Here is a 72,089-nt window from a genome sequence, read left to right on the forward strand (position 1 = left end):
GGGCATGGGCTTGAAACATACTTAAGATATTAAAACTCCAATATAAGCCTGGATCTTTGCTAAGGATGTAGATAATTGCAGGAATATTACAGAAAATAAACCATATTTTTCTTCCACATCTTTTGAATAGTTAAAGAATGAAGTAGTGGCAGAATTTAGCTGGTCTACTGAACACAAGAAAAAGGAAACAATTATATAATATAAACAAAACACAATATGCTTTAGAATTCTAAGAAAAACAGCATAATACAAATGCTTATCCTGTACATTTTTAATCCTTTCTTGTGGTCTGTCTCAGCTAAATTATAATTCTTGTACTACAGATACTTGGAAAACATTGTATTACAGAGGATTATTGCTTACATATTGTTGAATTGTGAATTAATGAATACTTGTTGTGAGTTATTGTCTTTAGAAAGACTTATGAGATTGCTTTCTTTAGTAAACCAATTTATAGAAACACCCTATAAAAATCTAAATACCACAGTAATTGTTACTGTAAAAATATAATCTTTTTATAGGATAACAACATAATTGCATCAATTCTTCTATCTGGCTGGGACATGGTGGATAACAAAAAGATGACTTAATGCATTAATATCAAGTAATATCTCAGAATATTGGCAAATATTATATAGTTTACCTACAGTGCAGGACAAAACTATTTTTTTCATAGATGTATATAACTGCCTTTCCTCCTATTATAAAATTGTTTTAATGGTAGTTTGAGTAAATCATATAAATTGCAGGTAAATTGTAATTTCTGTGAACCTATTTACCCACATTTATGTGCAAGTAATTTGAATGTAATTTTGATAGTATTCATAGGTTTCTCTGCTTTTTCTGTAACTTTCATCCAAATGTCACAGTGCCACCTACTGGTTGTACACAATACCTGTAAATGTTATTTGCATTATGCTTAGCTTTAGTTACAGATTTCTTAAAATATATATGTAGAATGTATTCATGATGATCTGAATCGATTTCATTTGATACACAATATTCTATTACATATAGTAGTTAATTGGTCCAAGGATATGTCTGGTTGAGGAGCAACAAAAAAATCTTGCCTTAGAAATTATTTTTTTCCTAAATAAACAAAGAAAATAACATACTATAGAAACTTAACTAAACATTTTGACAAATCTCACAACATGAATACACAGTAAAACCACACATTAATGTTATACTATAGCTTCTTAATACTACTAATAAAATTGTTTTTTCTTAAACAATAATTATAATACTGCATAGTTCCATTTTAATGTATAAATCTTAGTACAAATAATTGTACGTTGGTGATCATTTAACTTGGTGTGTTCACATTTGATAGAAGCAAAGGTTGTTCATCAGTTGTTAAATACAGTGGCAATAGCTCTGAGATCAAAGCATAAACCTTTACAAACATTCTGGCATTCCCACAACACAAGCCTTCGAGCGTAGACACAAAACTATGCCAGAAATAGGAATTCACACACAAGCAGAAAAACAAGGGACCCAGATCTTAAATAAGTTATGAGGATAACTACTGGAAACACTGAACACCAGAAGCTTAAAGGTACTGTATTACATTTTCATGTTATTGTTTTCACTGCTTGAATTTGCAGAAAATATATGTTTACTAGATTACTGGAGCAGAGAACAACATAAAAAACACAGGTTTAAAAGTTCATGGGTATGACTAAACATAACAATATAAAAACTATAAGGATTCAGCATGGCATTTTTTCAAGTTGAATTATTTGCCTGACATTGTTTTAATACCAATATAAAGGCCAAACAAGGGGTACATTATGTATATTTTGAATTCCCTGGCCAACTGCAATCTGCATTAAAAACTATTCAAATATGTTTCATTAAAGTCCTTGATGTTGTCTTTTAACACAATAAACTTTGCAGATTAAAAACATAATTACCACAAATCTTAAACCACACATGGTCTTGCTAAATGAAACAGTAATTATGTTGTGGCAAAAAATATTATGGTTGATGTAACATCAACATGTAAACCATATAAAAATGGTACTACAAAAATTAGAATTGCAACAACGGTGAAAAGATTGCATCCAGTTTTTAAAAGTGCCAAAATTAAAGCACCACTGAGAATTGCAATAATCAATCTTCTTTACTGACCATGCACATAAAGTAAATATTAGACACAAGATTCTGAGACATAATAACTGGAATGATGTATAAAACCAGGCCGAGTCAGAGGTGCACTGGACTAGATCAATACTGTTTATCACCTCTTCTAATATCAATTTATTTATTCATTGAGTTTGAACATGCACCATACTGATCAGCCTCCCCCCTTTTTAATAAAAAAAATGTTATTCCATTCTCTTACATTTTCTTTCCGTTTACCCATTAAGCCATCAAAACTTGTTTCTTGTGCTTAGCAAATGTCAGCTATGAATCTGATCTAATCAATCAATCATACTAATCGTGTTTACCTATCGGCATCACTTTCAAAACACACCTCTGAATGTTGTTTTTTTTTTAGATGGACCATTACAATGTTCTGAATTGTATTCTGTCTTTAATTAAGAGTCCATCTAGAAGTCAGGAAATGTACTTTAGACACCAAAATTCAGAAATAAAAGTTATGTTACTCTATTTTTTCTAGTACTTTGTAACAATGAAGCTTCTGCATCAATTGATCCAGATGAGATGAAAAACTAAATTCTAATTAAAGACATTCTTATTTGCAGCCTAATGCTAGAATTGTACAGTTCCAGTATTTATGTTCCTGTTTCTCTGTGTGCATCTACTGTTGTGATGACATGGATGCAGTGGGTTGTGGCTACTGTGTTGTTCATGAATCCTGGTGCAGCAACAATGGGGAAAAGAGAGGATGGGAGGTGAGGGACTCCCAGTGGGCAGAACTTGAGTAAATGGAGGTCACTTGCACATGTGAAGACCTCTGTCCCTCAGAGCTACTTCCCCCAGTAGGAGGATAAATAGGGGTGTGCTCTCACTCAAAGTCTTGGGAGTCTGGGGAAAGAGAAGGTTAACATCTATGTCTCCCTTCATTCAATAAAATTATTCTGTTGTGATATCTAAGTGTGTGTAGCTTAGTTGCAGTGTTATATCTACAATTGATTTATTAATACATAATTTATGCAATTGTAACCTCTTAATTTAACCTCTTAATCACTTTGTAGGGATCTAAAGCACAGAGGAAGAACAACAAAAATTGCCTGGAAAACATGTTGATCACCTTTATTATTATGCCAAACAATCATGTTTGCTTATAAAGTGTATATTGGGAGAAAAAAGATTTAATGCCCTGTAAAGTTAAAGCTGTATTAAAGATTATTTGCTGGGTACAACTGCACGGAGCTGTCAGAGCACTATATTTAAACAAACATTCAGGAGGTGGACGAACACTAATCTCACTCATTTCTGTCTACTTGCAAAGGAACAACACACCTCTTGCTTATTCACTTGCAAATCTAGTTTTAGCAAGTCTTCCTCCACTCCAAAATGTGCCCAAGCATAAACTCCTCAGCTCATCCTTCATTAAAGGAGGGGGGGGGTCCACCGGCCCCATTCTTATGACAAGTTATTGTTCACCTCAGCCAGATGAGTCACCCCAATAAATCTCACTATTCAAATCAAATTTCATCTTTCCTTAAGTACTGAAATCTAAATAATGATGACAGTTAGAGAACTGGGTGTTGTGCTGTTGCCAGGACTTGGTACTCTCAGCTGGCAGTTGGAGACCTGTATACAGTTGCTATGTGACACCATATACGTTGGTTGTTATCGCAGATCATCATTAATGTCAGGGGGGCTGCATCAATGATGTTGGACCAAATATAAGTATCATGAACATGGGACGTGTAGGTAGGTGGAGTAACACAATAAGAGCTTTCATAGTTGTAACAATATACTGTAGTTCTCAATTCAATTGTGGCAAATTGATATTAAATAAAGTTTCCAGCAGCAATGAGGTTTCATTTGGTTGCTAACAGACCTAACATTGAGTTGTAGAATTTGGAAAGCAAATACTATGTAGTAAATCGGGAGGTGCTTAAAGTTCAGGCTCTTGGTTCTAAGTGAATTTGGATTCAGTAATTCAGTAAAACGTTTCTCAAATTTATTGAACATTTCATGGAATTCTGCCTGCTAGTTGGATTATTGTTTTTTAAGAAGGATCTCACAGAGGCTATAGCATAAATAGCACCCTAAGGATGACTTGTCAACACACAGGTTTTGAACTTCTTGAAGTTCTCTACAGAGAGAACAGTCCTTCCTAAACAGGTTCAGTTAAAGCCATGACCACTTTACACCTAACATAAACCAATGGGTCATTGGTGCAAACTCTTATTCACCTGTGGACAGATACCAGCTATACATCACATCTTATAAGAACGTCAACATGAACACAAGAGGGATCTCTTAATGTGGAAATCATCATATCAGGCTTGGCATTAAAAGATTTGCATTTATTATATAATACATTTCTCACTAATCCAAACTTTGAAAAATTGTTTTTTATATTCTTAAATTATTAAAATGTGTTGTTCTGTTCTAGTGGTGCCTTTGATAAACATGACTGAGGAGGAATGTTTTGCCTGGATTTCATTTTCATACTTTAAGGATTACCAGTAATCCACTGGTACATTCCAATGTCACAGTAGTTATGGACCCATAAACAAGACTGAATGGTTTATAGCCTATTAAAGAAGGGCTTGTAATGTTTTTAAGGATAGTGGATGCAGTAGAGTTTTAAATTCCTTTCTATAGAGGAGAACTCTGTATAAATGAGACATTTCAGGAAGATTTGCATTAGCCTTAGGGATTAAAGAAGGGCATGTAATGTATTTAAGAATAGGAGATTGTGTGGAGTTTTAGTTTCGTTCTGTAGAGGAATACATTGCATAATTGAAACATATCAAGAAATTTTCCATTGCTTTGACTTTAGGTATCAACTGACCTTTTATATTATGAAGACTGTCATTATTAAACCTTTGAAAAAAAGCAGACATTTCAGTACTAATTTGTAGTCATTTTTAGATTTGATTTTATATTTTTTTAGACCATAGTATAAAGATGTTGTGATGTATTTCTACAAATCCTCAAACTGAAATACTTTGAGGGTTGATCTAATTTGACATGTATTGAAAAGATAAAGGAAGATTTCTACTAAATTTGAGAATTTTAACAACAACATGGTTACTAAGAATTTACAAACCCTTGTGTAGAGATAGAATTATTTGATCAATTCTCAGCCTGTCACCATGGAAACAGGACAAAATAAGTGTGGATTCCTCTTTTCTACTTGACAAACATATTTTTATTAATTTAATAGTCCAAAGAAAGGATTAAGAGAATAAAAATGATAACTGAAATGCTTTTTAACTTTGCCAGTATGAAAGAGAGGCATTGATGCAAATGTATTTTCTAGGTTGAGTTAATAATTGTTATATCATAGCATTTTAGGTTAAAGATGATACTGTGTGAAAGGGTGAAAATAATTATGGATGTTTAGATAACTGAAAACCTTAGGCTTTATTCATCTAAGTCTATTCAAACTAATATTAATATTCTTTTTGCATAAATAGAGCTCAGGAATACATTTTAAACAAGTGAAAGCATTTTACAATTTTTAATGAAATGCTCATTTTGGTGTTTTAAAGCTCTAAAGAATGAAGAAGAACTGTTTAGGAGACAGACAGAAGAGGAAATTGATGATCAGAGTATTACTGCTGTCTTCATCATATAAACAGTCTGAAAGATTATTCCTTATTCAAACAAGTGGAAGGACTATTGGGATTTTTGTAATACTTTAAAACTCAGATTCAAACATTTAAATGACTAATGTACATTTCATGAACATTTAACCAATATCAATAAATAAAACCTTTAATTAATACATTTTGAATCATTATGATTGATTAATTTGTGATTGCAACCTGTGCAAGGTGCTATAACTTTATAGAAATGTATATTTTTCTTTCATAATTATTGTAATATATTGTTATAATTCATTTTCTAGTTTATTTTGAGCAATTTAAAAACATCTTGTACACAGCAGTTAAGGATACTCAAATATGTTATGCCCAGTGTTAAAATTGTGCTAATAAAGAAATAATACCATATCAACACAGCACATCTAAAAGGATAGTATACAGGGAAACAATGAGGCTTTTTCAAAGATTTCTTTTACTGAGACTTCTGGGTTGTTGAGCAACGGAAGAAACACCAAAGATTGAAAGGTACCTGCTGTCATTCAGAAGAAAAGAACAAGCCTGATTCTGATGCTGAAGATAGTATAAGGCTAAGTACATGTAGCAAAATCTCAATCTGACTGCTAAGGGAAGTTTTTGAAAAGTGAAAGCTCGTTTTCAATATTAGCTTTTCCACAACCAGAAATACATTTCAGTCATATTATATTTATTTAATTTTTAAGGAAAAAAAAATTATTAAGGGGTGGTTCTTTGCTGTTGTTTACACTTATAATATTGAACACAATGGCACTTTGGTGGTCTTCATGGTGGAATGTTTGCTGGAATCACTACTTCAATACAGAGAGAGGTGTACATACAGTATATATACCATTATTATTGCACACAGACAAAGGACATTTACTAGTTGTGTGACTCTTTAAAGTAAAATTGTGCACTTAAATTTAATTTGGCACAGCAAAGGGTTTCCATACTTAAATCATGATAAGACATTAAATCAATGGAGGTTATGTTAAAATTTTATATTGCCTTAGACCTTATTTTTCACCACAATTTAGGTTACAATGCTACAAAAAGATAACACATCTCTGGAATAAGTCCTGCATTTAAGGGATGTTTTAGATTAACAACATAGAAACATAGGAGACTGTAAGAGTACCTTCAAGTCTTTAAGATTCTGAAAGGCTCTATCAAAGTCAAGTAAAGTTATCAATAAACAGTAAAGGGAAACAAAACTGAAAAAGTGAAAACAGAAGGCATGTCTTTAGACAGTAGTTTGTGGGAGTCCTGAACAAGCTACCCAGCCATGCTGAGACTCAGCCACTGTGCTTCTTTTCAGGAAATAGCTGGATGAGATCCTGGGATCAATTAGATTCTAACAACAAACAAATAATCTACTGTAGATGGGCCAAATTGCCTTTTTTGTTTGCAGACTTTCTTATGTTCTTGTGTTTTTGCTGTTTCACCAAATGTTCGCAACTCTCTATTCACTTCTGTGACATTTTATTCAACTTAGTTTGCTTTAACTGCCCTACTTTCTTTTTTAATTACCTTCAACACATGGATAATTGCCTAGAGAGCCCAAAACACTTCATCTAAGAATAATTTGTGTTTAAAAATATCGATTGTCACATATTCCCGTGACTACAGGACAAATTTTCATTACTTCTAAAGGTTAACCTTGGGCTTCTCCATTTTCATTGTTTATGCAGAATTTATTTTTGACACTTGCAAAGAAGACCTTTGAAGATATAAAAAATTAAAGAACAAAGGGAAGCCTCTTTCTTGAATTATACCAGAGTCTGCTATAAAAGAGAACACAAAGTGTCTTTCAGGATTAGTCTTAAACAGGGATGAACTATCTCATGACCTCACTGCACTGATGTAATCCTATCTCCCTGCAGGTCGGCCATATGCATGTTTACTTCACAAACTCATCATGCCAGCAGTGCTTTAAGGGCAAAGACATATGAATGACTCACAGAAAACATAATTGTTGACTTGGTGTATAATGTGTTATTGTCCAGACTATGCTAATTAATATTGAGAAGACTGGACATTAACTTCTCACCACTGACTACAAACCCTAAATGCACTACATATTTCCCCAGTAATCCAGGTATGCTTCCCTCTTCCATACATTAGGACTGATGTTTTCATAAATAACTCGATGCTTCCAAGTGTATAAATACTGTATATTATTTATTGCATTTTTTGCTGCTGTTACAGTTTATAATATTACCCAGCAATAAACCTAAAGAAATGAAAAGAAATGTGAAACTATTTTAGCTTGCTAATACCTGAGACTATGCTTCTCTCCCTTTTACATCTTCTGTCACTCAGGTCTGAGAAGTCTTCCCTGAAGCAGATTTGATTGGTTTATTTTTCTTATTTTCTTTTTTTATTAAGTTTGTTATGTTTATTACTTTTCATTAGTTTTATCAATTTACATTAAAGTTTACAAATGAGAGTAGGCCATCAAACCAACCTAGATAATTTAGTTGCTAGTGGCTAATTTATCTATCAAATCTTTAAATGAGACAAAAACAATAGAGAATCCCATGCATCCTAACACAGAATCCCAGCCCATCTAATAGTAGATTTTCAATTATAGAAGTAGAGGAATGTAAAAAATATTGAATCTATTTCTTAATAAATAATTACTTTGTATTAGTAGTATACAGTACATTTTATGTAATATTTTATGTAACTCTTTGGACTGTTTAATACGGTACAGCAGAGATATAATACAGTTGCAAATATGAATGTTCTTGTAATTATGAGGATATTGATTTATTGGTCCTCTTGTGCTTTTTGGGTTATGTTTTGGTTAAGTATTTTGTTTAAAGGTTGTTACAATGATGTTTTGAAGATAGATTAGCTTATATTGTTAATTCAATTAAGTATGTTGGTCAAATACTTTTATAAGTCTATTTCATTGGAACACAATATTTGGGTATTTGTATATATTCAATATATACTGTATTTGGTAAAAATAAGAACAGGGTAGTTGCTGTCATTCATGCTTTAGAATGCAGTAAACACTATTCCAGTGATGAGACTTCTACATTTTGGAATCAAGATAGGACTACCTCTGCAGAAAGAAAATTAGGGTACCTGTAGTCAGTATTACATGTGTAGTAGGTCATACAACATATAAGTTACTCTGTAACTCTGTAACGTGTCTACTCTGTCTTATGTGTCTACTCTGTAACGTTTGTAAAGTTACTTTACAAACAAGGAAAGCAAGGTCTGTAAACCAGGTTATTCCTTTGATCAAAGTTTTTAGTTAACATTTTCAACAACTGGGATGGATAAATTGTTCCAGACTTCAACAATCTTTGTGTAAAAGGTGCTTACCATTTTCTTTTTCCATTTTCAGACTTGTGTCCTCTGGTTCATATTTACTTGTTTAATCTGATTTAGATTTTTTCTTGACTTTGTCAGTGCTTTTGAGGACTTTAAATACCTGAATCAGGTCATCAGTACGTTTCTAGTTTCACAACTAAAAACATTAGTTTATTTCAGTCTGTAGGTTATTCCTTTATGCTTGAGATCAAGTTATTATTTTCTGGACTGATGTCAAAGCCATTGTATCGTTTTGAGTATCATGGTTATCAAAATGGTACACCAACTTTAATTAGATCTTACTAGTACATTGTACAATTTGAACATAAAAGTGACTGATTTAAATTCTAAAATCCTTATTTTTCATTTTTGATTACTTCCCAGCATGATGACAATAATGTGTCAATGTGGACACATAAGTCTTTTTCATAAGAAGCTTTTCCAAGCTGATCATTTCCTATATAAAATTTATTTTATGATGTTTATTTCTTTTGCACTTTGCTTCTGAAACAGGGCTGTGTGTACAAGAGCCTATTACAAAAGGTGGTGTCACCCCCTCTCAAACCAAGACAGTGCAGAATTCTCTTGCATTTTGGGATCTTTTCTTATGCTCTGCGCATGTGGGTGGCTGTGAATAAATCCTGGCTGGAGCAGAGCTGGAATTGTCTACATAAATGCCATCCTCCAGATGCTTTCCCAATCTTGAATTTTTTCTAAATCTTTTTGAATTTTCTTTCGTACCAGTGTTTTCTAATCCTTCTATTTTGTTTTTCGTTGTGAGCTAATTAAGTTGACTAACTATTCCTTGATTTTAGCATTCTCTTATCGATATTCTTTTCTTTTGAACCCAAATAAATATGTTTCCTTGACTAAGGCTACTACTACTGTACAAGAATTTGAGAGTTTATCTTTTATAAGGGACTTTCTCAAAATCCTTGTGAAAATCTAAATATAGCATCTTTTATATTTTCCTTTTATTACCGTTGTTCAAAGGATTCTAACAAGTTATTTAAGCATCATCATCCATCCATTTTCTAACCATTTTATCCTATAAAGGGTTGTAGGGGAAACAGAGTCTTTCCTACCAAGCAATGAGCACAAGGCAGGGTCCAGGATACAAAGACATAAACATGCACACACTCCTGATTTTCCCAGAAGCCATTTAACCTACTGATATGACATTGTACTGTGGGAGGAAACTGGAGCACCCAAAGGAAACCCATATAAACACAGGGAGAACATACAAACTTCACACAGATAGCACCTCAGGAACTGAACCCCTGACTCCATTACTGCAAGGCAGCAATGCTAACCACCATGCCGCCTGTTAAGCATTATGCATTTTAATATCAATGTTGAGTTACTGACTGAAAGACATTCAATTAAACTAGTCTGAATTGAACTAGAGCCAATGCTTACTTAAGATCTCAGTTTTGAGAAGTTACATCTATGATGCCTGACTCCAAATGTCAAATGTCAAATATAATTGGATTTTATTGTAAGAAGATTATTTAATTTTAGAATTTTGCATAAAAAAACATTTTGCTCATAAGTTTACATAAACTGTATTAATAAAAAAGGAACATATTCAGATTTTAGTTTGTGTTGCAAACAAACTTAATGGTGAATTGAGGGCAAGAGCCCAACTAAAAAGAGGAATATTAATGGAGTTTACTGTATAATGGAAGTTCGGGAGGGATAACAACAGCCAAGTTCAATCAGACTCAGCTGTTATTTTCTCACCTAAATCATTATGTATTAATACTATATGTTGTCTCCTTCTCTTACTCACGTACATCTTTCTGCATCCCACCTCCACCTTTGCTGCTGCCCCTCGGTCACTCCTCACTCTGTGTGGGGGTCTTAGCCTCCTCATCCTATGGCCAGGAAGTTATCCCTCAGTCAAGCGGTTTAAACCAAATTTGTTTGGTTAAAATACCCCACAATCCTTTCATTACACTTAATTAATTCCTTACACTTATATAGCACTTTTCTGGACACTCCATGCAAAGCACTTTACAGGTAATGGGGACTTCCCTCATCCACCAACGTACAGCATCCACCTGGATGATGCAACAGCAGCCATAGTGCGCCAGTACACTCACACACATCAGCTATCAGTGGAGAGGAGAACAATGTGATGAAGCCAATTCATATATGGGGATTATTAGGAGGCTATGATTGGTAAAGGTGAGGGGCTATTTTGCCCAGGACACTAAAGTTTCACCCCTACTCTTTGCGAGAAGTTACCTGGGATTTTTAATGACCACAGAGTGTCTGGACCTCAGTTTTATGTCTCATCTGAAGGATGGCGCTTTTTTAAAGTATAGTGTCCTCGTCACTATACTGGTGCATTAAGACCCACACAGACCATAGGGTGAGCACCCCTACTTGCCCCACTAACTCCACTTCCAGCAGCAAAGCTTAGTTTTTTCCCAGTAGGTCTCCCATCAATTTACTGACCAGATATTATATTAGCTTCAGTGGGTTGCCAGTTGTGAGTTGCAGGGTAATATGTTTGCTGGCAAAAAAAAATTCACTATCCTTAAAAATGACTGCTCTCACCAGCCACCAGGAAGTAAAAAAATAAAACAATATATAATTTGTTACACTGCATGCTTCATTAATATGGCCCTCATCCCACCACTGGAGAAAATGTGTGTCAGCAACCATTCAGCATTTTCACATTGCGAGTGGCACATCTGTTTGTGGAGCCACGGTAAGCACCAGAAATGTCTTGTGAGTTTTTGTTTCCTTAAAAGTTGAAAGATGCCTATCCAACTTGCTTCTTCTCTTCCTTGGTGGTGGTCTACCCATTATACACTACTGCTCTTAGAATTCTGATCAGAATTAGTTAGTAACATGACCTACTACCTATATATTGTTTTCTTATTATTCAATTGAGAATGCACAATGAAACTATTCTGAGGTAAGTTTGAAGGTTTTGTCTTTGTCACGTACCTTGTAATTAGGTCAACATACAATACCTAATCAATTGATCTGGGTATTAAGGTTTGAAAATTACAATGATCAGCGTATTAAAGCAGACTGAGCATTATATGCTGTAGCACAATTTTTGTCAGATTCATGAGTTACATTTTTCAAATTTGATCTCCTTATACTGTATATTTCCTCACTTCGTTCTTCATTATTGTGTGAAACAAACTGTGCCAAACTAAGAATGCTAACAGAAAGGCACCCAATTTAACATATTGGGCACATATACTATTGTGCTGATTGGATTCTAAATAATATTTAGTAATTCTGTGCACTCTGATTTACTTGCACAAACATGTCGTTTGGTGGGACAACTATTGTTAAATTAAACTGGACTGATAAAATGTTTACTGTGTAAAGCATTGCATAGTTTACAGTATATATAAGTTGTTATTTTCACTATTTTAATATCAAAACACTAAAGTACATTACAGTATATATTTTTAAAGTTTTATACCTGAAAATTAAATGACCAAAGAAAATCCATTTTCAAAATAAAATCAAACTAGGATAAAAAAATGTCCATGGAAGCTTGTTTATTAATTTTTCATCTTAATTGCCTCATCTAACACATCATATTAAAGCAATAAAATTTCTCCTGCTTAAACTGTCAAAGACACCTGGCAGCAGGAAGTATACATTTCATTATAGATGAGTCCAGTTCCATACTGCAGCTGTTCAATTCTGAATGTCAAATGTTTTTATTTAGGGCTTAATTTCAGATGTTTTTTCTTCTCTGTGCAAACAAAAATAACTGCCAGGGAAACAAGGAAAATAAAAGAATCCATTCAGCTTTCCTGAGTAAGCCTGTAGTCAGTATTAACGAGCTGTGGGATGCCAATGTAGGTTCTAAAAAATAAGTTATGAATCCATCTGGATTCATGCCTGAAACCTAGTGCACTCTATTAACTGCACATATGGTTTGCAGTGGGAGGCAACTCTTACTGCAGAACTTCAGCCAGTCAAAAACTTGCACTTGGGCATCTTATCAGTTGGTGTATCTATTATTGGATAATATACTCTTCCAATTACTGGAACAGCTATATTCAACAAACATATTTAATATCTATCCAAGATAAGTGCAGGAGGGTGCTAGAAGGATTTTTTGCCTGTGTGAATTCAAAACAAAAGCCTCTCTTAATCAACACAAGTTCAGAAATACCTGCTGTAATGAGCTCTGCTAGAAGAATGATCTGAAAGTCCCCTAACAGGTTGCTGAAAAAATCTTTTGTTGTTTTCATCTACAATCCCTTTAACCATTTTTAAGCATAAAGGATATACAGCAAAAGCAAAACAACACTGCATTTTCATTACTATAAATTTTAAATTCTAATAAATGTTCTATTTGATTGATCCAAATCCAAAGCAAATTGACTCTCTTGTGTAGTATGTCTTTTTGCAAGGTAATTATTAGTCACTATTAAAGGAAGTCACATTTTGATTTGTTTAATAAAATAATAACCATACACTTAATATTGCTTGGTAATATTTTTAATGTTATTATTGTAAGAAAACAGGAGGAGTTGTAGTGGTGTATTAATAAAAGCAAAACTAAATATAATCTGTGGATACCAGTTTGAGATATCTGATAACTTCTATCCTCATGAATGAGGAAACAGACCAAACAGATTATCCTAATACTGGTAGAATGCCTTGGAGGAGGTGGGAGAGACAGGGAAGGACTACAACTCCTACGGATGAATGTGTAACAAGGGACATACTGTAGGTTGGCTGGGGAGTATAAAGCAGGAAGTGTTTTGAAACAGTGTTGCCAATTGTTTGATAATTATTGCATCTCTATAATGATTTCTATCCTCCATACCATGTAAAATGCAAAAAAAAATATTTGAATGTTAATTTAATTGAATTTTCAAGAGCCATCAAGCAATAATAGAAATTCTTATTCAAGGTTACAGGAAGAATGTAAACAGTGGCATGATTAATCAGAGACAGACATCACTGTTAGACTCCAAAGCAGGAATCAGAGACCTGAGAGAGGGAGTTCGACAGAGCCAGCTTTATTCACTTCTCAGTGACGGCATCCACTGTTACAAAAATAATTCTCCAAATACTAAAACATACACCTCTGTTTATATACACCTTCTTTGGGTCACAAAAGCTAATAATTTCACAAAAGGTGATTCATTCTAACTGAAGTTTTCCACTGACCATTATCATATCTCAAATACCTAGTCAAGCACATATTGTTCCCTATTTCACTGTTTATCATGAGTAACTTGCTGTTAGTTACTGTTCTCATTATCATTAGTGTTCTAAGCTTTTGCGAGTTAAGGGTTAGGTGTTCAGTCTGCATAGCCTATCCTTTCAGTCCCTCTGTTAGCTGTCTGGCGATAGCCCAGGCAGGTTACCCATGAGCCTCCATATACACATCAGCAGAGCCTCTGATCTGAGATTTTGGGTTATTTACACTCCTCATACAGCCTCAGCCAACCTGAAATTAGGAGTTTATTTAGATATGATACTTGAACACTGTTCCAGCACTAGCAGTATAGGTGAGGGGTTACTGGTAAAACCCTAGCTCCTTTTCCCTAAATAAATTATGAGAAAATGGAACTGTAATCACAGTTTTATAACAAATTACAAAGCTAATGACAGAAATGATCACTGAGGATTCTGCAGTGGCAAATGTCCAGTGTCTCTCTAAGTGTGCCAAGAGTTATAAACAACAAACATTACAGGGTTTGTCAACCTCATCACTGTTTCTTATTCCAGACTGACTTCTTACTTTCCTCTTCTTGAATGATTGTCCAACTAATATAAATAATTTCAGCTGAAGCCATCTCTCCTGGATCTCTAGAACAGTCAGTTTTGCACTCTACCAGGGCTTAAATGACATTAACCCCCTACTGTGAAGGAGCCTGATATTCATGGGTAGAATGTAGATTCCTGTGGCACCAGACAAAGCAGGTTTCATGGATGTACAATCTTTTTGGTGAAAAACACCTCTGGGTTGGCATAGAGTCATTAATTGGCTCAACAGAGATTATAGTGGGCGCTGCCACAGGATAATTTTATCTAATGAGCTGACCATAGTGATCACCTGAGCTGTCCCCCTGACTGAATTATCTAATATACTGTAGGTGGTCCACTTCAATCCCCTGAGGATTTTACAAAGTTATAAAAGGCCCCTCATAATTTTCTCTGTTCAAGACTGTAAAGGTACAGAACTGCCCCCACTGAACCATTGAATTGAATTAATTCTCTAGTAATTGTGGTATTTACAGTTTTCAACATGTTGGATTCAGAATACATCTTATTATAATCTGTCATACTGATTACTATTTTTTAATTATCTCTAGCAAGCTCATACTTGTCAGCAAATCACAGTTTCCAAATCACAGCTCATGCATAGTAAGTCACAATAGGTGATGTAGAATTCAGGGTATGATTCAGGCTAGAATTCCCTGCTCCCTTCACAACTGTCAGCATGCGCCTTCCTGAAGTAGCCCTTCTCTCACGTACACTCACCCTGTTACACACTCCTTTATTAGCTAGATCTCCACCATATTTACAGCCTTATGAAAACTTTACAGCTATATCTGCAGCTGACAATTTAGGCAACATGCTGTTATTTTAAATGTTCACAACTTCATTGTCATATAGCTATGCTTTCCAATGCCAGTTTAGTTCCCTGTGTACCAGAGTTTCTTTGTAATTCTTGTTCGCCCTTTTAGCTTCATTGAATAAAACTAGACAATTTCCAGTTCAATTCCCTTTACTTTGGTATTATTGCTTAGATACAGTATATTTTTGTCTTCACTACTCTAGCCCTACTACTGTTGGCTTACATGCCATGTTCAAAACTTTTCTCTTCCTGATTAATAGTTACTCTAGCTGCTCAGGTTTAACCTTGTCTATATTTATTATCATCACAGTTTTACAATTTTCATCGATTTAATTGTAGTTACTAGAATTTATTGATCTCCTTTCTCGACTCGGTTATTGCATGCACCCCACAGCTGTTCATACACCTGTTCATACATGCAGTACAGTGCTTGTGACCTTTGATTTATCTTTTTGTAATGTGACATCGCAACTTGTTTCTTTAAAAATATTTTCACCTGTAACTGTACTCTAATTTGACTCACACAGTCATTTCCTAAGAAGCTCTTAATGCACACACTTCTTTAAGGACTTAGTTTTTAACATTTCTTCTGTAACTTATTAGGTTATCTAAAATGAAGCAAAGGATTACATGATACGGTAAGAGATTATTCTATGTCCTATCTAGCCATTTTTTAAAAGGCAACTTAACATCACAGCCCCTCACATCTGGTGACTCCACATCCAATCTCTTCATTCTGTGACACAAGGAATGTACTGTATATCTTTAAGATTATTTCCTTTAATTTTACACTTGTGCTATATACTTCAGCATTTTATTGGCCATTTTTATTTTTCGCTTTATTGCTGAGTTTGACGTACCTTATGATATTTATAATACACATTCTTACTCCTTAGTCCTTTGCGAATGTTATTGATAGTTTAGCTCCTATGAAAGTCAGTATTTATTTTTCTTACCTGGCATACAAATTAACTTTCCTCTATGAAGGCAACAGGACAATGTCTTCAACGTTTATGGAAGAAGCAGGGGCAAATGTTAAATCTTTAAGATTTTGAACAATATTAAAAACCTAGTCCAATGTTATTGAGAGAGATTGCGGTAAATCAACTGCCCTTTTCTCCACATTAAGTAGATGCTTGAAAATATACTAATATGTCTACTTTTCACCTCACTTACTCATTTTCTAAACAATGTGACACATTCATGCAATTCATTTGCAAAAAAAAATGCATTATATTAATATCTGGTTGCAGACCTCCTGCAGTTGGTCAAGACAAAAACAGGTTTGGAATGCTACAACAAGGCTAATGGCAATATTGAAAGTGTTATAGAGTTCAGTGGTTGAAATGAGAGAAAATGTCCATTGGTTGACAATATCCTTGTCTCTTTACAAAATGTGGAGTGATTGAATGGAACTGAAAAACCCACTTCAATCCAATGTGAGGTTTGCTACAAAGCAACTAAGTAAAACTACAAACATGTGCCAAAAGATTTTAGGTCAACAAGACAAAATTGTATTTTTTGCTTTAAATAGAAAGCATTACATGCACTTACACAAATCTAAAAGAGTGCATCACTCATTCAACACCATTCCTACTGTTGAACATGGTGGTCGCAGTATTATTCCACCTGAGCCCAAAACCTTCTATGCACAATTCCAGAGGCCTTACCTATTACTTCATATTATGTTTTTTACAAATGTTTTTTCCATTTACATTGTTATGATATAAAAGCATGAAACATTTAACAAAAAGTTCACCAGAAAAACATTAGCGTGTTTATATTACTGTAAGTGCCTTATTTCTTTTAATCTGTGACTTGGTTGGGAAAAGCCAAGATTAACATAACTCGTAATGGTTTATACTTACATTTCTGTGTCCCAAAAAATAATTGTATTATACAGTAATTATGCAATCAGGAAGGACTTACTTTAAAGTCACAGTGGTAGGTAACAGTTTGATTTATCGGTTGTTCTTACAGAAAATGTAAAGTTCACACCACACACAGGTAGGAACAGTAATATATTTCCTGGCAAATAAATCTTTTGGAAAAAAAACAATGCATACTGTAATAAAGTGCTCTTCCTTTGGGCTTTTATAATATGATGCTGACTTTTAGAGGCATGTTACAATATTCTCTGAGTACAGCTACTGTAGTGCATTAATAAATCAGATTATGATATAGTTCAGTGGAGTCCCATTTTCAAGAATTTATCTAATCATATTAATAAATATGCACTTTTGAACAAAACAGGATCTATGCCCAATTTAATTTATTGTTTAAATATATTTCTCTCACCATCATAAATGGTGTTAAGAATGACTGTAGTAATTTCTATCTGAACAATAGTATTTTGAGTTATCTAAACATGTGCCTTAGGACACAGAGTCAGTCCCTCAGCTTTTCTGTTTTACAGTGTCTTTCTCGCTCTCTCGCTCTACATATTTCTGTTGAATAGATATCATTCCACCCTAATGACAAAATGTATATAAACTATACTCAGCCTACTACATTTGTTTCGAGATGAAAAACATTCAGCACATTTTAAATGTTAAGGCAATGGTATCTGGTTAGATACTAATGAATCATTATGCAGTCAATACATTAACTGTTTTGTAGAAAGTTAATGTAGACACCATAATCAATGATAATGAGGATGCGATTATATGGAAAAGGCAATCCCACTTCAATAGTGCCCCAGAGTACAGGGTGCGATACTTGGAGAATAGTTTTCCAAGGAAATGTAGTAAAGGGTGCAGAGAATAGGGAAAAAGAGTTTCAAAAAAGGGGATTGATGTAGAAGCATGTTTGTTTGATTCCTGGAACTAATAGTGAGAAGTGCTCAGGTTTCTAATTAAAGTGACAAAAAGACTGAAAGCTCACATTTGTGAGAGCGCGGGGTATAAAGGATTTTGTGCTGCGACTGAACTGGGTTGTGATAAGATGTGGAAAGAGTTGAACTTGAGAATGTTCCCCAAAGGTTTCAGAAACGTATCTTTCTGAACTGGGTATTCAAATATATTGGTGGAGTCCGAGATTGAGGTGCATGATTAAGTAAATTCACGAACATGCCCCAAAGATGTATCAAAATCATACACTTGACATAAATATAATGGTATTTAGTCAGCTTAGATGCTGAGTTACCCTTTTGCCTGGTGCAGTGGGCTGGCAAGACTATTGTGAATATTTGCAAAATGTGGATCTGTCAAAGTTAAAGGGAAGTCTGGGATGACGACATGGAAGACATCCCATTATTGGCTTTGGTTAGGAAATGTTGTGCTTAAGATATCCTTATACAAAAGCATATGGAATTTGTTATTAGAAGACGATGCTTCACAGCTGGTTAGATATTCAGGAATGAGACTTCTGAAATGTTTGTATTTGCTGCACTGTAAGAATCTGATGCCTAGGGACGAGGAGTTTATGATTTGGGAGAAGAACTAGTGAGTTGAACATTTCATGCTGCTATTTTAAACAGGTATAGAGAAAGCAATGAAAGGGTTGTGAAAGAGAGGAAGCTGTAGTGAGAGAATAAAGGGACTGGCTTAGCGGAGATGTGCAGAAAAATTAATCTTTTGGCCAATTGTGAACTACAAGTATGACTGGAACATGTAAGAGTGGGTAACCTACTGTTGGCAGATGTGATGTGGTCTCCTGCAGGCTCTGAGATGCAACAGAATGCATTATGGAATGCAGTATAGTTTTTGGCATAGTAGCACTTGAAGACCACGTGAACAGTGGGGATGGAAACAACAACTGCTGGGGGGAGAAAACCTCTGGGGGTCCTGGCCCAATAATTTCCTCCTTTCTGGGTTAGATGTATTATGGATTGTGGATGTTGCTTTTTGGCTTGGGATGGAGTACAGTAACTCAAAAGATGTTGCACTGACCTGTAAAGAGGCAGTTTGGAGCTACCTGTGTGGAAGTAGGCATTGTGGAAGTGGTTCATTGTGTTTGTACCAGTTGCCATAGCATCCAGCAGAATTTGCCAATAATCAAGTTGGTCTGTGGAGAAAAGTGTTTGTGTTAATAAAAGTAAGGATGAATCAGGTTTTTCTTCTAGATAATGTGAAAGAGCCAGTGGAAGAGACTGAATAGAGACATGTAGAATTGACCGTGGAATTGATATTAGTGTGGTGAGTATGTATGAATATGTATGTGTTGACCTTTCTGGTCTACTTACTGTAGAAGGATTCTGGCAGAGGCCTGAAATAAATAGATGATAGAGCCAGGTTGAAAAGAGCCATTGAGGAGGAATCTCAGCCTGGTGTAGACTGATGCCAGGTGTTTGCATCGACAGGGATCAGGAATGAGTCTCTGATACTAAATAGAGCTCTGGACCACTTGAGGAGGCTTGAGTCCAGGGAGCCTGGATGACTGGGGCAATCAGGGGACTAGATAAAACAAGAAAGAGATATCAGAAAGAAAGTCCTGGGTGCAAGACCTAAACATAGAATGCAAGAGAAGATGTGTGCATTAAGTGAGTATTGTAATGAATATGCCCCTGTGCATAACAGGTATCTTGGCCGCCCGGGCTGAGGAAGGTCTTCTTTAGTTCAGCTGGCAAGATCCCTGTTGAGAGACGCTGGTGACCTGGGATGAACTGGGGCGGGAGCGGTGGGGGCACAAGCCCAAGAACCCGCATCCGTTACAGTATTTATATGTAAGAGAGTGGAAATGCAAGATAACAATTTGACCTCCTCCTAAACTTTTAACACTTTCTTATTAACATCTACATTAATGGTAAGATAAAACAATAAAATACATCCATATCTCTTTTTATGAATGTTCTTTTTATGAAAAGTCTATACTAGGAAGCATGTGAATTGTTACCCACATTTCGAATCACAAAAGCCAACTTTTAAACTATGAAGAAGTGATACTAAGAAAAGTTTTGAAACCTCTCCCAAATATAGAAAGAGAAGAAGGTTGTCACGGACGTCCAAAGGGACTAACCGTGGGGAGCAGGAGAGCGGAAAAAGACCCATATGCATAGCGGCGAGACAGGAAAAAGGCCCGGGCTCATTAGTGCAAAGAGTTCAGGAATGCCGTATAGAAACCTATGCCCTCAGGGAGCGGACGTGGGGCACCCTGGTGCTAGGCGGGTCTCAGGACATCCGAACGTCAATGCTGAGCGAGGACAGAGTGCAAGACCCGGAAATATATAGCCCAAGGGAAAGAGTGGGACAGGAAGGACAGCAGACCGGAAACTAGGGACAGGACAGAGAAGGAGCACCCTCTGGCTGCAGAGGGCGTGACAGTACCCCCCCCTTCATGGGCGGCTCCCGACGCCCATACAAATAAATAAGCTGCACAGCACTGGGGGGAGGAAAAACCTCATTTAACTGAAAGGAAACCTCCGGGAATCCACGGCTGAGAGCTACCCCTTCCTCCGGGGTATAAACCTTTATTGGGTGGAGGAAGGGGGGGTAGAGAAGAGCTCCAGAGACTTAAAACAAAAAAGTACACAAGCACAAACCCAACAGACAAAAACCTGGGAAAGACCAGGGAGACAAACCACACAAGACAGATAGGAACCAAAAACAGGTAGGAACCAAAGTTCCGAGACACAGAGAGCAGGGGGGACCAAAAAGGAGGGGAAACCAGGAAGAAAAAAAATCAAAACAAAAGGCAAAAAAAACACAAAAACCCCGGGGAAAAATACCGCAGACTGGGCAAAAGGCATGTTCACATTCTAACGCTGATATCGGAGTGGACAACCTGAGGAAAGCCAGACCGAAGTCCACTCACAGACACAGATGCCCGGAGTGATATCCAGAGAAAAGAATGGAGGAACGGCAGAAAGCTTACCATTCTATCACTGATATCGGAGAGAGCAAGACCAGGAAGAGCCAGGCACGAGAACCTGCTCCAGACACAGAAGCTCGGAGTGATATCCAGTAATAAGAATAGGCAAGCCAGCTCAACATTCAATCACTGATATCAGAGTGATCTACCCGAGGAAAGCCAGGTGCAGGACCCGCTCACAGGCACGGAAGATCGGAGTGATATCCAGTGATTAGAATAAAGGAAATGAAAAAAAAAACAGCCCAGAGAAAAAAAAGAAAAAAAAAACTGCGGCAAAACAAAAAAAAACGCAGCTCGCGGGGTCAGTAGGTGGTTCAGCATACTGTCACGGACGTCCAAAGGGACAAACCGTGGGGAGCAGGAGAGCGGAAAAAGACCCATATGCGTAGCGGCGAGACGGGAAAAAGGCCCGGGCTCATTAGTGCAAAGAGTTCAGGAATGCCGTATAGAAACCTATGCCCTCAGGGAGCGGACGTGGGGCACCCTGGTGCTAGGCGGGTCTCACGACATCCGAACGTCAATGCTGAGCGAGGACAGAGTGCAAGACCCGGAAATATATAGCCCAAGGGAAAGAGAGGGACAGGAAGGACAGCAGACCGGAAACTAGGGACAGGACAGAGAAGGAGCACCCTCTGGCTGCAGAGGGCGTGACAAAGGTGTCATATTACTTATTTCATATTGAGTACATTCCACTAACTAGTATAGGTGGGAGCTACCACAAAGCCTACATAGTAGCACGAGACACATGTGATAAGTCTTGCTTCATGTATTATTTACTATTTTGTGTGCTTACGTTTTTCGTGTAAGAAAATGTGTGGTTTAGACTTTATCATGGGCCCTAAGGGTGTTAAGAAAATATTAAAATTGTGTGTGTAATTACACAAAAAGCATGTAGTTAGGTATGATAAATGTCTATTACTTATTAGTAATAGTTGTTATTACTAAAAAACACAAAGCACAGTATGAATCTTAGTTCATCTTAGAATGTTTGTCATTTTGCGGTGAAAAGACTAAAAGTAAGGAGGACGTTTTTGGGGCCCAGAATAGATTGCATTTTTTTTCCCAAAAGAAATAAGGGAAATAGGTTTTTCTTTGTATGATTTTTTGCTGTATAAATGGGTTTCTGGGGATGAGTTATGTTCTTAAATAGAGGTATGGGTGTTTATGATTTAAACAAATGAATTCATTAATTTAAATTATTTTTATATCACCAACCACTGATTACCAAATGATTACCAAATCATATCAATGATTTATAAAGAATGCTGACTATTTAGTGTTGTAAACAAAATTCTTTTAAGTTTTGAAACATTAGTTACATTTTTGTCAATACAAGTCATTACAGGTTACATCCTTTTTCATGTTTTTTTTTTCATGCCCATTTTCATTTCCCAAATCATCAAGCGGATTCATAAGACTGAGATGAAAACTGTGTATGTAAATGTGGTAATACACATTATAAAAGGTTTTGTGATTTCAATTTGTTTTGCATATGTTGTATAAACATACATATATCTTGTAGTTATTTTATCTTGATTTCACTGTCTCAAAAATGAGGACACTAGTTTTCTAGTTCAAGCTAGCACTCTTATTCATGTAAGATTCGTGGGAAGGAATTAATACCGTGAATTCTCTGGTGTTTCCTGTTCTTTGATTTGATATTTTTTATGTTCATGTTTTTACATGATAAAATATTAAAATTACCCATAACAGATTTGAAAATGTGGATCTTATATGTTTTATACATAAGGTAACATCTGAGTTATTGATTACACTTTGTCTTTTGCAGGTAGACAGACCATCCTTAAGGAGATGTTATGACTGTCACAGATTTGTGAATTTTTCCATTCAATTCAGTATACCATGAAAACAGATATCCCAAAAATATACAACTACTGTATAAAAATATATTTTTGAGTTTTAAGTTCTATAAAGGTTTAATTCTTATTTCTATTCAACTTTAAAGCTATCTATAAATAAAATAATTACAAATAAATTAATTTTGTCTCTGCACCATATAGTTTTTTTTTACAGTATGTACATGTATGTAAAAAACCTGGAAACCTGGAATAGAACAGTGGTGTGAATGTTTCAAATAGTACCCCCTTCTGAAATTACAACTGAACTTCCAGAAATCCGTAAACACCTTTAGTTTTTTGAGGGATGTTAATGCGCACCAAATATATTATATTTGGGGGTTTATTGAGAGTTTTCATTCAAATCTTCAAAGTCCTTCATTAGATTTTTTTCTGAAACTATTCTGACATTAATTGGGTTAAGTAAAATGTATTAAGCAAGACTTTCCTCATATGATCTTATTTTAAAAACAAAAATGTAAATGAGGAGACTTTGGCATATTGTAATTTTCTTTTATGCAGCACATAATTGCTCTTGAGACAAGGGTTTTTATCATAACAATTAATTCTCTGTGTCAGTTCACCAGAAATTATTAATACCATCCATGCAATGAAATATCAGGAAATCAGGATCATTACTCTCCTTTAATTTAACCCTCATATAGATAAGAATAGCTTAGGAATAATTAGCATTCAATCTCAAACAAAACCTTCACTTTTAAAATCCAACAGTACTTTGCTTTGTTCACATAAGCCATTGACTGGCATTATCTTGAAAAGGAAAATAATAAAAACAGTGTCTTCTCAGTTCTTACTGACAAGGGAAGGGTTGAGGAAAGGTTATCACTGCCCACTGTAAGTGAATGCTTAGTTTTAATTTACTAGAAAAAGAACTGGTGAAAAAAAGAGCCGAGCAGAGACCTAAATCTTTTGCCATTGACAAATTACTTCAGCTCACCTTTGCACTATAAATAGCTAGTGCTGCAATTTAATTCCTTTTGAAGTAAAAATAAATGATTAAATAACCTACTAAGGCAAGTTGGCAGGAAGGATAAAGAGCACTCATCTTTTTTTCCTTTACTACAGTATATCCATGGATTGTTGTCATTAAACAATAATTCTCTTATAATCTTATCATTTAAATTCATTATCCCTGTTATGAGAAAGGTTTTGTCTGTGCTTTTATCCATCTATAATAGTCCTTTCAGGTTTAAAATCTCTTTTCAAATGCTGCTAAAATTGTTCTCTTTTAAATATTTTTATTTCATTACTTTACATGCTGTGTTTTGTACATGTACTGTATACTTATAATGTTGCACAAAGCAGTATTTGAAATGTCCTTAAAAGGGGAAAAAGTGTAATGCAATAAAAAAACATGTGAAAGGACATGTTGGTGGTTGAGTAAAGTTTAGGATCTTGCCCTTAGGCAGACCACACAACCTGCAGATTCACCTTAATTAAACAGTGGACCGTGGAAATACCTCTTGAACTTTGTTCTCATTATATGTCCTCATGCATTCAATATAGAAAACCTCAGTAAGTTATAGTTATCTTCTTACTTTCATGTCACGATACTCTTCAGGGGTGCTGCAGTGTCTTCGGCTGCCCGCCACAGAGTTCCAGCCTTACCTAACCACTCATGCTAGCGTCGCAAGCTGCTAATGCTGCCTGTTCACTGACTTATTTTGTATCGCCCTCATCATAGTGCTTCTCATTCACTTAATTTACAGTCAGTGTTGTTCAGAAACATTGCATATCTGAATCTACTCTTAACAAACAAGCTCAAGCGTGCATCATACATGCTTCTCATTCAATCCATGCTACAGTATATGCACATCCTGCTTGGTTCCCATAAAACTGTAGCCAAACTGGCTTGTACTAAGCTCAATGTTTACAATCTTTGATGGTGTGATAGGGATCCATTTAGGATGACAGCCTGATCTCAGACCATCACTCTCATTTCACTCTCATTTCCTCCAGAAAAATTAATTATTAATTACGCTACCCCTCTATATTTGTTGACTCATCTCATTAGAATTTTACCAAACTAGTGAATACAACATAATGCCATTAATTTTTTAATTAAAAAAATTAAATATAAAATGTGTGTGTACAATTATCAAACTGAGACTGAGCAGTGATTTTACATGCATCTTCTTATAGTTTCTAACATTATTATTACTTTAACATGTACCTAATAGTGTGGGAACAGGAGCTAAATACAGTATAAAAGGTGTCTCATTTGCAAAAGGAAAGCCTTTCTTAATGTTTATGACTAAGTGCACAACATGTTCAGGTTGACTGAGTTAATTCCAGCATTTATTATCAGTTATAAATGGATTCTGCAAGCTCCGTTTTTGTAAATGAAAGGATGGTGTCATCCTGACTCTTGATAAAGGCAGCCCTGGCTCCATCCCCTGGGAGAACTTTAAGCAGGAGTAATGGTGGTTATACCCACTACAGATTGAATGAAAGTAGTTTCTCCACCTCTAGGGATTGTGGTCAGCCTTCCTCATATTATCCCTATTTTCTACTTTGAAAGAGCTGCTTGCAGAGAAAGAAAGAGTGGATCTATAAAAAGGAGGCACTGTGATTGATGATAAAGTAAAGAGAAATACTGAATGAGAATTCTAGAGACAGATATGGTTGAGAGTAGAAAATCTTTCATGTTTTTAAATGCTTTAGTGTGTTTTAAAATCGATTATTTTTCATTAAACAGTGGATCTAAAAAAGGTATACAAAACAGTATAAATTATTAAGATAATCAAAGCATAACTAACAGTAAACAAGCAATACACATGAGCGTGAACTTGGTCTTCTTGATCTGAAACAACAGAGAAAAAATTGAGAGGTCAAAAGGTGGAATTTGTATTGATTTTGTATTCTGAAGTGTAGCATGTCTGGCATTTAGGTCAAAGCTTAAAGTATCGAATCACCACTCCAGAGAGGAAATGTTCATATCTTCTCAGTACTTTATCTCTTTAAATAAACCTGTTGAAAATGTGTTCCAAAACAAATGTAATTATTGTTTAAACAGGCTATTAAAATAATTTTAGCTAAGTGTCCAGATATGTATGACAATACAATGTCTCTGTTCTAATTCTATGTTAACAATAACTGAAAAACAAAGCAGAACATTACATAATGAAACGACTCTGCACTCTAGTAGCGTGGTTCCCCCAGCAGTGTTAATTTAATGGAATATGAAAATAACTGTCAGTACATGAATTAAAAGTGAGTTTATATGCAACCTAATTATAATATATTTTTAAAACAATGTACACATCCACACATTTGACAATTAAATTTGATGAAAGTGTACAGGCTATGTGCTTGTTACACCTGGCTGGGAGCACCTTGCATTCCAGTGTTGCCCCAGGCACCCAGCATGTTCAAACGGACTCTCAGGCTTATTCTGACCCCAATACGTTCAGTATGCATCTCTCAAAGGCCAGCAGTTTTTCAGTCAGGTGAACCATCCCAAAATCCATCAAGCAGTTGAGCGGTCTATGTAAGTCCCCCTCTTATTCAGTGCTCTGACAGTGAGATAAGCGTTCAGTGCAACTTCATAATAGCTGAAGGATGGTCACCTACCAAATGCTTTTTTCATTCTGATTCCGAGTACTGAATTGAAAGGGTCATTCTGCCCTTGCTGCTTTTAATAATAATAAATGTTGTTTTATATATCACTTTACAGAACAAAAAACCATAGTGAGAGGAGACAGTAGATGGGGGTTTGGAATACAATAGAAAAGCAATAGAGTACATAAAGACCAGTTAAATAAAAGCCTTTCTAAAAAAGAAATTTTTGAGTCTAGATTTGAAAGATCTCAGGGAAGGTGACTCTCTGATATCCTAAGGGGTTGAATTCCAAATCTTTGGAGCACAGCAATAGAAAGCCCTGTTACCCACAGAGTATCCTTGGGGCTTGAGCGGGCAGAATTAGATGAACGAATGTTGCAAAGTGGGCAGTGGGATATTAGTAACAGACAGGTACTGAGATGCCAAGCCATGCAGAGCCTTATAGGTGAGCATGACGATTTTGAAGTCGACATGAAACCCGATAGGAAGCCACTCCAAGGACTCCAGGAGAGAAGTACTGTTATCATTTGCACTGGACCTGGTCAGGATTCTGACTGCCGAATTCTGGACATACCGGAGTTTATTCAATATAGATTGAGAAGGAAAAGGAAAAGAAAGTGTTGACCAGCTTTTAAGCAACAGTTGGTGACAGCATAGGATGAAGTTTGGAAATATTTCTGAGGTTGAAGAACTAATATTTTGACAGCGTGTTGTACATGTCGATCAAATATCATCCCTAAGTTCTTAAATTTAGATTGAAAGTCAAGTACAGCACCATCCACAAACAGAGTTATTGCATTAGCTTCACATAGTTGATGGGGCATGTTGAGAAGCATAACTTCAGTCTTGTTACAATATAAATGAAGGAAATTTTGAGTCATCCATGTTTTTATGGGAGAGATGCAATGTGAGAGAGTAGGTACAGTCACATCAGTGTCAGGTTTGGTATAGACATAGATTTGAGTATCATCTTCATGCAAATACTGAAAAGTAGGGCGCCCACTATTGATCACTGATAAACACCAGACTTAACGAGTAAAATTTCAGAACTAAAACCACCAGGAGAGACAAAATAACAGTGATCAGTAAGGTAAGACTTAAATCTTTAAAGACCAATGTGAGAAACTCTGAACAGTCTCAAGCCGAGAAAATACAAAACATTAAAAGCAACACCGAGGTCCAGAAGAATAGAAATAGAAAGAACCAGAATCAGAAACCATAAGAAAATCATTAGTGACTCTAACCAAGCTGTGCTGTGTAGTTGTTAAAAACCAAATGGGAGGGGTTTAAAAAGGTTATTTGCATTTGTATTTTGACATGACTATTTAACTAAATATTTGGAAGAAAGCGTAGATTGGATGTAGTGTAAAAAGTGTTTAGGTTGTCCAGAGCCATGTTTGGTTTTGAAGGCCGTTGGTACCACATCAGTAATCAAGGACTCAGTTATTATGTTGAGGACTATGGGGCAGAGAGAGGTGAAACGGGATTAAAATAAAGCGCTGGGAATGGGATCTAACAGGCAGGTGATGGATTTCATACATGGATCCAGTTACTTTTGACTTTCACTGTCACCTCCTAAGCTATGGCTCCTCAACCTTCTACACTACCGCTACAAGACTGAATCTCATTCTGTGGGGAGACTTCACTTATTGTGGACAGCTCAATTTTCAGCCAGCCTCTCCATGGTAGTTAAGGCAGTTTATTTTCCTGCTTGTTATGAATTTGGCTCCTCTCTCCCTTCCAATCACCCTGCATCATTTACTTCATTATCACTTGTTATAGCCTCACTTACTGTACAATGAACGTTCCTGAAGACCCACAAGGCACCTCTAAATACCTGCACTTGGAGCTCAGCTTGTCGTTCACCCCGGCCCTGAAACATCAGGGACTGCAGGATAACAGGATGCACAGCAAAACTACACCCTGGTCGGGACACTCTTCCATCACTAGACATACATGCAGAGATAATGTAGAGATACTAATTAGCCTTCCCAGCATGACTATGTGATACATGAAGAAACTGGAACACCAGGAAAACAACACAGGACACAGGAGGAGCATTTAAACTCCACACAGGAAGCAGCCCATTCTGGACTCAGAAACGTCCCAAGAGCTGAGAGACAGAAGTGCTAACAGCTATGCCAGCCTTTTCCCATACCATCTATTTTTATCTCTTACAATTATGGCTTTTTATTGCTTCCCATGTTTAACTGCAGATTTAGATCCCCACAACAGCTTCCTCTGAGACCATCTCTCATCCTCCAAGTGCCTCTTCCTCCCACTTGCACTGATCTGTACAGAACAACCATCTAAACTGATGATGCAGAGAATGTAAGTATTAGTAATTAACTAATCAATGATCCAGTTGGCTTTTCTATCTTCAAGGAGCAGGAAAGGGAGAATTTAGTTCCAAGTGATTAGCTCTTAAGCTAAAAGGACAAACACCGATGCATTAATAATACTGGGGAAATTAAGGGTTTCCCAGTAAAGAAATATTTCTAAAAATAATTAAATTTATTTTCCCCTGGATAGCTATGCCCTAAAGGTCTTTGTGGTAAAAGATTTTAGTAAATAATTACTTTTTAACATAAGTAATTAAAGAAAAAACCCAAAACAATTATTGGATCTGTTGAGATTCTATAGAATTATTTGGGTAATTAAAAAAGAATTCCAGGTATGTTATGCTCTATGTTATGTATGAAATAGGCTGGATAAAAGAGATTTCCTCATTGGAAAACTTAAAATTCACCTATCAGGTCCACAAATACTGTATTGAAGTGTCTCATTTTCCAGCTTGACAGATGGGCTGTGTTTATATCAATAAAACTAATAGTCCAAGAGCTAATTAAAATTGTCACAATAATACATTAATAACACATTTTCATTGAGCCTAAAATACACAGATATCAAAGACACTTTTTACTTTTAGGAACAACCTTGCCACAGTGAATCTCAGATCTCATTAATATTTTTATATTTTCAAAACCTATAAATTCATAAACTCAATGCACACTCTATCTTTGATAAAATTAGAGTAAATGCTGAGGTAAAATGTTAACAATCTTTTTTTTTCATGGTGTCAAGTTTATGCCCTTTGGCTTTTAAATATTTTTTGCCTCAGGAACTGTAGTTATATGCGTTGTGGTGTCCAATTAGATGTTTAAAACAGGTTTCCTTTTAATCAATTCAGACTGAAATTGAATGTAATAGAATAAGTAAAGAAATAGCAATCTTCAGTCTTCTGACAGTGAATCCAATGCTGTACCAAGTAATATACAACTACAACAAACACTCTGTGCAATTAGAGTAGAATGTTTTATGAATTTTTCTTTTTAAAACTCCAGGGTTCTTGAATAAGGAGGTTGAATTAAGGTGATGATGTGGCAGACATATCGGCCTGAAATGCAAAGGTTTTATGTGAAAGGAAACCCATGATAGATAAATTAAGGTGTCTTAATAAAGTATTATTATATATATTTATTTTCTGTAATTAAAGGTGACTGAAAATACCAATTTCATATTGTTTTCTGTTTAAATAAATTACAAGAAATGCAATTGATGCAATTAAAAAAATTACATTGTATCATACTCTTAAACAAGACCAGAGCAACTCTATGGTGCTTTAAAAATATTGCCAGTATATTTACATTGTTGGTTTATAACATTTATGATAACATCTTTAAATAAAGATTTTAAATGAAAAAATAAATAACTGAAACAATATTTGAAAATGAGTGATACACTACATCATGTTTGTATAGCTTCTGTACTGTCCTGCAATTCTCAGTAAAGATATTATACATTAGATATGTACAGTACTATCTTTTTTATTGCTTCTATTTTATTATTAACATTTTAAAAAGTGGTTATATTAGAGCTCATTAACAAAATATAAGTGATCTTTTAACATAATACTCCAAATTGTATTATACTCAATATTCCATGTTGAATGTAAATATCTAAACGAGAGAAGTAAAGGACAGTTACAACAGTTATAACCGTTAGGCGAAAATAGAGGTAGAAGGCAATATTGTTATGGAGGTCAAAACTAATGGTGGTAGCAGTTTCAACAGCACTGGTGCATGCAAGCCATGTTATGTCTAGGTGAGTCTGAGGTTTCAGCCCCCAGTCTCCATGGCTACATTCGCACGAGGAGCTCACGCACCAGATTCGGCAGGCTCTTCCAGTCACCTGCCTCTCGTTCATGTCAAGGAGCGCAGTATTTATGTTCCACTCCACCACTGTTTGGGACTCGGTTGTCGAGTAGGCATCCTACTTCGTGTTTCCAGTCAAGTCCTGCTTTCTGATTATCCTGTCAGCTACATGGCCCCTTTTGCTCCCTTTTACAACCAGCCTCTGTCTCAATAAACCAACCTGTATCACGCACATGGTTCCCTTTATAAATGCCGCAAGCTACATTCCATCTTGTCACGGTGCAACAAGTAAAGACTATCTTAGGGTATATTTAGATTTATGCAAGGTTTTATATAACGCTATATAACAGCTGTTGAGGTTTTTGTGTTTAAAGATTCACCTATTAACCAACAGTAACATAAGCCAACAGCAGGTGTAAGTCTTACTGTCAAGTCATCGTTAATATATTCCATTCAATGTTTGAAGGTTAGAAAAAACCCTATGTACAGTATACTGTATGTATGTTCATGTAGTTTCACATCAAGAATAGCTTTTGTTTGTAAAGGCATGTCATTTCTGTTTTCACGGATGTGTGAACACAACATACGTTTAACCCACAAATGCTCAGTGACAGGGTTTACTACTTCATGTATACAAAAGTAGTACACATACTCCTTTAGAATTCTTTTGCACAAAGAAGAGTGTGTCAATATTCTTCTGCTGTTAAAATTAATGCTATTGTAGCACCCTCATCAGGTTTTAACACAAAAGGTACAGTATCTTAACTCAGGTACTGGGGCAGTGCAGTGGCTGTGTGGCTAAGGAACTGTGCGTGTGGTTGGAAGGTTGCCGGTTTGTATCCCACAGCTGGCAGATGAATCCTACTCTGTTGGGCCCATGAGCAAGGCCCTTAACTCCAACTGCTTTAGAGGTGCTTTATAAATGGCTGATCCTGAGCTTTGACCCCAAGATTCTCTCCCTGTCTGTGTGTCTCATGGAGAGCAAGCTGGGGGATGCAAAAAGACAATTTCGTAATACAAGAAATTGTATATGGCCAATAAAGTGGTCTTATCTTCCAAATGCAAAAAGGTTTTTTGTTTAACACAAAAGGTATCTTGTTTTAACACAGTATTATCTCATTTAAATGCAAAATTATTTTAACAATGAAGGAACAAAATATGTATAAGACTTGTATGGTCTAACCGGCTTTACACCCAGAACATAAAGCGGAACCTGTCTCTGTCAATAAGTCTGTCTCTTATTATAAGTCAATAATAAGATTATTATAAAATTTTCACTCAGACATTTATACAGGGAAATTATGCTTATTTGTTCATTTGAGCAGTTTGTCATGTATCACTAAGTAAACTCATTGAGACACAGTTATATGGTGGCTTGCTAAACAGTTTTTTCACTAATCTTTGCATAAACTTTACGTGATGTATATCCATATATAGACATATTTCTGTATTAGTATTAGGGGGAGTGTCACTTTAGCTTGTTTGTTCCATGGTATAAAAGACCATCTTTTGTTACTTATTTTTGAGTCTGGTTCCTAAAAGCTGGTCTCCCATATGCATACTGTATGTAATAAAGAGACTTCTCCGACACAGACACCTGGACTCTGTCATTTGTATGACACAATAACAAAAAAACGAATGGCACTAATAATCTTCTAAAGAGCATTGCAGATAAATAATCATCTTGTTTAGAATATAATATGTGTGTTTAGTACAGATATGATAACAATTTGAAAATGACTTTACTTCTGGCTTATTAGCTGCTGTTCATGTTTTTTCTTGATAATGGAACCATTTTTATGAAGAATAACCTGATTTCCCCACAGAGTCTTGGGTTTTTAATGAATGGTAATATAGGATTAATGAGTGTTTTCCAAGCTCACAACCAAGAAATCGAAAGAGAAAGCAATTCTGTTGTTGAAGTGTTGAAACATTTGAACTGTTAACACCATCCTTGTTGAATAAAAAAAAACATTGTTTTATATCCTTGAAAGTGAAAGGTGCAGAAGGAATGGATGTGTGGAGAAACAGAGTGACAGATTCTCTGCTGAAGTAGATAACCTGTATAGTAGTTGCATAGAATATTTGGAGAAATGGATTAAGCCCCTAAAAGACTCTTGTTTTCATTGGATGGCTCTGAGTGAAACACCGAACTGGACTGATGTGGAACCATGTATCAAATAATTGATTGACAAAGGAATACCTGCTGACAACGTGAAATGCTTTGATCAAATTAGCAACCTAAGGAAATTTGCAGAAATTAACAAGAGTGATGGAGAGTTCACTAGTTTGCTGGCCCAACAAAAGTGGACAGAAAATCTAAAAACATTGAGTGTCACTCAGAGATGTTAAAAATTGCACAGTTCCTGTTTGCAATATCTTCTCATAATGCAAATGCATTATTTATGTATGTATGTATTTTCACTAATGCAAAGCCAGCAGACAAAAGAGAGAAGTAACTTAACAGTCGAATCTCTGAAAGGCATTCTGCTGGTACAGTTCATCTTCAAAGAAACATCATGCAAAAACTTCCATTCCTTCCTCATGGGTAATCAAACATTTCTGAGAAAAATCTGATTTACAGAGAAATATGCTTGGGCACATCAAGGGGAAGAAAAGTAAAGTTCTATACAACTGAGGAGATAAGCTGGAGAAAAAGTAATTAGTAATTATTAGATATTATTATTTACAGGTACAGAACTTTTCTGTACTAATACCTGATATGCAGGTAGATTTACCAATTTACCAACATAAAACATGGGATATTTTGAAAAACCTCTCCATTCCTACCCCCTTCCCAGATAAGGCAATAGTTCCTCAAGTTGTCCTCTTTTTTTGTTGTTCAAATATGGTAACCCTATAGGAATGAATAGTTGTGCGCAAACACGTAGCAGTTTTTTTACCAAACATATGAATGTACACAAAATGTGACAGTCTTACTTGAAAAGCACATTGGGCACATGCATAATGTCACCTGCAGGTAGGGAACAAGTGGTTTACTGATTGTTTAAGTTTTAAATGTTTAAGCATAGTATGTTTATTAAGGGATAACATATATTAATACTGAGTTCAAGTCATCTGATTATATAAAAATATAAAGTGCTTCGATTTTGTAGTTTTTTTAGTTGTATTTGAGTTGAATATTCTTTCTGTGGAATACCCACTCAGAAAGAAAGAATTTTCTTCAAACGCTAATTTAGAGAGAAAAGACCTTCATTGGGGTAACTTGCCTGGCTAGTGATTGATAACCTGTTCATAAGACAGAGCTAAAATGAAATGAAAAAGATCTCATAATGCCAATGCAGAATTCTGAAGTTACTAAAACTAACGATAGAATATGATCGAGAATACGGATACCAGATGCAACCATTTCCAAGTAAGATAAAAATGGGGTCTCCAAGGTAGTAGAATTTCTAAATCAAACAGAGAGAGAAAAGGTTCAGGATACATTCCAGTGTATAATGCTTGAATGAGGAATGAGGGAGAAGAAGAGGAATGAATGAGAACCCAGTGATCACCAAAGCAGGATTGCTGAATTAGTTGAGCTTGCTTAAAGAGGATTAGGTTTGAATTTTGAGTAATCCTCAAGATTTCTGAGTACTAGTGCTCAAGAGATTAAAATTCCACAACTGGGATTCCTTGATTATTAGTGAAGGACACTGTGCCAATCACAAAAGTGCCCAGAAAACACTTGGTGCTGAAGCCTGCTTATTAAGTACATTGTGGATGAGGGATAGGAGCTAGTAGTAAGTCCCTAACTTTATATATGTTCCAGAGCAGTGTATGGGAAAGTATGGCCATCTGAGATCAATCTAATTAGTAATAGAAATAGGGTGGTTCGAAAGGGCAATGAGCAGGAACTGATTTTATGTACTGTATAAGATAAGACTATGCCCAGTTGACTACTCTCAGCATGTCTGAAGATGGTCTGAGAGAGAATTTGCTGTGGCATTGAAATGTGTTGTTTGAATAATCAGGAGACTAGTCCAGAAAAAGGGAAGTCAGCTCTAAAAGGGACAGACCACACATCCTGGAAGGAAGAGTGTCAGGAGTGCCTATAACTGTATATTGCTCTATCACTCTTTATCTTTAGCTTTAATGTCCATTGTTGACCATAGAATGATTACAGCTCCTCCTGCTCATGTCTACAGTGAACATTTTAAATGACAATACTCTCTTGTCATTTAAGAATAATGTTAACAGCTGAGAGATGATTGCACTCAAGAAAACTGTGGAAAGCTTTATTCACTGATGATTACCATTTTTACAGATCTGACAGGAGATAACAGGTTTGGATGTTTTGTTAAACATTTTAATGACTGCTGCATTGTTCAAGTCAACCAGAGGCCTTGTCTGTTTGCAGAAAGAACATTGGAAGAGTGGCAGAACATCCCTGAGGACATTATCCAGAGTCCCATTGGATCTTTCTGTCAACACTGCCAGGATTGTGCTAATGCTCAGGTTGATCAGGCAGATACTAAACTTGTAATGTTTTCATTCTGATAGTGTGTCATATTTCATATGGAAAATTGATTCTTTGATCTGTAACTGTTCAAATTTTCTTTAATTTTGTTTGGTATCAATTTTTGATTAAATCAATTAGAATTGAGCGATGGAATTTCTTTTTGCATTGTTAAATGTTCACAACATTTAATTCATAAAAAATAAAAAGTTATTTTGGATACAGTGGAAATTGCTTTCAGTCTAAGTGTTATGTTAATGAAGCTAATGGTTTTGCTATGCATAATTGTTATATCATTATTTCATTGATAAAGGTTTTCTGCTCCCTCTCTTCAATTACCTGCTGTTTTGGTACAATGCTATGTTGACAATATTGGGGCATTATAACGGAGTTTTTGGGGTGCAAGTTCTGGATATACTGGCTCCTTGTTTTCATTTCCCCAGAATATTAACAGAAATGTAAACATCAATTTGATTTAGTCAATTACCCATTGGTTTATGTACTAATGATATCAGGGTATTAAAACAATACCCAATGCTAGGTTGCATTATGGTATATTTGGAAATTCATGTAGCCCAATTCACAGTTAAGAAAGTTAATGTAATGTAATAAGGTGTTTATTAAGGAAATTAGTATCCCAAGCATACATATTATTCCTGAATGCCTAATTGTTTGAGTATACCTGGAATAAATAAGTCGTCTAATAATATTGTAATGCCCTCGCCTGGTGGTGAGGAGGAAGCGCCCCTAGGCGCTCGTAGTACCGCTGGGCATGTTGGGAGTGGTAGCCGGGGAGGGTCTGAGGGTCAGCACGATGACCAGCAGCTGACCCTACCTGTGTAAATAATGTCCTAGTAGTTTTAGTGCCCTGTGTAGTCCTGTAAAAGTATTGTGTGTTGTTAGGTAAATACCACCCTAAAGATGTGTATGTGTTCTGTCAGTCTCCTCATGTGTGTGTATATCCTGTGTTTGGTTTTTGTGTGGTTGTTAACAAATAAAGCTAGTGTTTTGTTGGTTAATCGCGTCTTCACTGTTCTTTAGTTCTGAAAAGAACCTGCAAACGCTACAATATATTAAAGAACAAAAAAGGTTTTTAAATTTGTCAAAATCCACACCAATAAAAAATTAAAAATATTAAAATATTATTAAGTAAATGCTGTCAATCCTATACAGTTGTGTATATACAGTATATAAATTTGCAAAGCCCCTGTAACATCAGTAACATATTTCAGCGTAGGCTACATCTGTTTTTATTAGCATTGACCCTTTAATGTATTTGATGGGCTGCTATATAAAGATCAGCTTCTTTTGGCTTTCATTTTCAATAGGAATTAGCATATCTAAAGGGCAATGTCAGTTTTATTACAAAGCTCTCCAAAGAAAAGCAAATTAATCTCTGACACTTGTCAAACAGGAGAAAGGCCTGATTGAACTGTAACCTTTTTTAAAGTATTATTCTTTTAAATGTATGCAACTTATTAAAGGTATATGGGCAATGTAGGTCTGTCTAGAGTCCTGTGGATCATTTTGATTCTCAAGCAAATGTATTTTGAGTGGGTTTCAACACTGTTTGATTCTAAGTATTGATTCTGGTCTTTATCTTAAAAGCTTTACCTTTAATGTTTGGCAAAAACATGTGATGGTATACAGACTACAGAGTAAGAGTGGATGTGCACTTGACGTCAGCAGCTTCCATTAAGAAAAGACTGAATATATATATATGTATTAATTAGACAAGATTTATAGCCAGTTGTGCTCTAATCCCCAATACTCATTTGAAACTCAATTCGTTTTTTTTTTAATTCTAATTTGAGTCCTTGTAATCTTGGCTCAGCAACAATGAACATTGTATTTTTTATCAACTAAACCACAGACACACACAACTATTGTCAATATTTGTGTTTTATAGTTCATTGGGACTTGTTCTCTGTGTCTTAAATACAGGAAGTTTAATGCATTCCTTTGTTGTAAAATTTAATAATTGGATAAAACAACATAAGAAACAACACTAAAATGTGCACAATTATTTAGTTCAGTCAATGTCATTTTCTCATCTTTTAATTTCTTTCTGCTGCTTTTAGTCAAAGGTGGTAAAATATATTTCTGAAAATCACAAAGTTAAAACAAGTTTGTTTTACAATAAATATGAATTGGTAATTACGATGCTGCTTAGCTTAAAATTTTACCTTTAGCTTGCACAATATGGCATTCCAAGTGTTTTGTTGCCTTGGTATCTTGTGAGCCGTCTTATTATGAGCATATACAAATGTACAGTATATGGCATACAGGGCATGTTCAGAATACATTCATACCTTCATAAGGTCAATTAAAGTTCTACATGTATGGCTGTTTATGTTACTGTTTTCCATTAATAGTACAATAACATAATGAAATTTAAAGTGTAATTCAAATATTTCAAAATGTTAATTTTCCATGTAAAACTTTTGGGAAAATGCAGCCTCTTTATGCTAATATCAGCAGTGCTTTAAAAAGACCTTTATTGCTCTCTGAAAAACAATGCTGATTCACTTTGAAAGTGATGTTCAAGCTTGATCAGGCTCTTGGGTTAGTCAGGTTTCTTACTGCACAAACATGTTTAATAAGAAACCAAAGCAATCTCAGGGCAACAAAGTAATATAAGGATATTTAAATGGAAGAATGTCTACTGTTCCAACCCCATATTTGAATGATATTAATAGATGTTATTCAACTAAACCATAATACGTATCCCCCATGTTTTTACTAATCTCTTTTGTGTTTCATTTCCTTGGAGAAATATCTGAACCAGTAACGATTTAAATAATAATGATTTGCATGCAGTTAATGGCATGCTCACACAGAAGACCTGATCCAATTAGTATGTGATTAATCACAGGCTGCTGTAGGACTCAGTCTGATCACATCAGTGGCTAACTGACTAGAGCACTGAGCACAAATATTTCTTAACACAAGGCAACGGGGAATAGTAATAGTGAAATAAACCCAGGCAGGAGAAAGCCACGTAATATTTGGTTAATTTCTATTGTCATTTCACGACACAGTGCTGTAAAGTAATATTAATTACTGGCACTGCCAGTTTATTACTTTGTCACTTTCTTTTAAGTGAGTGGATATTTTAATGAACAGACATAAAATGAGGCATTTCATATGCATAGGAATGTTTGCACCCAGACTCACTAATTAGATATCCTGTGTTCCTGTGTCAGAAAGGGAGCACAGAAACAAATACAATAATACATTTAGGTTTATTTGTATGCAGTACAATGATTTACTGGGGAAACCAGTATAAATGTTAAATTATAATCTTACTATAAACTTAACTGAAAACATTAATGAAATAGGTGGATCAGTTTCATTGCACAGCACAATAAAATGTAAATGACAAATGGATCTGTTTTAAATACACTCATATTTTTCCCTACAACCAATAATATCTGCAGTATCTTGGCATCTTTCTGTGATGCCAAAATTCCTTTATTTGGATTAGATGCATGAAAAAGATACAATTGTATCATCACCATTACTGCTAAATTATTAATGTCAGTATTATTTATAGACAGGTCCAGTATAATAGCATTTATTTCATATTTATATTTATCATGATAGTCATTATTGATTTAACTTTGTAGAACATGACATGTGAATGAAATAGCTTTTAAAAAATCAAAACTGTAAGAGAGGGCAAGCTGAAAAAAATGTTGTAAATAACCCAGTTTCATCAATAAATTATAAATAGGTTTACATGGTTAGTCTGGATTTTATAGCGTTTTATTCGATATTTGTGTACAGAACTGTGATACACATAAAAGTTATTTTTTATCTTATCTTTTATGCCACCTTAGACTACACCTTGAGGATTTATAATGACATGCATGTATATTCAATAGCAGGGAAAAAAACGGTCATTCATTTTCATAATTAGGAACTATGCTTCAGTTCTTAAGTCAATTGAGAACATATTAACAATTACAAATGAGACGGGACATTCAGCCGTTCTATCCTGTTTGGAAGTGAACAGCTAATTGAGCATTTCATCCGGCTGTTTCTTGAATAAAGCCGGGGTATCATGTTCAACAAAAGGGCTGGGCAGTTTTCTCCATATTGTAACAACCTTTTGCGTAAAGAATTCTGTTGTCAGTTCTAAACACTCTTTCATATCGTTTCCACTATATTTTCAATGTTTATTCTTATGAAACCCACTGGGTTGATTTTGAATACTTGTATTAGGTTCCTTTATAGACTTCTGTGTTGAACACAAAAAAGGTTCAGTTCCTTCGGCCTGTTAGTATAGAATGTATCTGGTAAATCCTCTCTAGACTGATTCAGGAGCAGCAATATCTTTACTATAAGATGGTGACAACACTGTATAAAATATTCTAAATTTTATACTACTGAATTATACCATTTGAACATAACATCCTTTGATTTAAATTATATACTTTTAACTATATGTCGTAACAAGTTAGCCCTTTTAATTAAATATTTAAATAAGTAAATTCTTTTGAAATTCTTTGGCTGTTTCTACAGTGTTTGCCAATCCTATTAATTTGTTATCATCTATAAATTAATCTAGATCATTGATACAGTATAAATTAGGAAAAACAGTCGTACAAGTACAGATACCTGTGGTATTATTTGACTTAAAAAGATATGATATGTGTTCAGCATATAGTCCTTCATAAAGTCCTGAGCAAGATTCAAACTCACACCTGCTTGAAGTGCCTAAAATCTGGAACGATGCTTTTGATCACTTGACTACTGTGTCATATTTATACTTTGGCAAAAGGTATTAAAATAAAGAGCCAGCAGTGATCTTCCTCAATGAGACTTGGAAAGAGCAAGGGCAATCAGGAAGTTAGAAGTTCTGGTTTTGTTCTAGGAATGTTTCAGTGGCATTTTCAGGGCAGCTACAGTTGTAGGATCCATGCCAGTATTGTGTTAGAGCAAGCAGAAGGGAGGAAATATAATGTCTCTCCTGCAATGCCTACTAGTGAAGGTCATCAGGGTAATCAAGGTTAAATGCAAGGAATTTGGATTTGGTCTAGCAGGCATATACTCCACATATAAAAAGATTTTGTTTTTAGTAAGCATGGTAATGGCAGTAAAGTTCTCTGCTATGTCCATTGCTAGCACTGTGAACAGTCCCAGGCATCTTGTTGTCGTGTTTTGCAATAGCATAATTAAATGAACACCTAGCCTAGGACCCTCTAAAGGAAGCTAGTCTAGAGTTCAGAGTGGAGGGACTTTTCAGCATTTCTCGTCTTGCAAACATAATATCTCACGGAATACCTAGATGAGGAACAATTTGGGTTATATTTCATAAAACCATATACTGCAAATACACATTATATATATAACAGAACCAATAAAAGATGGACCATCAAATTAGCTCTCAGAGTTACAGTTAAAGTGTACTAAACTTAAAATAACCCATTAATACATATACAGTATAAGAATACACAGACGAATATATGGATACAAGCAAATACAATGTTTTCCTAAAAGAATTGAACTGCACAATTCAAACATACCTTTCAACCATGTTTTAACACTGTGTCAGGAAAATCACTTAACAATATTTAGATATAAGAGAAAAAAGATGTGACATATTGGTAATGATATTAGTTTCTAGTTCACTCAGAATAGATCACTGTTTTGTTTCCATATTGAAGAGTAAGAATATTTAAGTATCCATTAGCAGCCTGACGATTGTGCATATCACCCTCCATTGCCGTTAGCTTTATATTAATTCTACCCTGTAATGTTTCAATTACATGCAGCTAAATTCTACAGGCTTTTGCGTTACTGACATCTGGTGGTTGCATAACTTAATAACCCTTACATACTAAAATGGTATGTAATTCTCTAAAATTAGCATTAAAAATGGGCATGTTCCATTACAACCCAGGAGACAACCATATATGAACTTAGTGTCAAACATAATTACTGTGCACAACAGTGAATTTTAATAATATAATTTAATTACTAAGTATACAATGAGGTTAAATTGTATATGTAACATTCCTAGCATCACAAGAAGAAAGATGGTAACCACAGTGCAAATTTATATACAGTATATTTTTCTGATTTGTATAACAAGTTTCTCTTTGTTACCTAACTTTTGCCTTGCTGACCTTTTCACTAATGAATGTACTAAAAACAGGAAACCACATGTTACAAAGGGTGATAAACGTTATAAGTGCTCTTTTGATTTGACTTCTTAAAAAATATATTTAATAGAGATTATACAGGGATGATTAACTCAGACTTGCAAGGACATGTATAATCTCTTGATTTCATTCCAACCTTTCAATTACTTAAATGATTTGCATAATTACTGAACTGGTAATGATAACCATTATTATTATTGTTGCAGGGATTTTGCAGATGCCTTTGTTCAAGGACACTTGCAGGGCCTAACATTATACAGTATACAATGTAAAATGTGTTCTTATGTTTTTAAAGTGGAGTAGCTGGAAAAAAACCCATCTAACTAAGGAGAGCATGCAAACTCAACATGGAGACAGACAGAAACCCATGACCCTGACAATGTGAAGCAACAGCACTACCTCCTACACCACTGTGTTGCCCTTGACACATACAGTATAGTGCAAGAATATTAAATAGAACAATACAAAATTAAAATAACAAGTCAGGAAACATTTGCAGCATCTTTAAGTGGATTCCAAAAAGAGAATCAGAATGTATTAGATTGTACTAATGATGAAAACGTAATATAGACCTGGCTCTGGTTGCTTAAAATATCTTGTATTAAGCACCTTAGTTATTAAATATACTGTACAGTTGATACTGTTTTCTTTAATTATGGGACTGACTTCAAAATGTTAATCTTTGAATCACTGCATGAATTGAAAGTAGGACGAAGAAAACAGTTCTTTCTGATCATATCTGAAGATGAATACAGACCTAAAAATTGTTTTTGTTCAATTGTTTGTACATTCCAACTTTCTACTATATAATGTGTATGCGGTGGACTCTTATAAAGCAATTTACAACAAGGTGTTTGGCAATAGCTGCAAGGTAGACAAATGGGGAATCAATACATCCACTTGATTTTAAATAATAAGATTTCAAAGTCAGATTCAAAGTAAAATTTATTTTTTTAGAAAGTAATTTATATACATTTTTAAACCATATACATGGCAGCACAGTGGCACAGTGGTTGTCATTGCTTCCTTGCAGAACTGTGGCTCTGAGTTTATTTGTGGACCTAGGGTGCTATGTGCATGGAGATTTTATGCTTCTACCTGGTTCATATGGGTGTCACATATGGTTCATATGGGTTGTCCAGTTTCCTCTCACAGTCCAAAGACATACTGGTAGGTTAATTGACTTCTGGGAAACTGGCCCTGGCATGGGTGTGTGCACGTCTGTTTTTTCTTTGTGTGTTCACATATATCATGCGATGGCACCCCATCCAGGGTGTATCCCACCTTGCACCTACTGCTTGCCTGGATAGGCTCCAACTCATCCACAACACATTAAGATCATTTACCATCCGACCATCCGACCACGACCATCCACAACCATTACCACATTACCACAGTCTTTTATCCTGTTTTCCTTCAAAGCTAAAATCTCTAATTATTTTACTCACTTTCAGAGTTCTGATATTGATTAGGATTAGGGAATAGGCTTCTGGACTTTCAGTCACAATTGCTGCTCTTATACGGACCCCTTTCTCCAGAAAGCTATAGCGAATGAGTTGGTGCTTTCAGTCACCTGACCAATTGATGCAAAGGCTTCCAACTGTAAGTTGGATCTGCTTTCTGTGGGGACAGGATACGAGTCTGTCTCAGAAGTTAAAAGAAGTTTTTATTTAATGCGCAAGGGAGCATAACACGATGAAATGCTAGGTGTATTTTTCTCAAGGTAATTTAGCTAACATAGTCCTTAAATATTTTTCTGTTATCTATACAAGATCTTACAAGATTGGCAGTGTTCCAAAATCACACACATCTTCCTACCTCCCTATTTTCTAAAGATAACTTCTTTTAATGTAATTTGTTACTTAGGTATTCCTATATAACGGTATAGAATTACATACTGTAGTAGCCCTTGTGTCCAGCATTCTTCCAATCCAGTTCAAACCAGTTCTGAATGTCCACCTTATAAAATATTGCATCTTCTGCAGGAAAAGTGTGTACAAAGTTCACAGAGACCCTCTCAACAGAATGATTAAGCATGTTATCAATATATGCGCTTTCAAAAATATCACTCCCACACCACAATCAGAAAAATTACTTTATGTCTTTGCTGCCCTCTGTTGTTATTGTAAGAAAGTAAATATAAAACTTGTTTAGCTTTAGTTAATGTAGGCAGTTTGTACTCCACCAGTGATGTGTTTGCTATGATGTAGTTTTTATTAAATGGTAACTTTTTAAAGTTATAGGCTATTTTAATATCAGGTAACTATCATTAACAATGACAGTGACACAAACAATGACAGTGACACAAGATGAAAGGTGGGTTTCTATTCATATATTCTTTGTCACTTGCTAAAGTATATTTTACAGATTTCTGTGCAAAACTGCAAGAGCAGAGTATACATTTTCCTTAAAACAACATGAAGATATTCTACTGATATCTGTTACCTTTTTAATTAAATAATGCATAAGCTGTGATCATAGTGTAGAATACAAAATATATTTTAGCTTCTCCATGTAAAAGGGCTTGTATATTTAACTCTGGTACAGCAGAATATTTGAGGTTCTGAACACATTTTGTACTGTTGAGTAGTGGCTAGAGTTCTGGGCTTACAGCCATAAAGTTGTGGTTTCAAGTCCTAGGTGGGATACTACTGTTGTAGAGCAAGACACTTCATTTAGATTGCTTCATTAAAATACCCAGCTGTATAAACAGGTATAAATGTAAGTAAAACATAAAAATGATAATGCGTTCCTCAAAAAATCAGGTGGAGCTGCTATGTCAAAGAAAACAGGAAGGTGAGATGCACCTTTATTCTTTATTCTTTATACCTTTATTCTATTTATTCTTGTGAAGAATATGTCCATTACAGCCCTGTAATACATCACCAAGAAGCACATTTTCACACAAAAAGTATTTTCTTTAAAATTTTATAAAGTTGTAATAAAATAAATAACACCACTTATTTTAATTGTACATATATTATTCTTAATTAGTTATTAATAATTTTGTTCATAACTGGTGTTATAGGCCATGCAACTCATACAATAGCAAGCCATTTTAATAAAACAGTAAAAGGCTTGTAATGTACCGTGCAAAGTCCCAGTGCCAAGAAATACCTTCTGGTCCAGTTATGTTGAGGGTGTGTAGTCCTCCACTGAGTCTGTGGATTGAGAAGTCCTCTAGGATGTGCTGCAGCTTGCTCCACCCCACAGGAACAAAGGGCTTTGTAGAGCTTAATGGAGTAGTGGTAAAGCGTAGAGTTCCAGTGATAATGCACATGGTGGCAGTCAGCTGGGTGTCTGATTCCCCATCTATATAGGCTGGCAAGACATGTGCCTAAAGCGATTTAGGGAGAATAACTCTTTTCTTGGGAGGTGAAAGCCAGAAGGATTTTGGGTAGGGCATTTGATGTGGTGCTTGTTTGTTAACTCCAGTGATTCCCATTTTTGAGGACGTGGCTGCATGGAGTTTTGTTGCGCAGGGTTTTTCCAGGTTGGTTTTCTTGAAGGCACATGTGTTTTTGGTGGTAAATATGTTCTTACAGTATGTGGTGGCTGGTGAGGAGTGTTTTGGACTTTTTTGAGCATTTTGTGGGTTATTGTGAGTCTTCGGCTGTGTGGAGGAGTGATGTTTGCTAGGACAGGAAGCCAGGAGAGTGCAGTGGATTGTAGAGTTCCTGTGCAAGTTGACATTTAGCTGGGTGTCTACTGACCAGACAGCAGCACCATATTCTACTGCTAGGACTGAGATCTGGAGGGTAGTAGTGGCAGTACCCTTTATTGTAACAGCATGTTTCTAGATCAGATTATTCCTTTCTTTGACCTCTGAAGGTAAGCATCCTGTCTAGGATCACTCCAAAGTATGTTAGAATAGGATGATGCTAAATTGTTTTTTAACTTTTGCATTGAGAACGTGGAATAGACTATAAATCAATCTATCGTATATACCAATGCTGATATTGTATGTTAAATTCTATACTGTGTCATCCCTGAGCAAAGAAGTAATCTCAAACAATTTCCACTCTAAACCATTCTAAAACAAAAGAGTCACAAACCTATCTTTTCTCTGTCTCCCACACCTTTCTTACCCCATCCCATTGAACAAAATTATTATTTTTTCCACCTCTCCACATGTGGTCCGCTTATCATGTGTAATTTCACCAAAGGAGACAATTTATTTAATGTCTTCGAAAATACTTTTGGAAAAAGGCAAGCTCATTTTAAGATTATTATTATTTTTAAACTGATAATACAGACCACACGTCTTTGGGTTTTATGTAACCTTTAACCTTTTAAATTAACCTTTCATAGTATAATATTTTGTGATAGTGAGGTTGGGAAAAAAATAAAAAGGTCTGACAAGGTACAGGAGGTTTCAGATGCAATTTTTTTCAAAAGTCTCTGTAGTTGGAGAGGTGCTAGCTCTCATTACTATAAACGGTTCATTTTATCATTTACGTTTCTAGGGTTTTCCTGTAGGTACAGGATTCAAAAGTATATTACAATACATTTTTTCATTGTTTCAATAGTACTGCATGGTACTTGAAAATGGCACTTGCAAAGAAAAGCATTTATTTTTCACTGTTAGATCATTTGAGAACTGAAACTAAAAATGTCTCATGTTAAATCTTTTTGACACTTTTATTATGACAGTTGAATAGACTAAGCTTTGAAAATAGGATGACAGTGACATGGAATCTTGAGTTTACATAGTGCATAGAAATTCAGCAAAATAAGCTGCTTATGACACTCCTCTCAGAGATCTGGATTCAAATCTGCCACAGATTAGAAGTGTGAGCAATACCTTCTACTCAGCTCTCACTGTGAATTTGGCTACACTATCCAAGACCACCAAAATATGTACTGTAGAGGTGTATGTTGTTTGTAAGGGATCTGCTAAACACATAATAATAATAAGAAGAATCATGATTATCAGCCAATAACTGATAACTTTGGAGAATGACGCAGTACATTAAAAAGCAGGTTGTTGCGTAGAAACAAAATGGATAACCTAATTATTCTGTATAGAAAATAGACTTCTCCCTCCTGGTTGCACTGCAAAAAATTAATCAATACAGCAGCAGTAAATGCTACTGCCTCACAGCTCTTGCATCCAGGGCTCTGTTCTGTATTAGGGTTACTTTTTTCCTTCTCTCTTTAAATGTTTTGCATGGATTTTCAGTCAGTGCTCCATTTTCCAAAGACATGCTGGCTAGATTTATTGATATCTCTCAATTGACCCTTAGTATATATAATTTGCAATTTCCACAAAAAGAGACATCATTAATACTTTTGGAATGCACTGCACTCATTTGCTTTTCATCTGTATGAACAGGTCAGCATAGAGTATACTGTACCTGTATTTTATTAATATTATGGTATTATTGTTTACAACTGGTTTACACCTGTTTATAATTGTTTATAATTTTCTATCAGAAATGATAAACGGTTAATGACATCTTACACTCATGTAAGAACTCCCTTTCTGAAAACTGAACTTTTTTCTAATTGGTGACTTAACAGAATTTAATAGGACTGAGTCTATAAATAAATTGATTTCAAAACCTAACCCCTGTTGTTACACGGTTGTTGAGCAGTTAGATGCATTTTAATAAACTTTCACTTGAATGTTTAATTTAGGTCCCATTCAAATAAAAAAACACTTTTTGTTCTTGCCACTTTCAATAAAACCTACTGTATATCCAATATAAAATCTTTAGTTATAAAGAATGCGAGATCAATTTATCTTTTACAGTTAAACATAAACTTTAAGCTAAAATAATAGACTTTAAGTAAGCAGTGTGTTCTACATATTTAGCCTCCAGTTATGCATTTGTATTCAAAGTGGATTTAGATCAGAAGTCTTTCTGTTTAAATTCTGTGGTACTATAGCCCCTAGAGGGCTCCAGTGCAGTGAGAGTACTTGCATTCTCCTTGCGCTGACCTCAGATACATTTCAACTAATCAGTGTTAAAGAAAAGAGGAAACTACAGTGTGTTGCACTGCAAGCATGCAGGTATCCTTATGTTTATGTTTTGTTTTTCCCGTGGGCCCTATTATTAGTCTTCATACAATATAATATTGAATCCCCTCATCACCTCACCATCATCCAGGTGGATGCTGCACATTGGTGGAAGCGGAGGGGATTCATTATCAGAAGACATTTCTTTCAGGCATGAATGCCAGTTGTATAGACTAACACTGTATAACAGGGTACACATTTTATCTTTTTAAATATCTGGGATAGGAATAGCTTTTATTATTTTATTAGCAGATAACATCACAGCTTCACTAGGAGTTGTGGGAATTATTAAAGGATCCAGGTGGATGCTGCACATTGGTGGTGGAGGAGGGGAGTCCCCATTACCTGTAAAGCGCTTTGAGTGGAGTGTCCAGAAAAGCGCTATATAAGTGTAAGCAATGAGTAATTATTATTATTTACCAAACAACCCTTCAACTTCTCAAAGTTTTCCACCACTTCAAATCATAATTCACAACATAATGTGTGTGGTTTAACTTTAAAGGGACTTGTCAAAATGCCCTTTTTGACTATGAATATATATTTACTCCATAACAGAAATGGATAATCTCTCAGATATAAAAGAAAATCTTGAGTACTTGAGCATGTTCAAGTGTTGATTACAACCCAGACACTATAGACTGCAATTTTAAATCCAGACCATGTCAGGAATTGATTATAGTTGGGTGTCAGAGGGTAGCGAGGTGTACATTTGGCCAAGTACCACCAAGAATTGCCTGGGCTGGATGAGGTTAGTTGGATGGGAGATACTTGATTCAGCTTGGATCAGTGTCACCTGTCAGCTCCTCTATGGTGTTTTATCAGAGTGGTGTCTGTCTTCCTCTGCACACAGAATCTTGTAATTTGCTGACAACTAAAAAAGAGTGGTTTGAATGGCCTTCTTTGTGTTTGTAACCTTTCTTATGTTGTTGTGATTATAAAAACTGCTTGTACAGTATGTGTAGAAACAATATTTGTCAGCTTTAACTGGCTGTAATGGCTCAATACATTGATAATACTGATTGAAACTCAATGATAGTAAGGGTGGCATAGTGGTGTAAGGTGTTACAGAGGATCGCTGCCTATGAACCCTAGTGTCCTGGGTTCATTTCTGGACCTATGGTGCTACCTGTGTGGGTTTGTATGTTCTCCATGTGTTGGCGTGAGTTTTCAGTGGGTGCTCCAATTTCCTCCCACAGTCCAAAGACATACAGTACAGATAGGTTATTTGGCTTCTGGAAAATTGGCCCTGGTATGAATATATTCATTTCTGTGTCAGTCTGTGCCCTGCAATGGACTGGCATTCCATCCAGGGCATATCCTGCCTTGTACCTGTTGCTTGCTGGGATAGGCTCTGGCTTCCCCACAATGCTGAAATGGAGGAAGCAGTTAAAAATGGATGGATAAATTAATGATAGAAGTAATTTTGCTTTAAAAGGCAGCACTAATGAATGTTGAAACAGTATTAATGTTGCAACACAAAATCAACTTGGTTTAAACATAAGAGATAGGAGTATTTGAATAACCTAGATGATTTTATATTAAGCAGATAACACAGTCATATTATGGGTGTTAATGCCCAGATATAAAAACAATTCTTGTGACTCAAATTTTATCATAACTTATTTTAAAATTTGAACATACCAGTTTTTTTTAGAGATATCTATGACAATACTATAATAATGTTTTTTTTTCTGTATTCTTTGGAACAGTTTTGTCTCCCAGTCCATTTCTGGTTTATAAAAGATAGGGTTACAAAAATAGCTTTCAACTAACTTTGAAAAAGTAAAATTATGTGATTTGCTTTATTTAGGAAAATAGGTAAACATATGTGACCTTCTTGAGGGAAATCTTAAATAGGGGTCTCCATTACTAGCTTTCACTAAACATGCTATGGCATAGTGCCGTGGTTAAATTTCAGTACAGGTTTTCTCAATGTTGCTGTCCTTAAAATCAGTCCTTCTTTTTACCTGCTGTCTAACTAGCTGCTAGATGGGAATGGTTGTATTGCATCAGCTTAGAGGTTGTTTCGCCCTAGAGGTAGACCAAATTAGTCTCCTACCTGTGTAAAGGGAAGCATTTTTACAGGGAGGAATTATTATTATTATTATTATTATTATTATTATTATTATTATTATTATTATTATTATTATTATTATTATTATTATTATTATCAATAGTAGTAGTAGTAGAAGTAGTTCAGTTGGGTAGCTGCGTCAGCATGCATAGGCTGCAAAGGAACAAGTAAAAGATTTATTCCATGCTGAAAAGAGAAGAAAAAACTCAACGTTTAGGCCGTGGAACATTCTTCAGGTGTAGTAGATAGTGCTGCTTGCTTACAAAGTACTTTAATACATAACTGAAGTTGTTTTCTACTTCCAGAAGTAAGTACTCTTAAGAACACCAAGTAAGATTAAATGAAAAGTCACTAAAATTACATCATAGACCAAATTAAGTAAACATCCATTAATGACTGATTGTTTTTTTTTTCAGATGGTTATAACATATGGTAATTGCTGCCCAGGAGAGACTGGATTTCTCATTAAAAGCCCTATGAGACTGTGTTCATGGAAAACCTACATGTGGCCACAGTGGGGTCTGCCTTCCCACTGTTTGAGTTTGGGGTTCTGGAGAAATACCCAGCAGCAATGAAAAAGAGTCCACAACCCTCTCCCCCATGGGGCCTGCAGCCTTTCTTTCCTGACTTCCTGTTTGACAGATCCTTCCTTGTGTTTGTTCTTTGCACCTTGCATGAATAGCAAATAATTGACTAATTTGAAACTGTCATTGCTAAGGTGACCTGAGAGGCAAGATAAACAAAACCTCTGCTTGAAAGCAGCTCCACATAAAGCCTGGCAAGGGAGGCCTGATGATCTGGTCTCTGTTGGTGTTTTCACAGGTGTTGACTGTGAAATAAGGCTTTCTTTTTCAAGTTGTAAAGGAATGAATGGGGTGCATGAAAGGGGGAGGACAGTCCTTTTGTCTTCACTTTGCTTTTTTTTTTTCTGATGCGGTCCCATTCTTCACCTCCTGTTGAAAAGAGAATGAACTGGAGGTGGTAACAGAACAGAAGCCTTGAATAGTGTTGTAAACTGTTGGAAAATTACAGCAACCAAGGCAGCCAATTTCAGATTACCTCACCGTGTCACGGTAAATGTCCAATGTCTTGGCCGTAGCTGGAATCTTTAAATCAAGAAAATGCTTCATCAAAAAGAAAATGAAATGAAGATAATATGAACATAAAAATCACCAACAGATTCCTGTTATCCAGTTTATCTAAATATAACATATGGACTAAACTGTATTACATGGATATTTTAGAAAAAAAAAACACATTTCATATTTTGGGAATTTATTTCATGAAAAAGTAGTTGTATCAATTTGTGTAAATCTTTTAAATCAAAATCATTCTAAAGCATCATGACAAACTGACTTTTTACTAGACTAAAATCATTTCCACAACATCTAGTGCCATTAGCAGCTTGTCCTCTGGCTTCTGACTGCACAACATATACTGCAAAAACATATTCTGCACTGACTTTCACATTAACAGATTGTTGTGTTCATTTAATCACCTGAAACTTAAAATTGAATCTGAAATGCATAACAAGTTGTTTGTGCTTTTGGACTTCATTCAAATTCCGATCTGAAAAAAACTGTTTTTATCTTCTGTACTTGACTATCCTAAAGTTTTGTGTTTAAGCCATGTCATGTCACATAACTTCCATCCATCTCATGACAATGAGTTTTACCTTCAAAAGGTAGTTTCTCAGTGGAAAACATCTTTTGGTGTAGTAAATTAGTGGAATCTGAAAAAAAAATCCATGTTGGGATGTCTGTTTTTGACCACAAATGGATTAATGTTATTATATAACATGTACAATGATGAAGAAACAAATTTCCTTATTAAATGAGAAAATTGAAAATTTAATTGAAAACATAAAATATGCAAATATGCAAAAATTCAGTGTACACTGAAGCAAATGTTTGACTCATTATAACGTTAGTGTGTTATTTTAGTTTCTTTCAGCATTAGTAATTGTACATAGTACTCCCCCAATTTCATATGACTATTTTCACCTTAGGAACAAGTTAAAGGTTTATTCCATGCTGAAAAGAGAATAAAGAAAACATAACGTTTCGGCTATAGAGCCTTCTTCAGGGGTGACTTGAACTATGTTTTCCTTATATTTCAAAATGTAAATGTACAATTTATACAATTGAAAATTCATAGACTTTTAATGAAAATTGTTAGACAAACCTCCTTTTATTTTTTTATACTTGGATAGGAACTCTGCAGTCCCTTCTATGAAAATAAGAGATAGTTTTATATAGCAATAACAAACAATATTCATGAAAAATATGCATTTATTTTCAATACGATTACAATACCTGCTTGATGTAAATGTTTGGAAGAACATTTCTTACCATGAGAACACTTATAAAATTTAATTTTAGCAGTATTCCTTTGTTGTTAGAGTACACAAAAATGATGTAAATGTGATTGATAAAAGTGTTAATCCTTTAAGAATAAAATAGAAGATTGACTGGATTTTCTTATAAAATTATAATTAAAGTGCAAGTAACCTATAATAATTTTTATTAGTAGTACATGTAGTAGTTTGTGAAAAAGAAGACAAATAAATATCTCCTTGAAGCAAAAGATAATAAATGTCTTTTTAGCAAACCAGTGTTTTAGATTAGATACTACCTTTTGTCTGTTTATGCATGATCTAATACTCAACCAAATTCTGTTGAGGAAGTAATAGGTTTTCTCCATGCCGAAAAGAGAAATAAGGAAATAATGTTTCAGCTGTGGAGCCTTCTCAGGGGTGTGACACACGCATACTGACGCAGCTACCCACCTGAAAAACTTCTGTTGAGTTATTAAAGTATAAGAGCACAAGACATTTGAAAATGTGAGGAGGCCATTTAATATGTCTAGTTCTTTTGTTTTTAGTACCTAATTGATCCAAAGATTTAATTCAGCTGTTTCTTAAAAGAAGCAATGATATTAACTGACAAGATGACTGAGTAGCTTAAAAACCAAAATGTCAAGAGATGTGTAATACACAGCCCTGAATTCAAAATTCATGATGGAGGCTTTAGAGTTTCTTTTTAATGTTGCGTTAATGGCCAATTTAGGACATTTAATCTGATTTTTTGCTGAATATTTTCCCCAACATTTAATGACTTTACATACATTTTTGTACTGCATATTTGTCTTTTCGATTAAAGCCCTTATTATACCTTTTCACTCCATATAATTGAAGGTAAACTGAAATTTAGATTACACAAAAAAGTTAGATAGTATTACTTCCTTTAGCCTTAGTGGAGGCCAGCCACACTTAAACAATTGAAGTAATTTATGTCTACTTTAATTTTCTATGATTTCTGCAAAGATGGATTACTTGGCAGATTCCAAAGTGCAAATGTGACTGTAGTATTCTCTTCTCTTCAGGGACTTGTCTTTAGGGATGTTTCTTGTGACTACTAAAGTTTTAGTGTCATGGCAGAGGGAAAACCCTTGGGTAAAATCTGACGTGAATTAATGTTTTCTCTCTAAGCAACCTACAGCCAGCTGGAGAAGCAGTTGATCCATCATCAGTTTTCAAGTTCCCTGAGGAATTTAACATTAAAGACCTCCTTTAGAGGCTTTGCACAACACATGAGGAATCTTGGCCCATTAAAAAAAGACAGAGGAGAATTTCCTGTTTTGTACATGTGGTTCTGTCATAACAGCCAGAGATCTGCAGGCATAGGTTTGTTTTAGGCAGGCAAGGAGTAGATTTGTAATTCTAAATCAGAGACAAACACTAAAAGGTCAAACTACTTCATAATGGAAATGAACTAGGGCAAACAAAACTGAGAAAAGATGTAAAGAATGTAAGAAAGTGTCAAATTGTTGACCATCCTGAACCCTTTACTGGATAACATTCTCTTTATTTATATAAGAATATATATAACATAAGAATTCTCTTACTTAAAAAAATATTTAGCTTTTTTTAAGTATTCTTGTGCTACCTGGTGGTACAGATATCTACCTCTAGTTCAATGGAAAATACTTAGAATTTATCCAGTAATAATCAGTGGTGTTTTACCTTAATCTAGTTTCACCTCATTGCTTGAAATCCTAAATCAAATAGATTACAACACTCATCAAAGAGAAGCTAGGGTAGAACTTCCCTGATTAAATATTTGCATAATGACAACACCTGAATCCAATTCTAAACATATTACATATTTTCAGAGAAAAACTGCACAGAAATGCTGCAGTAATCTGCTATTTGTTCCAGTAAAGGCTGAGCTATTGAAATGCATTTAACTTTCTTTGAATTAAGGTGGTCAGGAAATCACAGACACACAAAGACAATAATTGAACATTTTAATTTCAATGTATTGTCTGGGCCGGGTTTAAAGCAATGTCCTTCACTGAGAGGCTGAAGGAACTGAATCTTTTTAGCCTTTAACAGAGAAGACTATGAGTGGATAAGGTACAAATATACAAAATCCTCAAATGTATTGACTATGTCAACCCAGTAGATTACTTTAAAACGAACACTGAAATACAAAGCAGAGGACAAAAGTGGAAACTAAGTGGAAGCAAGTGGAGTATTGAACAAGTTATTTACAGTGTTGAAGACGATACCCTGGTTTCTTTCAGGAAATGACTGAATTAACTTGGACCAATTAACTTCTGTCAAACAGGCTAGATGAGCTGAATGGTCTCCTCCCATTTGCAACCTGTCTTATATTCTCAACCTCTTATGGTTGAACATATTTGAAATATGGATAAACCTGGAAAGTATGGATAAATATGGAAACCAAGAAAATAACTTAAGAAACTACATTGTTTAGCAAAACCCTAGAAAATATGTATTATGAAAATTTGTTATCAAGACATCTTCACCACAGGCTACTATTACTTTGTATTGGAATATATTAATTTTACAGTATGTAAAGTTCCTGCTGATTTTATTGCAAAATATTGGACCTGCTGCAGCAAGCATACTTTAAGCCCAAGAAATCGTGCAAATAATTACAGCTCAAAATGCATCCTTATAGAAAGTTTTTTAAAAGTGAATCATCTATTAAGTTACAGAATAATAATTGTCAAATTTAGTTTAAGATATTTATAATAAGATAGATTGATGTCTAGGATTTTAGCATCTATAATTATTAGAAGGATTAATACTTAATTTAATTAGTATTTAATTAGTTAATAAAAAAGGTTATATAAGCAACCAAAGTTAAAATATAATTATCAAGCTACTTATTATTGTTTTTGTTATACAACTGCCATCAAACAATTCTGCGCTATATAACTAGAAGAGGCTTTTTGTTTTCACATATACCATATTTCTTCATTGTCTTTCTGGTAAGTTTCATTCTACACTGTTATTGCCTTGTAATATGAAAATGATGTGACAATATGATTTAATCTGATTGTATGTGTTCAACAAGTGATCTGATTTAAATAATATGCTCTTACTCCTTATTAGATGACTTAGGTTTGCTCTATTCTATCCAGGAATTTAATAATTTAGATTCAGTTATTTCTAATCAACTTTATTCTTGCATATTGTACTTTGTAGTTGATCCCTCCACTGAGAGGGTAACAGCAAACATTCAAATGTAATACTAAAGAGTGATTGTTTTAACAGCTGCTGTTTCTTTATCATCTAGCTTAAACAGAGATCTGATTTCTCCCAGTAGGGATGGGTTCCTTCTGTGCCAGAAACTCAGCAGGGGAATGTTGACTCTGAGTAACTGAAGGATGTTTCCTTTTTCTTAGATCACTTTTTTTTTTTCAATTGAGGCCCTTCGGTCTCTTCTGGAGTGCAAATAGATCATTTAACGCTACTTTAATTGCTTCAAGCTCTCTTCAGTATCCCTCAGCTCAAATCTGTTTTTCTAGTACCTGCCTATTGGGTTCATTTGGGATTGTCTTTTCTCTACTCATGCTACTTAAATAATGTGCATACATAATCACATTTTGGAGATGTTAATGAAAATGAAAGGAATGTCTGGATGTCCTGGTTTTATCAGTTGATCTTACACACATTTAATAATAACAATAATAATTCCTTGCACTTATATAGCGCTTTTCTGGACACTCCACTCAAAGCGCTTTACAGGTAATGGAGACTCCCCACCACCATCACCAATGTGCAGCATCCACCTGGATCATTAAATAATTGCCACAAATCCTAGTGATGCTGTGATATTCTTTGCTAATAAAATAATAAATTGCTATTCCTATCCCAGATATTTAAAAAGATAAAATGTGTACCCTGTTACACAGTGTTAGTCTATATAACTGGCATTCATGCCCGAAAGAAATGTCTTCTGATAATGAATACATTGCTTCATTGATTTGTCAATCACTCTTCATGATTTACATGACATTGACACATATTGAACGTTTCAAGCCAAGAACAGACAAACTATGGATTAACTATGAAAGCCAAGGGTGATTTGCTTTTTCTGGTGTTTGAAAATTATTTGATATAAACAAACACATGTAGGTGGCCTATTTACATTTACATAGTCATTTGCCTTCCAGATAAATTTTATTGAGCTTTCTCAATCTCAATGTCATCAATCCCAGAAGTCAATTCCAATTGTTTATACACGCAAATACATCCTTTCATCATTATTTAGTGACAAAAATAAAATATAATACAATTTTGTAAACATTTATTCTTTTGTTAATAAAGATCATTTTCAAAGATGACTTCATAGCAGGTTATAAACATTGTCTATTAAAACAAATTGGAATATAATTAAGTTCCTCAGTTCCCATGCAGACAGGAAAACAATGTCAAATTTCAAATAAATATATACAAAAAGTATTATATAAATAAAACAGAAGAGGATTGAGATTTCAGTATCTTTCTACCTTGATTTGTGAAAGTCCGTCCAAAAACATCAGCCTTCTTTATTTTTTTATGAAAAGATCAAAGCTCCATTTTGTTGCGGGGAACATATATTAAATGTTGAAGTTAAGCCCAACTCTCATCAGTTCTGATCAGTTCTATGAACAGTTCTTTGCCAGATAACTGAGGATGAATGGGAATTATCTCATGAGGGGGTCAACTGAAAAAAAATATTGCTGTCTCTTTCTCTAAGTGATGAGTGAAAAAAATCCAAAATCTTTAAGGGCAGTTTCAGTTCCTTGCCATACAATGAAAGAAATAATTTATTCTACAGTGCCATGTAATTTGGTTACTGATGACAGTATATCTTAGCAATATGTGAAAGTAAGAGATGATTAAGTAAATCCAGAGCAGGACAAAGTATTAAGAGAATTTCATTCCATAAATTCCAAACATGATGTTTCTTGTGCAGATTGTTTCTTAATTCAGGTGCTGGAATGCTTTGTTAAAATATACTTAGGTTGTTAATGTAGGAGGACAACCTGTCACCACAACTTAACTACAGGTGCAGAACCAAAATATATATATATCTTTTTTATTATTTGAAAGATTAAACTGCTTTCTAAACTGTTTACCTACAGTATCTACGCAAAAGTAAAAAAAAAATTAACGTTCGTAAAAAAGGGGACTAGAGAGCATGTGACCTACAGTATATTTTTAATTCAACCTGAAGTAATATATATAGTTGACATACACAACTTATACTGTACATGAGCTTTAATGTTTAGACACCATGTATAATCTTCCATTTGTTATATTATTTTCACATTGCTTTTTCTGGGAAAAAAAAAACATAGATAGCCATGCATGAATTACAGGTACAGCAAAAAGGAATGAGTAAAACCCTGGTGTTCTTATTCTGTGCATTAGCTCATAACTGGTTTATGGTTGCCATGACTACAACATATAAAGCTGCATATATCAAGGATCAGCAGTTCCCACAAGAATAATGCAGTCTCTGCCTTTAGGAATTGGATCCACAATGAGTCATGCCTATACCTGTCTAGTGGCTTAATTTTAAAGCAAGAAATTACACATTTATTTAGCTGTTTAAAAAAAGACTTACACAATTTACTTGAACTTAAATAATTTACTCTTAAGAATAATCTCAGAATAAGGTAATGTGATTTTAAATGATAAAATATCATGCATAAATAATTTATTTGTAAATTAATATGCAAAAAATAAATATGCACCTTACAACGAATGCTATACATAATAAATTAAATAAGATCTGTGTTCAACGCCAGAGAAAGACTTTCTTAAATCTATAAAAGCAAAAGTCTTTAAAGACCTTTATCTCAAAACAGACAAGGAAAGATTGTACAGACTAAACTGGAGCATAAGTCTTCAAGGTTTTATTTATGCATGTAATGTAGCTTCTGTGTACCTGGGTGATAATGCTGAACAGAAATAGCATGGCACTGGGGAAACCTCTGACAGCTTACAGAAGTACATAAAGAAAGGTTATGAAGAAGCGGAGGAGGATTAGCTAGTAGATCACAAATTCAAACTTCTTAACAACATACAGTAGCTATGTACAGTATCTTGTTCCTAACTACCAAATCAATTTGTATAAAGAAATTGTAAGGTTCTCTGTATTAAATGCACTTTCCCTTAATTTTCATGTGTATACTTTGTTTTGTACATTACTGTTGATCATGAAGGTCTCTGTTAGGTTGGCTTTTGTACTGTGAGGCATTACAGTAGGGAGGTAGCAAGATGGTGGATCTTGTACCCACTATATTCCCCCAGATGCCAAAGGGGAAGACCTGCTGTATGTCATGACCTGACCAGTACAGCACAAAGGTGATTGGTCAGGAGCCTGCATAAAAGAGGAAGAACAAGATATCCTGATGTGTGAAATGAGGATCAAATGCAAGAACAGGTAGAGCAAAAGTTCATTAACTTTGTTGAAAGAAACAAACCTAGGAGGTTTCGTTACACTCCAGGGGAAAGGTAGAGATTCTATGAATTACAAATGAGCAGGAGCTTGAAGAAAGCAACCAAACAAACAAGCAGAAATATTTATTTTGAAATTTGGCTTTGTGTATCTTTTTTTTCTAGTGGAAGCTGGAAAGCAGCTTAGCTGCTTGGCTGATAGGGTGATAGGAACTATTTTGATTTGTTTGCTTTTGTTCTACACTGTAAATAAAAAGTAATTTTTACACCATATTGCTGTCTTTGGTGACTGTCAGTTGAAGCTGTTTTAACAAAACCACAACACTGCACTGCCCTGTACAGTTTAACAATTGTTATGTGTTGGGTATGGCTATAGATGCCCTGTGTTATCTGGATTGCTTGCTACATTGGGATAAGATCTATTGACAGTACCTTCAAAGCTCAGGAGAAACCTCAGATCAGAAAACCAGTTCCAGGTTGTGTGAAGATATCAGATCAGTTCAACAGCTCATGAGGTTGAAATTTCCCTGATTTTAGCCAATCATATGTGACAAACACTACATTTAGCAAAAAAATATTAAAGGGATACAAAAAATGTTAAAGGGATACAATGAGGTCAAGAGTGACAAGACAATCTTCACCATTTGGTAAAACAAAATACATTCCATTATTCAGTATTAATGTAAATGTATTAACAAAATAAATTATCCATTATACATTAAATGTAAGGAAAAGGGAAATTTTCAATTATTTTTTCATATTTGTGAAAATATTGGGCTTGTCTTTTTAAATTTACCAGACAAAGATTATCATTCTTGCTTGTATTAAGATGCATTCCCACATAGGAAGAATATGCTGTGGAGGATTTTTAAAAACATTGAAATGTCTTACCTTCTTGTAACAATTGGTGTCTACTTCTAGCATATGGTAGTTGGGTAATTTTAGTAATTAAGTAATTAATTACTAAAGAGGGAGTTTTCTGAACTTTGGACCTTTCTCCAGTTGTACACAGCCTGTAAATATTATTGTTTATATTGGTAGTTTAATATTTTTAAGCTATTGCTTATTCATTTCTCGATCACCATATTGTTCAAAGATTAAAAAGTCACATGCACATGCTTTTCTATTCCCTGATTCGGGGTAGTGTTTTATTATTTAACTAAATTTGGAATCAGGTGACAGGACAGATTAAGTTAGTCAAATATTATCTATTAAACCCTTCTTTTATAACAATTTCTTTGAGGAATTTGAATATTCAAATCAGGTCATATAGCCTTTTCTGTTAAAAAACAAAAAAGCAATTAAAATTAAAATTGCATAAGTTGTGACCTATACAAATCATGCAAGTAATTCAAAATTAAATATACTTAATCAATTATATAAATTAAAAATAATGAATTCACAAAATGTACTATTCTGTACTAGCTGTTTAATATTTTTTTCCATGGACAATATTTTCAATTTCAAGAAATAAATATTCAAACTAAATCAAAGATAACACAATGAAAATCTAAAATTATTGTTTATGTTGCTGCAGTGGCAAAGGTAACCAGTTGTCACGATCAGATTCTATTTTTCTTTTTACTAGGGGACACAGTCAACTAAAGCTCAATCATGAGGCCTGAGGTCTGTATTTTCTTTGATCTGAAAAGAATAGTAATTTAATAAATAAGTCACCAATATATTATGTGTTACAACATCTACAGTACATACAACATATACAGTACTGTATGTGTCATTTGCAACCATTTCCCTCCCAGGATCCAAACCCCATCTCTCAACATCCCATCTCTGAACATGATGAATAATGTTATGCTCGAAGGCAAATCTTCTAACATCTGAGAATTAAAGGCTATCACATTGTACTGACTTGTACTGTATGTACTGTATATATGTATTTTCAGTACTGTATTTCTGCAAAAATCATTATTTACAAATATACATCACTACATTTGATGTATCCTTTTTTCATACTACAAGTAAAATCTGGACCTCCTATAAACATTTTCCACTGGAGTGGAAATTTTCCAGTAAAAAAAAGTTTACAGAATCCTAATTATTTTCCTCCACAACCTCTACTACACAGCACTGGTGAATCATGTTGCCACATGGTCTATAATGTGTTTTACTCACTTTGTGGTCTTTAAATTATATGCTTAGAGCTACATTTCCCAGCATTCTGTATGCTGTTTTAATATTTTGGTTCTTATCATGAAATATCATCAAACATAAGCCTTGAGAAAGCACCACAGAGAAGGTGAAAACGACGCAATCAAATGACATGGTGCTGGCAGTTTGCCAGTACGTTGTTGACATTTTGGCAAAGAGTCACAAGGAATTGGAATTTGAGGTATACAGAAGCAGTACTATCCTGCTTTCTAGATAACATGTGAGAAAAACATTATACACAACAGAACTGCACTCATTTCTCTGGAATTAAAATGTTATAATACCACCCTCATTACACCATGTGAGAAATGCCTTGCTTTTCAGGGTCACCCTATTGGAGAGAAGATAATTACACATACTACTGGAGTGGAAAAAATACTGATGCTTTCTCCATCAAATATAAGAGGCATTCAGAAAGTTATGCTCCTCACATATTTTACTGTGAGTTATGTAGTTTGTATGCAACAATAAAAGCTACATTTTGTTTTTTAGTTATAATGCATGCCTAATTTCATTTGCATATCACTATTTATTAAAGACCTCATGTTAATCTATGTTTAATGTGTATTGAGAGACAACTATTTCACAGTTTGGGCTATGTAAAGTCATTGAATCCTTGTCCAGTGGAAGATTTAAAAAACATTAATTGAAAAAAGCAAAAGATTAAAGATGGCCCCACATCTTGACTACAAGTTATTAAACAATTTCTACAATGCAAAGAACTATAATCACATAAAAACTGATTGCTGAATCAATGTTTCAGGACTTGTAAAAGATTCTGTCATTAATGTTATAAACTTGGAAGTCATTAGTCTAGAAGATCCTGGAATTTCTGAAGTTTCTGCCAAATGATTGCCTTGAAACCTCGCATGCCACTAAATAATAGAAGCCAGTAAGCACATGCTGGACTCTTCAAAACTGTTTGAGCAACTGTTATGTTTTGCAAGATGGAGAATGAATTAGCATATCTATCCCTAAAGAAGTTCTGTACCATAACCTCAGCTATAACAATGATAGCCAGTGAACTTCTTCAGAATCAACAGTGAAACATAAACCAAACAACACAAACTAGGGAGGAAAGTGATTAAAGATTAGCACTATTTTACACAAATGTTTGTGGATTCTGGAACACGCTACCCAGCTCTGTCATAAAGCTCATACCCTGCTCCTTTGGATGGGATGTCTAGATCAGTTAGCTATCAAAAACCAAATGTTCTAAAGAGGTTAAATGGTTTCCTCTGGTTTGTAAAATTTCTTATGTTCCATGATCTTTTGGAATTCAAAGGCATATTGATAAATTAAATGTTGTACTAAATTACAACATGGCTTGCTGCCTTTACTACTTAATGTTGTGTTTCTTTATTAGCCCTATACAATTTCTTGCATTAGAAATTCGTCTTTTCGCATACCCCAGCTTTTCTCCATGGAGACACAGACACACAGACAGATGAATCTTAAAAACATACATGATGAATGGTAAACAATGCAATATCAATACATGATGGTCTTCTGTCTAACAACAATTTACTAGTTCATAAGACAAAGACTGCATAGGATGCCATTCTCCAAATTGGATTTCAACAGTTAAATCATCCATCCTACACCATAGACCCCAGATTACTGTTATTTCTTCTGACATCTGGAATGTGTTCTGTGTGGTATATGGCATCAAGACACTGATTATTTGAAGTCCACTGTTGACAAATGATTAAAGTAGCCAGAATTCTATTCCCTAGTAACTGTAAATATGGTGGTAAATGGGCTAACAGTTTTGAAGTGAATTATAATTGCACTGAAGAATAAACTTATTATCTTTTTCTTATAGGTCCAGTTGCAAAATGTCCCCATAAAGATCCAGGGGTTTTATCATCTTTGGAAAATCAAATAAAAATATGTAAGAATCCTAATGTTTCTATACTACAGAGTATAGGCAAGAGTGTAGAACATCAACTGTTAATAACCAATGCCTATGACAGGATACATGACGAGATGAAACATCCAAAATCCTCATAATTGTATTACATACAAGACTAATGAAACAGACATATTTTCTTTATTGGAATTTATCAAACATAAAGTGAATATATTCTTTTGCAGAAAAAAACAGGTTAACACAGTTAACAGTATGTTTTTTACTTACGATAGTCTCCAGTTGTAAAATGGAGTTGAGTTTCCAAAACAAATGACTTGCATTTACAAGTATGGTCTTGATCAGCAGAAAGTTTTCTCATGAAAAGCAGCCATCATATATTCATGGAAAGCAGTCACCATACAGTATATTAAAATGCAAATGTCTTCTAAAGATATTGTAGTTCCCTGTAACATCTTGCATCATATCCTAAAACAGCAATAGTAATATAACCGTGTATGTCTTAAATTAGTACTTACGGGATAGAAAAGCATGATTAAATCTGTCATTCTTAAAGAAAGAAATGTTGTGAGACAAATTCAAATGTTGTGAACAAGGTGAATCATAGGACGTCGTGATAGGAGTACAGTATGCCACATGGATCATATAATGCAGTCTTACAGTACATAACCTAATGAGGCATGTATGAATATACATATATAAATCATTTGAATTTAGTTTTTAATGAGCATGGATTAAGTCATATTTGGTATTAATAGTTTTGCTGTTTAGTGTGAAATTAAAAGAAAAAGAGGTTTCTGTAAATAAATGAATAAACCATATACAATTGAGGAGAGATGAAGAAAAAATCTAGGTCAATACTGCTTTAGAATTTAGTACACTTTTTCCTTGCCAATGGGGGGAATCTTTCATACACAGTACTAATCTTCAAAACCGAGGGAAACCCTTGTTAAAGAGAACTTTGTTATAAAGATCCAGCTCATTACTCTTTGTTGTCGTCTTGGCTTTTTCACTAATCTCCCTCATGCCTCATGTGTTTCTTCACTCAACTAGCCATTCAATGACATACTTTCACATTCCAGTTCTCTCTATACTCAATTAATTTGCTATTTTTAAATCTCAGGGATTAATTTAAATAATATTTCATTTTACTGTTAATTATACCTCATTGCTTTCATGTGTTTAATTATAATTAACATTATTATATTTGTAATATTTATGAGAGAAAACTTCAAATGGTGCAGTGCAGTGGTCAGCAGTCCAGGGCCCAGGATGTACAGTACACCAACTTGTGCCCTTTGCTTGTTGGGTTTGGTTCTGTCTTGCCCGAGACCCTGTATTGGCTAAACTTTTAGACATTAAACGTTAGATAAGGGATTAATATCTTCAGGTTATGTTAGCTTTTAATGAGTGTAATGTGGATCATGGGAATCCAATATGCTCAAGTATTTGCCAATTGTGCCTAGACCGTGGGAGTTACATTTTTTTAACCACCAAGGGAAACCTGTATATTGAAATGAAATGGGTGACAGTCTTAATTACAGCTTGAAACTATTAGGTGCAATTAAAGCAGATGTTAATTGTTTTTTATATTTTAGTGTACTTTTAGTGGTTTAATCTTTGGATTGTTTATTCACTGTTAAATCAGTTTGGTAGCACACACCCTGTACATGTAATTCTATTTATGCAGCTATATAATCTAGATATAGAAATAAACTGTAAAAATCTAATTATTTTTTTTTACTTTTTGAAAATATAGTGGACTTGTTTCCACAATTAGTACAGTACTTTTATACTCACTGTATGGCACGCACGGCACTTAAGAGGTACATGTATAGTATGAACAAAAAAAGTCTTATACACAGACTTTTTGTCTTGATTAGCTCATTTTCTGTGAACGAGTGTGATCCAATTATATTGTTGCAGCAGTAATCTTGAAAAATGTATTTACATTAGTTTTAGGTGCATTTTGTATTCATTAGCTATCAGTGATTTCATTAAAACTGTATTTTTATTACCACATACTGTACCTATTATTATACATATGTTGATTGGTTCAGAATTCTAGTATCGAACTCCACATCACTGATTATAAATGCAAAATACTGCTACAGGGCACACATCAATTAAATTGCACACATGACATGACAGCCTTAAACAGGTTCCTGAATGTGTTTGACCCAGACATTATTTTATTGTTAAACACGTGTCTTAATTTCACTTGTACTGTAATTGTCAATTAAATAACTGAAAGACCTAATGCCCTTCTACTGTGTTATTAGCAAAAATAATATTAGCAATATATCAATATTAGCAATGCTAATATGAAATATTTTAACTGAAAAAGTAGGAATAAATGTTAGAGTAGGTTCAAGATAAAAAAATGCATATTTTTTTGTATTCTATATCATCATGTATCTATCATCATCCATTAATTTACTGATAAATTTTATTTGTCCTTAAATATCATTGTTCCTATAATAATATAATGAATGAAATATTTGATTACATGCAAATAAATAACAAATAAATGAAAATGCCAAGAAAATATTCATCACATACTTTGAAAATAATATGTTTTCTTTCTTCTGTATTTTATAGGGACCAGGCATACAACATTTGTAAGCTTCTTCACACCAGAAGATGGCAGGTAAGCATTTAAATATAGTTATGGTAAGCAAATTGTGGCGAAGAATGTTTGTGGTTTGTAAGAGTAGTGTGCTCATTACCATTGTGTAAATAGCAGTAAAAAATAGTAATGGAAAAACAATACTTATACGTTAATTTGACAAGCATACTGTTCTTTGTTTCAATAACAGTGTTGTTGATTTGTTAACTTAACTTGCCTAAGCCCATTAAATTAGATGTTTACTGGCTAGGGTGGAAACAAGTATTTACGCAAGTTGTTACTTGGTTCCCATGAATTTTAGAATATCATTTTCTGAAATTCATAAGAATGTTCATGTGAAAAAAATCATAATAGCATAGTGCCAGTCATAATTCAACTACTTACTGTGATTGTCTCTTAAACCACACTCCTTTTAAATTTTCTGTTCTGAAAAATAATCGGTCCATTTATGAATTCAGGACAAGAGATTTATAGCACACATTTTAAAACAATGTTTAAAAAAGCAATTTTTAAAAAAGCAAACTGTTTACATTACTTCTTTCTGCAGCATATACTTACATTTTTCCTTAGTATTTATTATATTAATGCATCATTGGGTAGCATGCATTACATCCTTGCAGGCCAATCTCATCAGATCTCAGAAACTAAGCAAGCCTGTTCTGTATTGGGCTGGGAGAACTATAAGGAAAATCAGGTCACCTCTGCAAGTTATGTTGGTGGACCAGTAGGGATTGCTCTCCACTTTAGATCAGAATTTTTAAACCAGTGCCCCAAGGGGGGGCACAGTAGGAGATCTCATCCTTTGAGGAGGGATGGTGGAGCAGAGGTTAGCTTTGCTGTCTCACAGCTGGGGCCCTTGAGATTCAATTCCTGACCTGGGCTGTTATCTGCATGGAGATTGTGTTTTCTCTGTGTTCAAATGGGGCTTTTCGCCTGGAGCTCCATTTTCCTCTTATAATCCAAAGATATTGTGGTAGGTTCAATGGCTTCTGGGGAAAACTGTCCCCGTGCTTCTTTGTGTGACCTGTGATGGACAGGCGTCCATTCCAAGGTGTACCCTGCCTTGCGCCTTTGGCTTGCCGAGATAAGTTCCAGCTCCCCTGTGACCATCAATTGGATTAAGTGGTTGGAAAATGAATGGCTGAATGGACGAACTAAGGAACAAAGGTTTTGATATTGAAAGATCTCATGGAACTTTTTTAAAAAGTAAGGTTGGTAACCAAAAATGTACTGAAGTCATTGGCCAGGCTGAATCCCACCCTGGTGGCCTATGTAAGGTGCCCTCGTAATTCAAATGGAAAACAATTCCATTAATTGTCTCCCCAGTCTTCATACATTAGCTGTTGTGTGTTATCCAGTTACATTTCAGTGGTACATGAAGTTCCCTCCATTACTTGAGAATTTAATTTGTTGTGAGGTAAACATAAATGTAATATGCACTGTGTATCTTTATGTGTTTACATCAGCTGAGAACACTTGATTTTCTTTGAATATCATGCAAATGTTGTAAAGTAAAGAGAAAATAAGGCCAAGTTTAACATACATTTTGAAATAAGCCCTGACTGTCTGGTACAATGTGCTTGTTTTTCAAAACAGTTTATCATAGTGTTGTCACCCTTGTTGGTTTTCAGACACTTGAAGTGGCATTTCAAGTGATATGCTTTTCAATGTCCAAATGTTGAAACCCACAGATGTGTTTAAAACCCTCCAAATAAAGATTATAAGATAATACATTTATTACATATTGCATTACTATGGAAATGAGATGCAGTATACATGATATGCATTTAGAGCAATGAAATATTAAACAATAGCATTATATTACTGTGAAGATTGAAAAAAATAAATATGTTGTCAGCTATATCAGCCCTTTGGTCCACAATTACATCTGTATTTTTCAAAAGAGTGAGGTTTGAAAATATTAATATTTTAAAATTAAATCTGTGTTTAATGTAACTACATTGTCTGTTACCACTCTGTGGCTAAGGATCTGCGCCTGTGACTGGAAGGTTGCCGGTTCAAATCCCGCGGCCGGCAGAGGAATCCTACTCCGTTGGGCCCCTGAGCAAGGCCCTTAACCCCAACTACTCCAGGGGCGCTGTACAATGGCAGACCCTGCGCTCTGACCCCAAGCTTCTCTCCCTGTCTCTGTGTCTGTGTCTCCCTGGAGAAAAGCTGGGGTATGCGAAAAGACGCATTCCTAATGCAAGAAATTGTATAGGGCTAATAAAGAAACATTATTGTATTGTACATTATTACTGTTATAGCTATGGGAGAAACATTCATGATACAGAAAAAATGTTTAATTTCAGTATTCTAGTTTAATTAAAAAACTCAGAAAATATCTTTCTTATAATAAGATTTATATTCCTTTTTTAGATTTTTTTAGGTCATTTTCATTGTCAAGACATAAATTAATTATTAATATTGTTTAACTAGTAAGTCACTGTTTATATTAAATAATCAGTACAATTTTGTTACTTTCTTAAAATTCAATAACACTATTCAAGATGTACATGTAGGTCTGCAGGGTGTTTGTACAGCTTATGATTAATTTAAACTAAGTCTTTGCAATACAAATGTATTTTGAAACTTAAAGAAATGACCTTTTGTGTTAAAGGTTTTCAACAGCATTTGAAAGAAGCTGCTTTATTTCTAAGCTTCAACGAGTACAGTGTTTTATATAAACAGTCTTTGCCTGCCATTGCCCGAAGTAAAATTTCCCTCCCTGTGTTTTTACTGGCTGAATAATACCTGCAGTTAGACATGCTGGGACTAAATTTTATTGCTGTTACTATTCTAAGTACAATGGCTGGCACAGAGCCACTATGAGTATTGCTAAGGAAAGTAGAGTCAGCACTAATCTCAGTCAGTGCACATAGATCCTTACTGATTCTGACCCAATGACCACAGTTGTACACTTTTTATTATTAATAATTTGACTATCATACAGGTAGCCTGATGTTTGACATCATTTAGCCTTCCACAAGAAGGCTATGTGGCTGGCAAACAGTTTTCCATTTTTCAGAAATTGTCAACTAACTAAAACACACAATAGTTTTACAATGTGTTTTTACTCACTTCAGAAAATAAAATATGGCAATTTTTAGCCATTTTGATCTTTTGTTGTAACAGAATCCTTTGAATATGGTTGAATATGCCTTGGCATTATTTATCCTTTTTATGCTTGAAAACACATAATCTGTTTTAAGTAATCTTTTTGGGGGGTATTTGTGATGAACCAAGATCTAAAGTCTCTCTTTGTATAAGTAAAAGTATGTTCCAACATTATTTAAACTGTATCACCACCCAGACAAATTATTTCCACTTGAAGAAACATTGAGACATACTACTGTACATGTGTATATATGTACATGGATTTCAATAGACTTTTTATGAAAGATTTAAAAAAAACAGCTAAAGAACTGTGAGCCACATTTGACTGCATTTAATAAGACTTATTAAGTAGACCTATTACTGAAAGAAGTGATGCCCAGTACTGGCATTCAGGTTTTCTATATTGCTTGATTATCAATCAGTTCATTAAATTTATTATCTGGTGTTCTCAATCACTAGTATCCAGCTTTACAATGCTTTACAATGTCAGATTTACATGATTCATATGGTGACTCATGAGAACACTGAGCAGATGACATTCATGAAGAGATTTGACATAAAAAATTAGTATGTGAAGCCTTCAACACATCAACGTTATGCATCTTTCAAATTGACCAAACCAGAGCTTGCCTCCTCTCACAAATAAACACAATGTGCATCAAGACAGTGACCTTATGAAATATCAACTTGTCCAGATGTCTAACTCCAAATGCTCCCAACTCAGTCATGGCACCTGCTAAATAGGATGGCAGAGAAAGACCTTAAAAAATTAGCCTCAAGGCTAGGCAAGAAGAAATACTACAATTTGATACTTGCAACAGCTCACAGGATACTATTGATGAAAGAAAGATGAAAGAAAATCCTACAGTAAGAATCTCAGATGTTAGAAAATACTGTATGAAAAAAACCGGGGGATATGAAAGCAAACAGGAGCAGTGTCATTAAATGTTATGAACTACATCAACAGCCCCTGACAACTTTTTCTACCTGGGAACACATGATCAAACTGGAACAGGATCTGTCAGTTCCAGATTGGCCTCATCAGTCTTACTCAGCCCTACAGATAAGATGCTCACAGAAGACAATCATCCTCAACTGCAAGAGGTGTTGGAACCACTTTTAAAGGACTAATCTAACAGTGTAAAAGGTCTTCACCTGCTTTCTTTGCATCCCTGATCAATGCCACTAAATGTGAGAGAGTAAATGCTGTGTATTATGTATCTTTGTTATATTTTTTAGTGTATTACAAAGTGTATTATGAAAACTGATTCTTATATGTTAAACAAATTCAATTTTTCTTCCCTTGAATTATAATACCTAGGATTAACCAATGAAAAAACAATGTAATGATGTCATTAGAATTTAATAAATACTAAAACACTTTATCCATATCCATTTGTGTCTGTGTCTCAAGGAGAGCAAGCTGGGGTATGCGAAAAGATGAATTCCTAATGCAAGAAATTGTATACGTCTAATAAAGTGATCTTATCTTATCTTATTGTCTCGCACTTTCACTGGTCCATTTTGACAATGTCATGTCAATGAAACCAGCAAATTATGTTGATTTTTAACACGTTAAAATATCACCCATGAAAACTGTAAATTTTTTCTTAGTTCTTACAACATTTCGTATCTTTAGATTAATGGGATATGATCTCTAAAATGTTGTATACTATACTGTATAACCATGTCTCACAATACTCAAACAAGTCAATCAGTTACCATGGCACAATTCATAATTTGGGATGAAAATATGTCTGTTTCTAATGTATTGCAGTTTTATTTTTTAAATTAGCTTACAGAAGTATTTTAAAAGTGTTTATTGTAAGTTTTGCATTTCATAATTGTTATCAGTATTATGTCTTGTATACTTCAAAAACATAACCTGAAACTAGTGTGGAATTTATTATTTCATACTGACCTTATTCCAAACCTTGAGCCTGTAAAAGCTCCTAGCAAACCATGAGGAAGCAATCAAGTGATCAGGAATGTACTTCCTTACTCCTCTCGGACATTTTTCACCTCAGGGTTAACTAATGCTGTCAAGCAGCCAGAAAAGAACTGCATCTGTTCTTATTCTGTTCCATATGAAAAGACCTCACTGAACAAAGTTGAACACGACTATACATTGGGATCAAACTGAAGCTACTCGTATATCCATAACTACTTTTTTGAAGTTGTACTTTTTTTGTATGAAACACAACAATCCCATTACCCAGTAGTATTCACCTTTCATAACTATAACATAAATAATGCATCTTGAAGAATGTCAGAGAAAAGTGACGGTAAATCCATCTGTCCATTTTCTACCCACTTCTTCTGATTAAGAGTCACAGGGTAGCCTATTCTGACATAGCAATGTATGCAAGGCAGGGTATACCCTGGACGGGGTGCCTTTCCATCGCAGGGCAGACACACGGACACACACACGCACACTCTTAGACCTAGGGCAAATTTTCTCAGAAGCCAATTAACGTACCACTGTGTTTTGGACTGTGGGAGGAAACCCAATGTGAAATTTCACAATATATCACAATAATTTAGGCATGTTATAAGATATAGAAAATACTGTCAGGCTATAACAATAACAATAGCTATCAATACAACCAATTAATTTATTTAGACATTTCATATACAATTTACAGAACATACTCTGCAGAGATAGCACCTCAGCTCAGCAATTGAATGCAGGGCCCAAGCACTGTGTGGCAGCAATGCTCATCACCGTACCACCACAATAAAAATAATTGTTTGATAATATCAATTGATATTGTAGTTTTTGATACAATAGGAGCAGAAAATTAAACTATGTAGAATATTAAGTATTGCATGTAGGTATAATTTCACATTTAAACATATATTTATTAATGTTTTATTCTTTTTAGGATTTATATGACATATATCATAATTCATAGGTATTGATATGGACTAATATGTTATATAACCCCAAAGTATTGATTTTGGGGAAAAGGTATTCATTCTACTTCAATTGGCAGGATAGTTCACCACTAATTATTACTGCTGTTATTTCCAGTTCTTAAGGAATACACAATGTCACTGATGACAATTCAAAAGCAATGTAGGAGATGCAATTGCATAATTGCTGTTTCACACGTGAAAATTAGCTGTTACTAATGCAGGCTGCTTGTTAACCTGATACCCTAGTGTTAGGCTCATTCTTATTTGAGTGTCAATCAGTGATGGCAGAGGGTATGAAATGGAGAAGTGTTGAATAACCTAAAGAGAAAATCATTTTAATGATCTGGATCATGCAGTGATATACTATATTTTGCATGTATTAATAATAATAGTGTGGAATTTCACAATATACCACTGTAATTTAGGCATGTTATAAGATATAGAAAATACTGCCAGGGTATAACAATAACAATAGCTATCAATTCAAGCAATTCATTAAAAGTTGTAAAAAGTAATACAATTATAGACTCATTAAAAGTCTATAATGTCTATATTATAATGTCTACAGCATTAATTTTGAAAATATGGCATATTAACCATTATTAATCATGTCTTCTCTACTGCCCAGATGTTGTTTTTGTTAATAAGAATGCTTTCTTATTCCCTATTTTGATCACATTATATTTATTTTTGTACAATCTATTACCCTCTCTCACTCCTGTTCTGCCAAAAACCTTGGTGTTTTCCTTGATACTTCCTTTATTACTCACAGTATGAGATTGTCATCTTTTTCTAAATTATTTTCTAAATCATTCCTGTCATCTTTTCCTAAATCTCTTTTTCTCTACTTATAGTAGCTGCTGGACCAA

The 72,089-nt window shown here is 34.7% G+C and overlaps 1 long non-coding RNA gene across 1 annotated transcript; it reads left to right on the top strand.

Annotated features, from left to right (window-relative positions):
- Window positions 1-1,442: 1,442 nt before the first annotated feature.
- LOC107078061 (uncharacterized) lies at window positions 1,443-36,505 on the top strand. Its single transcript, XR_001479040.2, has 3 exons — window positions 1,443-1,558; window positions 29,087-29,201; window positions 35,388-36,505. It is a non-coding gene; the product is annotated as an uncharacterized lncRNA (long non-coding RNA).
- Window positions 36,506-72,089: the final 35,584 nt, after the last annotated feature.

This window comes from Lepisosteus oculatus, chromosome 7, assembly GCF_040954835.1.
Source record: "Lepisosteus oculatus isolate fLepOcu1 chromosome 7, fLepOcu1.hap2, whole genome shotgun sequence".
Taxonomy (NCBI): domain Eukaryota; kingdom Metazoa; phylum Chordata; class Actinopteri; order Semionotiformes; family Lepisosteidae; genus Lepisosteus; species Lepisosteus oculatus.